The sequence below is a fragment of the Schistocerca serialis genome, chromosome 3, assembly GCF_023864345.2.
Source record: "Schistocerca serialis cubense isolate TAMUIC-IGC-003099 chromosome 3, iqSchSeri2.2, whole genome shotgun sequence".
NCBI classification, from domain to species: domain Eukaryota; kingdom Metazoa; phylum Arthropoda; class Insecta; order Orthoptera; family Acrididae; genus Schistocerca; species Schistocerca serialis.
Window position 1 is genome coordinate 184003308 of NC_064640.1, and position 72089 is coordinate 184075396.

A 72089-nucleotide genomic window follows, 5' to 3' on the forward strand; every position below is an offset into this window, starting at 1 on the left:
TAATAGATCCAGATATTAAATATCCACATTCGATACTGAGCCATACCCAAATAATATGGCATGAATTTCCAATTGGTATCTCAGCTCACCTTAGTTAGATGTCTCTCGCCACGAATACACTTCTTCCATTTCCCGTACGCTTATCCTTTCGATGTATGCTTGAGGTTACTACAAAAATTCTCACCATTGTCAGATTATACTAGTACCTACATTTCTCTACCTCGTATTGCATGAGCGCCACACCATTTTACAAGTGCTTCCCGTCCTTGTACTTTGTTGCGAATGCTTCGGCAGCTGATCAGAATGAGATGGATGGAAGGTCGCCTACGGTAAAAAACACTCGTGAGTATCCCACACACCATCAGCTAGATCGATCTGACCACGATTTGAAGTGCGTTACTAAGTAGCCTGCTTAGCTGGGTGGTAACGTGTTTGCCTCCTGTGCAAGTGGGCCCGGGTTCGATTCCCGGCCGGGTTGGAGATTTTTCTCCGCCCGTGGACTGGGAGTTGTGTTGTCCTCATCATCATCTCATCCTCATCACCGGCACGAAAGTCACCCAATGTGGCGTCGACTGAAATAAGACTTGCACTTGGTAGCCGAACTTCCCCAGATGTGGCATACTGCCCAGCAATGCCATAAGCTCATTTTATTTCATATCATTTGAGAGTTTAAGGTTTTCGTACCTACAGCGATGATCAAGGAACTCGCTGCCCTGTCCTGCTTGTCACACAACGTTCATAGTCTCTGGTTCACACTCCCATTCGTCTTGCTGCATATTTTAAGCTTCATTGAAACTCCATGAGTAAGACAGCGGATTAAGGCTTCTGCAACTCCTATTCATCAAATATTGTTTTCATTTTCATTTTCTACTAGGTCCAACATTTACTGCTCCTATAATGACATGCGTATTCCGCGAGGTATACGGCTATCACTTGTGTTTGTTGGTTATGATTCCGTCAGTGTCTGCAAGTCGCTGGATGAACCTGCTGAACTTTGCTTTCAGATGTAATGCAAAATTTCGTTTGTCATACATAAGAAGTGCTTGTCGATATCTGCCATTGGCTAAACCATAAGAGAATGCTGTACCATCATATTCCCATGTAAAGCTATAGGGCTTCATTTTATCGTTCACTTGGCTCACACTTCACAACAATGACGAATTCTGTTCTGATTCCATGACAAACTCAAATTAAGAATCGGAATGGCTCACATTGGAGGCAGTAATAAATGCTATGTATGAAGCAAAAAACATGTTCAGTGGAATAAACTCAGAGATAAGCCCGTTAGGTGTGAACAATGAGCGTCAACACCACTGAATAGAGACCGTTCACGACGGAAGTGAAGTGGTGCATATCTTAAAACAGAAGTGATTTAATATACTGTCGGTCTATATAACAATGATAAAGTTATTAATACTGGAATACTCCCTGTAGTACTACTGAAGCACACTTTGATATTGTTGCATAGATATCACTAAAATTGAACACTCATGAAATGCCACCACCAAATCTGCTGCTGTTTCGCCAAAATTATTGAGCACTATATAAAAACTTTCGAGTAACCAACACGTGGCTAGCCTCCCTTCAGTTCTTAACTATGAGAGATGACTTGATTCGACATACGGATATACACACAAAATCATATAAAGCAGGTACAGATACAGATGCGTAACAGTATTTATGTAGATTTTTAGATACATAAATAATTTCTCTGTTTCGACGACTGTCGTGCTGTGTGTCAACACAGTTTGCTTTGTTTTTCATAAGTAGAGCTTAGAATTTATTAATTAATACGAACTGTTGGTAAATGTTGAACATACTCATTCAAAATGACAATCAGAATGAAACTTGTGTCATGAAATGTTTATCGAAAGGATGTGGCTGTTTTATTTGAAGTGAGAAAGTAAACGAATTTTATAAAACAAACTCAATTTACCGAATTGCTTATGGCAGCTGATGGAAATAGTAATGGTTCATTTTACATTTTACTCTCAAGAAAGCATGACTTGACTGCTTCACTTAAATGGTGGGACGCAACAACTAACTGCGAGAAAATTATGCCACTTTTTGAAAAATCGGATATATTTGAGTTTGTAACTTTTCTTATGATATTTATCACTCAGTTTCATTATTCTTCATTGTCATTTATCTCTAAGTGAAGCCTGGAACATAATGTTTCCTCGAATGTAAATAACAACTACTGTGCCGAAAATAAGGGCTTCCAAGAGAGAAATGTAGTTGCTCCCTCACATGAGATGTATCTTCTGCAGCAATGGGATATCTGGGTGGGAGGACGATAATTTGACGATGGGTCATATCGAAACGAATGAATTAATTCAGAAAAGCGGCTTGTAGTGAAACTGCATGCTTATGGAATACAGTTTCAGATAAGCGAGTGGATTCGAGACTTCTCTGCTGTTCCGTATCTACACATACGATTTGGGAGTGAATCTGATCAGCCGTCTTAGGTTGTTTGCAGATGATGCCGTCGTTTATTGTCTAGTAACCTTTTCAGAAGATCAAAACGAATTGCAAAACGGTTCTAGAAAAGATGTCTGAATAGTGCGAATATTGGTGATAGACCCTCCCTAATGAAAGGTGGTGTACGAGCACCATCTTTGACTCATAGCCGAAAGTCGTCTTCGATCCGGAGTTGGAAACCCGCAATCGCGTAAGTTTTTATTAATAATCAGCGTTGGCGGCCGAGTACTTTCATTATAAGAAGTCACCCTCATTATGCCAACGGCCTTGTCAAAGACGGTGGAGAAGTGGACAGAGGTTCAGTGCACTCTCCTGGCCTTGGAGTGAGAAACTGCCCCTAAAGGTGGATGAATCAGCAATGATCAACGGCATGAGGATGCTGAAGGCAATGGAAACCATTGCATTAAAGACACATAACGTGTATCTACAGGACATGTGACATGTTATTGAAAAGTGTCATGATGATCTCTCCATTAGCCAAAGATTCCGGAATAGTCCCCCATTCGGATCTCAGGGAGGGAACTGCCCAGTGAGAGGTGACCATGTGAAAAATATTGATAAACAACGAAAGGATAATGTTCTACGAGTCGGGGCGTGGAATGTCAGAAACTTGAATGTGGTAGGGAAGCTAGGAAATCTGTAAAGGGAAATGCAAAGGTTCAATTAGATATATTAAGGCCAGGTGAAATGAAATGGAAAGAAAACCAGGATTTCTGGTTAGATGAGTATTGGATAATGTCAACAGCAGTAGAAAATGGTATAACGCGAGTAGGATTCGTTATGAATTAGAGGGTAGGGCAGAGAGTGTGTTACTGTGAACAGTTCAGTGATAGGGTTATTCTTATCAGAATCGACAGCAAACCAACACCGATAACGATCGTTTAGGTATACATGCAGACTTCGCAAGCTCAAGATGAAGAGATAGAGAAAGTATATGAGGATATTTAAAGGGTAATACAATACGCAAACGGAGATGAAATTCTAATAGTCATCGGCGACTGGAATACAGTTGTAGAGAAAGGAGTAGAAGGAAATGTCACAAGAGAATATGGGACTGGAACAAGAATTGAGAGAGAAGAACGAATAATTGAGTTCTGTCATAAATTTCAGCTAATAATAGCGAATATTCTGTTCAAGAATCCCAAGAGGAGGAGGAATGCTTGGAAAAGGCCAGGTGATACGGGTAGATTCAGAAATCACATGTTGAACTGTAAAGCGTACTCAAGAGCAGATATTGAATCAGACTACAATGCAGTAGTGATGAAAAGTAGGCTGAACTTTAAGAGATTAGTCAGGAACAATCAATACGCAAAAAAGTGGGATACGAAAGTACTAAGGAATGACGAGATACACTTGAAGTTCTCTAAGGCTGTAGATACAGCACTAAAGAATAGGCCAGTAGCCAGTACAGTTGAAGAGGAATGGACATCTCTAAAACGAGAAATCACAGGAGCTGTAAAGAAAGAAACATAGTTCTAAGAAGGTAACTGCAAAGAAACCATGGTAACAGAAGAAATACTTCAGATGATCGATGAAAGAAGGAAGTACAAAAATGTTCAGGGAAATTCAGGAATACAGAAATACAAGTCGCTGAGGTATGAAATAAATAGGACGTGCAAGGGACCTAAGACGAAATGGCTGCATGAATAATGTGAAGAAATCGAAATAGAAATGATAATCGGAAGAACAGACTCAGCATATAGGAAAGTCAAAAGAACTTTCGGTGAAATTAAAATCGAGGCTGGTAACATTAAGAGTGCACCAGGAATTCGATTATTAAATACAGAGGAGAGAGCGGATAGCTGGAGAGCATACATTGAAGGCCTCTGTGAGGGGGAAGATTTGTCTGATGTGATAGAAGAGGAAACAGGAGTCGATTTAGAAGAGATTGGAGATCCAGTATTAGAATCAGAATTTAAGAGAGCTTTGGAGGACTTAAGATCAAATAAGGAAGAAGGGATCGATAACATTTCATCAGGATTTCTAAAATCATTAGGCGAAGAGACAACAAAACTATTCACCTTGGTGTGCAGTAGTCTGGCAAAATACCGTCTGATTTTCGCAAAAATATCATTCACACAATTCCGAAGACTGCAAGAGCTGACAAGTGCGAGAATTATCACACAGTCAGCTTAATAGCTCATGTATCCGAGTTTCTGGCTATTATAATATAGAGAAAAATAGAAAACAAAATTGAGGATGTATTAGGTGATGATCAGTTTGGCTTTAGGAAAGGTAAAGGCACCAGAGAGGCAATTCTGACGTTGCAATTAATAATGGAAGCAAAACTAAAGAAAAATCGAAGCACGTTCATAGGATTTGTTGACCTAGAAAAAGCGTTCGACAATGTAGAATGGTGCAAGATGTTCTAAATTCTGAGAAAAATAGCGGTAAGCTGTAGTCAGAGACGGGTAATGTACAATATGTACAAGAACAAAGAAGGAGTAATAAGAGTGGACGACCAAGAACGAAATGCTCGGATTAAAAAGGGTCTAAGACAGGGATGTATTCTTTCACCCCTACTGTTGAATCTGTACATCGAAGAAGCAATGACGGAAATAAAAGAAACGTTCAGGAGTTTAATCAAAATTTAATGTCAAAGGATATCGATGCTACGATTCGCTGATGACATTGCTATCCTGAGTGAAAGTGAAGAAGAATTACATGTTCTGCTGGATGGTACGGACAGTCTAATGAGTACAGAATACGGTTTGAGAGTAAATCGAAGCAAGACGAAAGTAATGAGATATAGCAGAAATGAGAACAGCGAGAAACTTAACATCAGGATTGACGGTCACGAAGTAGATGAAGTTAGCGAATTCCGCTACCTAGACAGCAAAATAACCAATGACGGACGGAGCAAGGCGGACATCAAAAGCAGACTAGCACTGGCAAAAAGGGCATTAATGGTAAAGAGAAATCTACTAGTACCAAACATATGCCTTAATTTGAGGAGGACATTTCTGAGGATATACGTCTGGAGTACAGCATTGTATGGTAGTGAAACATGGGCTGTGGGAAAACCGGAACAGAAGAGAATCGAAGCGTTTTAGATATGGTGCTACAGATGAATGTTGAGAATTAGGTTTAGTGATTAGGTAAGGAATGAGGAGGTTCTGCGCAGAATCGGAGAGAAAAGTAATACATTGAAAACACTGAAAAGAAGAAGGCACAGGAGGATAGGACATCTGTTAAGACATCAGTGACTGACATCCATGGTAATAGATGGTGCTGTAGAGGGCAAAAACTGTAGAGAAAGACAGGGATTGGAATACATCCAGCAGATAATTGAGGACGTAATTTGCAGGTGCTACTTTGAGATGGGGTTGGCAAACGAGAGAAGTTCGTGGCGTGAAGCATCAAACCAGCCAGAAGACTGACGACTCATAAAAAAAAAAAAAAAATAGAAGTTTGAGGTCATCCACACGGGTGCTAAAAGGAATCCGTTAAACTTCTGTTACGTGATATATAAGTCCAATCTAAAGACCACCAATTCAGCTAAATACCTAAGAATTACAATTACGAACAATTTCAATTGAAAATAACACGTGGAAAATGTTGTGGGGAAGGCAAACCAAAGAATGTGTTATTATGGCGGAACACTTACAAAACGTAACACATTTGCTATAGAGACTGCCTGCACTACACTTTTCCGACCGCCATTGGGATACTGCTGCGCGATCTGGGATCCTTATCAGATAAGATTAACGGAGTACATCGAGTAAGTTCAAAGAAGAGCAGCCGTTTTGTATTATCGAGAAATAGGGAAGAGATTGTCATGGACAACATACAGGATTTATGATGGACACCGTTAAAACAGAGGCGGTTTTCGTTTCGGCGGTACCTTCTCACGAAATTACAATCACCTACTTTCTCCTCCGATTGCGAAAATATTCGCCCTACATAGAGGGAAGCCATCATCATAATAAAATTAGAGAATCAAAGCTGGCACCGAATAATATAGGTGTTCGTTTTTTCCTCGCGCTCTTGTGGAGTGGAATAACAGAGAATTATTGTGAAAGTGGAATCCTTTGCCAGGCACTTAAGTGTGATTTACAGAGTATCCATGTAGATGTAGACGTAGAAAAATGCCGTTCATTGACTTCGTTGCTCTTGTGGATCGTCTTCCTTTGTAAAGTTCGCTGTTAAAAGTTGTAGTTCAGTTAACCTCCTGTTCCCATAGTTATAATTAGGTGTTTATCTGTATCGTACACAGCCTCTGTTGGAGTAGCGTATATTATCTTTTTGTGATGACGATCGGTCCCTTCTCATACTGGCGATTTCTGGAATCTTCGACGCAGAAAACAGAAGATAATAAAGACGATTTCCTGCTGAATCTTCATTTCAATCTTGTCTCTTACGTTTACCTTCTCTTTTGTCTTCTCTTATCTGCTGATAAATTGGAAAAAAATCGTGTTTTCTCTTGAAATTTGCTATTTCACTATAACGATGCTGCTTTCATAATTTGCTGGAAACTTCTTTGTTTTATCCTCGTCGGTACGCTTAAACAGCTTCCATTGTCAACGTACTGCACTTTTCTTCTCCACATTACACATTCCAACTATTTTCTACTCACAGTATTATCTCATTTCCGCAAAATTACCACTTCATGTACTCCTAACAAGACACGATCCACTACCCGTCTTTAAACTGTCACTTCCCACTATCAGCTGCCTTCGTCATTTATTACATGCCTCGTAATAAAAATTTGGGCAGATTTGCCTAAGGGATCACGTTTGTACCCAGGTCTGTGTCGCAACGACTGAAGCAAATCTACAAACATAAATATCTTCTTTTAGGGTTCCGAAAATACGGAAATCGCCAGGTGAGAGTTCGGCGGTGATGGAGGTTATGTAAGGGATTACCAAGAAATTTCTTCAGCGTAGTCGAAATACCCTTAGCAAGAAAATGAACGTTTAAATATTGCTAAGCTTGTTTTTAGTACGCTGCAGAAGTTCCGCTGGGAGCCCTTTCACTTCAGTCTTCGAAAAAAATTAATTATTTATCAATCTATATATCTACATAAGTACTGCTACAATTCTAAATCTGTACTTGCTTTATTTGTTTTTGTGTGTATATGTACGTGCCCAATCATGTCATATGTCACAGTCAATAGCAGAAGGAAGGCTAATCCGTGTACTTTAGGCGAAAGTATTTGTGAAGTACAGAATTATTTTGTCGAAACAGTAGCAGGTTTAGTGGTGGCATTTCGTGAGTGTAACCTCTATCCAATAATATTAAAGTGTACTTCAGTAGAACTACACCGAGTATTCCAGTATTAATTATTTAATCAGCGTTATTTAGTCCGGCGCATCAATAATTATTACTGTTTTAAGATATGTCCCACATTAGTTGTGTCGAGAAGGGTCTTCACTCAGTGGTATTGACGTTCATTGCGCAAAAAATATGGTTCAAATGGCTGTGAGCACTATGGGACTTAACTTAATTTCTGAGGTCATCAGTCCCCTAGAACTTACAGCTACTTAAACCTAACCAACCTAAGGACATCACACATATCCATGCCCGAGGCAGGATTCGAATCTGCGACCGTAGCGGTCGCGCGGTTTCAGACTGTAGCGCCTAGAACCCTTGGCCACACCGGCCGGCACATTGCGCACATATTGTCGGCTTATCTCTAAGTTTGTTCCTCTGAACATATTTCTGCCTTCGTACATCTTCAGCTAAACCTACATTTATACTCCGCAAGCCACCCAACGGTGTGTGGCGGAGGGCACGTAACGTGCCACTGCCATTACCTCCCTTTCCTGTTCTAGTAGCGTATGGTTCGCGGGAAGAACGACTGCAGGAAAGCCTCCGTGCGCGCTCGAATCTCTCTAATTTTACATTCGTGATCTCCTCGGGAGGTATCAGTAGGGGAAGCAATAAATACGATGCCTCATTCAGAAACGCACCCTCTCGAAACCCGGACAGTAAGCTACACCGCGATGCAGAGGGCCTCTCTTGCAGAGTCTGCCACTTGAGTTTGCTAAACATTTCCGTAATGCTATCACGCTTACCAAATAACCCTGTGACGAAACGCGCCGCTCTTCTTTGGATCTTCTCTGTCTACTCTGTCAGCCCGACATGGTACGGACCCTACACTGATGAGCAATACTCAAGTATATGTCGAACGAGTGTTTTGTAAGCCACCTCCTTTGTTGATGGACTACATTTTCTAAGGACTCTCCCAATGAATCTCAACCTGGCACCCGCCTTACCAACAATTAATTTTATATTATCATTCCACTTCAAATCGTTCCGTACGCATACTCCCAGATATTTTACAGAAGTAACTGCTGTTTGATCCGCTATCATATAATCATACAATAAAGGATCCTTCTTTCTATGTATTCGCAATAGATTACATTTGTCTATGTTAAGGGACAGTTGCCACTCCCTGCACCAAGTGCCTATCCGCTGCAGATCTTCCTGCATTTCGCTACAATTTTCTAATGCTGCAACTTCTCTGTATACTACAGCATCATCCGCGAAAAGCCGCATGGAACTTCCGACACTATCTACTAGGTCATTTATATATATTGTGAAAAGCAACGTTCCCATAACACTCCCCTGTGGCACGCCAGAGGTTACTTTAACATCTGTAGACGTCTTTCCATTGAAAACAACATGCTGTGATCGGTTTGCTAAAAACTCTTCAATCCAGCCACACAGCTGGTCTGATATTCCGTGGGCTGTTACTTTGTTTATCAGCCGACAGTGCGGAACTGTATCGAACGTCTTCCGGAAGACAAGGAAAATGGCATCTACCCGGGAACCTGTATCTAATATTTTCTGGGTCTCATGAACAAATAACGCGAGTTGTGTCTCACACGATTACTGTTTCCGGAATCCGTGTTGATTCCTACAGAGTAGACTCCGGGATTCCAGAAATGACATAATACGCGAGCAAAAAATATGTTCTAAAATTCTACAACAGATCGATGTCAGAGATATAGGCCTATAGTTTTGTGCATCTGATCGACTGCCCTTCTCGAAGACTGGGACTACCTGTGCTCTTTTCCAATCATTTGGAACTTTCCATTCCTCTAGAGACTTGCGGTACCTGGGTGTTAGAAGGGGGGGCAAGTTCTTTCGCGTACTCTGTGTATTATCGAACTGGTATCCCGTCAGATCCAGTGGAATTTTTTCTGTTGAGTGATTTCAGTTGCATTTCTATTCCTTGGATACTTATTTCGATGTTAGACATTTTTTCGTTCGCGCGATAATTTAGAGAAGGAACTGCAGTGCGGTCTTCCTCTGTGAAACAGCTTAGGTAAAAGGTGTTTAGTGTTTCAGCTTTACACGTGTCATCCTCTGTTTCAACGCCATTAACATCCCAGAGTGTCTGGATATGCTGTTTCTACCCATTTACTGATTTAACGTAAGACCAGATCTTCCTAGGCTTTTCTGTCAAGTTGGTACATAGAATTTTCCTTTCGAATTCACTTAACGCTTCACGCATAGCCCTCCTTACGCTAACTTTGACATCGTTTGCTTCTGTTTGTCTGAAAGGTTTTGGTTGCGTTTAAACTTGCAGTGAAGCTCTCTTTGCTTTCGCAGTTTCCTAATTTTCTTGTTGAACCACGGTGGGTTTTCCCCGTCCCTCACATTTTTACTCGGGACTTACCTGTCTAAAACGCATTTCACAATTGCCTTGAACTTTTTTCATAAACAGTCAACATTGTCGGTGTCGGAACAAAAATTTTCGTTTTGATCTGTTCGGTAGTCTGAAATCTGCCTCCTATTACTCTTGCTAAACAGATAACCTTCCTCCCTTTTTTTATATTCCTATTTACTTCAATATTCGCGGATGCTGCAACGGTCTTATGAGCACTGATTCCCTGTTCTGCGCTTACAGAGACGAAAAGTTCGGGTCTGTTTGTTATCAGTAGGTCGAAGATGTTATCTCCCTGAGTCGGTTCTGTGTTCGATTGCTCGAGGTAATTTTCGGATAGTGCACTCAGTATGTCATTCGATGCTCTGTCCGTACCACCCGTCCTAAACAGCTGAGTGTCCCAGTCTATATCTGGTAAATTGAAATCTCCAATTAAGACTATAACATGCTGAGGAAATTCATGTGAAATATATTCCAGATTTTCTCTCAGTTGCTCTGCCACTAATGCTGCTGAGTCGGGAGGTCGGTAAAAGGAGCCAATTGTTAACCTAGCTCGGTTGTTGAGTATAACCTCCACCCATAATAATTCACAGGAACTATCCACTTCTGTTTCACTACAGGATAAACTACTACAAACAGTGAGAAACACGCCACCACCGGTTGCATGCAATATATCCTTTCTAAACACCGTCTGTGCCTTTGTAAAAATTTCGGCAGATTTTATCTCTGGCTTCATCCAGCTTTCAGTACCTATAACTATTTCAGCTTCGTTGCTTTCTATCAACGCTTGAAGTTCCGGTACTTTACCAACGCAGCTTCGACAGTTTACAATTACAATACCGATTGCTGCTTGGTCCTCACATGTCCTGACTTTGCCCCGTACCCTTTGAGGCTGTTGCCCTTTCTGTACTTGCACGAGGCCATGTAACCTGAAAAACCGCTCAGTCCACGCCACACAACCCCTGCTACCCGTGTAGCCACCTGCTGGGCGTAGTGGACTCCTGACCTATCCAGCGGAACCCGAAACCCCACCACCCTATGGCGCAAGTCGAGGAATCTGCAGCCCACACGATCGCAGAATCGTCTCATCCTCTGATTCAGACCCTCCACTCGGCTCTGTACCAAAGGCCCGCAGTCAGTCCTCTCGACGATGCTGCAGATGGTGAGCCCTGCTTTCATCCCGCTAGCGACAGTGGCAGTCTTCACCAAATCAGATAGCCGCTGGAAGCCAGAGAGGATTTTTCTGATCCATAACGACACACATCATTGGTGCCGACAAGAGAGACCACCTGCAGATGTGTGCACCCTGTACCCTTCCTGGCTTCCGGAAGGACCCTTTCAACATCTGGAATGACTACCCCTGGTATGCACACAAAGTGCACATTGATTTTTTTCCCCTCCCTTGCAGCCATATCCCTAAGGGGCCCCATTACACGCCTGACGTTGGAGTTCCCAACTACCAGTAAGCCAACCCTCTGCAACCGCCTGGATCTTGCAGACTGAGGGGCAACCTTTGGAACAGGACAAGCAGCTATGTCTGGCCAAAGATCAGTATCAGCCGGAGACAGAGCCTGAAACCGGTTCGTCAGACAAACTGAAGAGGCCTTCCGTTCAGCCTTCCAGGATGTCTTTCGCCCCATGCCACACCTCGAGATGACCTCCCACTCTACCACGGGTGAGGGTTCAGCCTCAATATGAGCAGTATCCCGCGCAGCCGCAGCCGTAGTCCAATCGGGGGCTGCGTGGGACAAGCTGGCCGTCCCCGTTAAATCCCCGTCCGGACCCCCACAGTGATGCCCATTGGCAACAGCCTCAAGCTGTGTGACCGAAGCCAGCACTGTCTGAAGCTGGGAACGAAGGGATGCCAACTCAGCCCGCATTTGAACACAGCAGTCGCAGTTCCTATCCATGCTAAATACGTTTGTGCAAAGAACGTCTGAACTAATCTACAGAGAGCACAAACAACTCGACACAAAATTTAAACGGTTTATTATAATACAACACTGCCTAGTAAATGCAGTAATGCTGCTACTTGCGCACTGCTGACACACTGCTCGGTGGCAGAAGGCTAACTGTACTGTCAGTAACGTACAAAGACTATTTGAAAGAAATAAACAAATGACAGACGTCTATGCGACTTTACACGTCACAGATATTAAACTGGAAATCTGACACTGCTAATTACGAAACTACACAATGATTTGACGGATTTAACTAAACAAGTGCGCTAAGAACACTCAAACAGATTTTCAACTTGACTATTAGACTTACATGATCGCTAAATAAGCCTCTTGCTGCTACTTGCGCACTGCTGACACGCTGCTCGGCGGTAGAAGTCTAACTGTACTGTCAGTAATGTACAAAGACTTACTGCTGCCTCCTACATGACACATTCCGTATTTGTCGTTCTGCATTTGTAATGGTATCAGAATAGGATTAGTGGAGTTAACGGTTAAATGAGGCCCCATTACTTCACACGGGAATTTGACGACATAGTATTCTACTATAGTTTAGGCAACCGCAGTTACCGACAAGGACTAATCTTGCGCGACAAATGCAATTTGTACCCCAAATTCCATCTGAAAGCGACTTTTGACAGGTTCATAGAGGAACCTGCAGACACTGACGGAATCATAAGTAACAAACAAAAGCGAATGTAGAGAGCGCATCTCTTTTATGGAGCAGAGATTGCTGTTCCGAGTAGAAGAAGAAATGGAAAAAAAATTTTTTTTGAATAGGAGTTGCATAAGTTTTAATCCGCACCCTTGCTCACGGAATTTCAGATAAGCCCACAGTATGCAGCATTCTCCGTAGAACTGATCGCTGACCCCTTGTTCTGAGACGAGTGGGCGGCGTCAACCAGAGACTTCGAAGACTGAGTGACAAGCTGGAGCGGGTTGGGAGTTCTTAGATTAGTGCAGTAAGTTCGAAAACTGTAGGGTCTCCATAAATGGGTCAGTGTCGCACTACAATCCGAAATCATATCCATGTAGATGATGGTGTGTGGGATACTCATGTGGCTTTTTTAGCCCTGAGCAGCTGTCGAAGCATTCGCAAAACCGTACAATGATTAGAAGCACTCGTAAAAATGTGGAGTTCACACAATACAATGTACAGTAATTGACTTAAAAATCGAAATTGACAGCGGCGAGAACTTTTGTGGTAAGAGTATATCGAAAGCATAAGCGTATAGGAGATCGAAGCACTGTATCTATCACAAGAGACAACAAAGTCGGATCAGCTGAGATCCAAATTTAAGCTGCATAACCGGCCGCTGTGGCCGAGCGGTTCTAGGCCCTTCAGTCCGGAACCGCGCTGCTGCTACGGTCGCAGGTTCAAATCCTGCCTCAGGCATGGATGTGTGTGATGTCCTTAGGTTAGTCAGGTTTAAGTATAGGGGACTGATGACCTCAGATGTTAAGTTCACAGTGCTTAGAGCCATTTGAACCATTTTTTTTTTTTGAAGCCAAACACCAGATTATTTAGGTAAGACACTGTATCAAGTGTTGGTATAACCGTACAACTGGATCTATCTGTTAACCATAGGACACATGCCCAGATGTAACTGAAAACTCATCTGGATGAAATGTATGTTCCCCATCGACGCTGTCACCATTGGATAATATTTTATTATACAGACATCGATAGTCGGTCATGGTAGGACAACTCGCTAAACATTACTAAATGTCGTTCCTAAAATATACCTAGTTTAGATAGCTGGGAAGCCCTCTCATTATGGAAATACAAGGCTTGCCAGAAAGTAAGTTCCGATCTGTCGCGAAATGGAAACTACATTGAAAACCAGAAATATTTTATTTGCGACAGTTAGCTCCACCTTCCAGCTACTTCTCTACGTGGTCGCCGCTCCAGCTAGGACATCTGTCGCACCGTTATACCGACTTCCCAATACCCTCGTCATAGAAGGCAGCCGCCTGTGCTTCCCGCCAAATCTCTACGCTTATCTATAACTCTTTGTCTGTCAGAAAATGTTGTCTTCATAGCCAGTGGTTAATGTGAGCAGAAATGAAACACAGAGGGGCTGTAGTGCGGGTGATCATACAATTCCGATCGAAAACGCTGCAGGAGCATTTGCATTGTTCTTGCATATTGCGACCGAGAATTGTCACGAAGTAAGAACCGTATGACAGTTCTGTAGTTTGGGCTACATAACATCAGGCGAAATCTCTCACTACGACTTCGTACATGGCGGCAGACACTATTTTCTGCGCACCTTTATGCGCTCACCTTGCACTCAGAACTGAAAAGAGCAAAGTGATGCAACCACCAGGGATACTAGAGGCACTGTTGAACACGTATGTGGAAAGCTTTATTAGATTTTCACAGTGGTTTCCATTTCTTGACCGATCGGAACTTACATTCCGAATATCCCTCGTATATTGCATCTAATGGCAATAAGTGGACTAGACCTATTTGAGCATGTTCATGCTCAGAATGGTATCATTGACTTTGATGCGGTTGTATAAGACGAAGCCCGTGAAAACAAGTTAGCTGTTTATTGTTTTTAGAGTAATCGCCGTAACTGTTGCAACATTTATCCTGTTGTGAGACAAGTCTGTCAATGCCCTTACGGAAAAATGTTTGCGGCTACCTAAGGTACCATGATCGTACCAAGGCGTGCTCCTCTTTGTCCGAAACAAATCGATAGCCACAAATGTCTTGTATAAAAAACATGGAAATCACATGGCGAGAGAACTGAATCCTACGGAGGATGTGAAACACTTCGAGCGAAACATCTGCAGCGAACTCAATACAAGCATAGCAATATATGGACGGGCATTTTGTTGCCAGGGCTATTTCGACTACACTGAGGAAGATTATTGGTAAGCCCTTACATATCCTCCATACAGCCCCGAACACTCGCCTCGCGATTTCCATACATACGGAGTCCTGTAGATAAATATTCTCTGCCGTAGATTTGTTCGAGACGTGGAGATAGACGCCTGGGTACAAACGTAGTTCCTGAGGCAAATCTGTGCCAAATTTTATTATGAGTCAAGTGATAAACGACGAAATGGTAGTTGAAGCAATGTAGTAGCATTTTAAAGACGGGCCGATGGACGTGTCGGTTTATTACTAAACAATGTGATATTTTTGCAGAAATGAGGAAGTGTTCTGTGTAGTGAATAGTTGGAAGGCCGCGCGGGGTAGCCGAGCGGTCTAGGGCGCCTCGTCACGGTCCGCGCGGCTCCCATCGTTGGAGGTTCGAGTCCTCTCTCGGGCATGGGAGTGTGTGTGTTGTCATTAGTGTAAGTTATTTTAAGTTAGCTTAGGAACCGATGCCCTCAGCAATTTGGTCCCATAAGACCTTAGGACAAATTTCCAGAATTTCCAATAGTTGGAATGTGTAACGTGGAAATGGGAATTGACGTACGATGACAATGGAAACAGTTTAAGTGTACGGATAAGGGCGAAACGAAAAGATTTCCAGGTAGTTATCATAGCAGTATCATTGAAGTGATATAGCAGATTTTTAGAGGAGACACGATTTTTTCGAAATTATCAACAGGGAAGTGAAGAAAAAAGAGAAAGTAGACATAAGAAACAAGATTCAAGAAACGAAAATTTAGCAAAACATCGTCTCGATAATCTCCTGTTTCCTTCGTCGAAGATTCCAGAAATTCAGAGTGTGAAAAAGGACCAATTCTCATCACGAAACGAGAATATACATTGTACAACTGAGACTGAGTACGAAACAGGTAAACACATTATTTTAATTATAGAAACAGTAGGTTCATTGAACTACAGTTCTCATCAGTGAATTTTACTAAGGAAGAGGATGCAAAAGAGCACCAGTATGCATTAATATTATTCTTCTGAATTAATTTCTTCGTTTTCGATGTCGGTACCAACGTCGTGTGCCGCTTTGGATCGGAGGAGATTCTCTCTGGTTTCGGGCGGCTAGCGGAAATGGTAAAGACTGCGAGTCCTGCTTGCGAGATTAAGGCGAAGCTCACCATCTGCAGCATCGCCGACAGAACCGACTGTGGTCCTTTGGTGCAGAGCCGAGTGGAGGGTCTGAATCAGAAGCTCAGACGGTCCGGTGACCGTATAGACTGCAGACTCCTTGACTTGCGTCGTAGGGAGTGGTGGGTTTCCAGATTCCGCTTTATAGGTCTGGAGTCCACTACACACAGGAAGTGGCTACACGGGTAGCGGAGACAGTGTGGAAGAGATTGGGTGGTTTTTTAGGTTAGAGGGTCCCAGGAAACCACAGAAAGGGCGTCCTTCTAAAAGGGGGCAGGTAAAATACAGTAAGGTAGTTGTAGACACGATCGGTATTGTGGTTGTAAATTTTCGTAGCTGTGTTGGGAAAGAGCCAGAGCTCCAAGCCTAATAGAAAGCACTGAAGCTCAAATAGTTATAGGTACGGAAAGCTGGCTAAAGCCGGAAATAAGTTCAGGTGAAATTTTTTCAAGTAATTTAACAGTGTTCAGAAAGGACAGATTACATACAGTTGGTGGTGGAGTATTTATTGCTGTCAGAAGTATTTTACCTTGCAGTGAAACTAAAGTAGATAGTTCCTGCGAAATAATACGGGTAGAGATTATACTTGACAATCTGACTAAACTATTAATTATATGAATATATGGAGATGGTATTTGTTCTTTCGGACATGATTATAGTGGGCAGGGGCACTAAAAATTTAGTGTGTGGATAGGAAGTTGGAAGTGTGGGTCTCACGGGGAGCGCGCCAGAGATAAGTCCCTGCAGTCGCACTATCCTCTGTGTCCTCGATGACTCACAGTTCCGTTTCACCCGCGCTAGCGAGTGGACGTTGTTTACTACCACGCTGCACTTCCGTGTTTACATCGCTGTACTAGTGCTTCGCCGAGTGCTGTCCGTCCGTTAATCTCCGTGTTCGTTCATATTCCTTGTGATCTGATCGCTCCTTCTGGTCGTGGTGCTGCTAATGGGAATTTCGGTTGTTAAACCGAAATTTAGTCGCAGGATTAACCATGGCTACAAACCTCACGAAAAATACTCTGGTATTTGCTTTTGACAAGCAATCCCGGCCTGTTCAGCCGACATCCCTGGAAATAGATGACTGGATTACACAGCTAATTGGTCTCAATTCTGAACCGTCCATACCTGGCCTCTGGATCAAGAACAATACTGTGTTTTTACCAAGTTATTCAGTGCTGCGACTATTGATAAAGTGTTTCGAAAGTGGGGCTATGAAGTAGATTTTGTGCATATAAACTGTTATAAAGGTAAGGTTTCCGTCCACGGAGCTGACATTAATTACCAAACTGTTCGTGTCTTGAATATTCCCATTGAAATTGAAGATGATAGCATTAAGGAAGCTCTTTCAAACTACGGGGACGTCAAATCAATTGCAAATGAAAAATGGTCCCATCGCTTTAAACTTCAATGTTTTAACGCGATCCGCTGTGTAGAGTTGGACATTAAGACAAATATTCCGTCTCACATAACTGTTTGTGAGTATAACACACAAATTGTTTATACAGGTCAGGAACCTACATGCCATATATGTAACGAAACCGGCCACTTCAGCCAGGAAAGTCCGCGGCGAACTGTTGTCCTTAGAACCAGTTTGATACAGCATCAGAAACTTCCCTTAAATGATCTGTTACCAAAGAATAGCCCGGAACCACTGGTTGAGGACGTTAAAGCAGCGGGCCAAGCTGATTTCTCCCTTCACGATAACAGTCAATCTCCACCGTTAACAACAAAGGGAAACGCTGTTACCACTATTCGTGAAACTGAAATGCCACCGAAAAACGACCTCTGGGGACAACGGATAGTTGTTCTGAGGACGAACTGTCCTGTACAACTGCTTCAGATCGCTAGCAAAGATAGTGCGATGAGGAGGCAGAGGAAACGGAAGGTAAAATGCGAATGGAAACTGATGAACAGAAAGGTAATAAACATACGGCACCAGAAAATGAAGGGGGTGTAGTCAGTATTAATTTGCAAAGAACAACAGGTGAAGTAGCTGATTGCAAAGATCAGCAGCTACCTGTTAATAAACAACTTCAGGGAGGGGTTGCACCGGCGACAGAAATTGCGAAAAAGTCTGCTGCTGCTACTCCAGACGAGCCGTGAAGTAAAATAAAAACGCAACCAAATGTGAATGTAGCTCGTAACCAAGGGAAAGGAAAATCCGGAAAGGGCGTCCCAAGCCCAGAGAATGTTCGGTACGAAACAGTCCTACACGAATCACTGAAGGAAAATCAAAATGTTTAGAAGGAAATCAGTCTGCTAGCGGCACAAGAAAAAATCTCAGAAGTAGAGAAAAACGGGACAATAACTAATAAACTGATTGAAGTGTTATTCCATGTTCAGCCTTCCGAGACAACTATTAATAGTTTAACTAAACCCTGAACTACGGGAAACTAAATTAGTTCATCAAAACAACTACATAGTGACAGCGCAATGACGCACTCTTATTCTGTCACCACTATAAACATAAACAAAATTACGTCCGATTTGAAATTATCGGCACTTAAGGAATTTATTTACGGATCCGCGAATGATATTGTCCTATTCTAATGTCGGATTCAGTAATTCCCAGATTATGTCAGTTACATAAATGTGTTTCACGAAACAAGGGATTCCAGTAAGTGAGGTGGAACGACTGAATCCGGAATGGGAATAGGACTAAATATCTGTGATGTGACTATCATCTAATTGTATGCCCCTTCAGGAAATTCTCACTGAGCTGACAGGGAACGTTTCTTCAAAGGTAACTGATATACTTGTCAAGGAAGGATCCTAGACAGTTATTACTTGGAGGTGATTTTAATTGTGTTTTAAATCGAAAAGACCAGTTACCTAATTTTAATTTCTCAAGTGAACTAAAACAACAAGTTACTGGTTTAGAACTAAACGAAATATGGGAAATCAACTACCCCTCCATTGTTGAGTTCACTTATGTCACGGCAACATCTCGTAGCCGGATTGATGCATTATATGTTTCTAAAAATCTTGAAACTTCCGTGAAAAAAGTGGAAACCATTCCTACGTACTTTTCAGACCATTCAAGTCTCTTAGCTTGCATAAATCTAAAGACAGCCAGTTTGCCGATTCAAGAATCAGTGGGATTATAACACTTCCTTCTCAGTAAATCATGATTTACAAGACCTGATTAAAGAAGCATTGGCAATATGCCTGCGTGCTCGTAGTAGATATGCCACTGCTGTCGATTGGTGCGTTAAAATGCTGAAACCAAAGTTGGGGAAGGTTCTTACTCAATACAGTGCCCAGAGTGCAAGAGAAGTGAAATGCATTATAGAATATTACTATTCCGTTTTGAGAGATCTATATGATCAAGTCTCAGCAGGTTCCTCACTTCGGATAGCAAACACCAAAAAAGTCAAAGCAAGTTACTTAGTATCAAGAGAAATCAAATGGAATGGTTGAAAATAAAATCGAAGGCAAATTCGGTGTTAGAAGACGAAACTACTTCCCTGTATCATTTAGTGAAGCATACGAAAAACAGAAGAAGGACTTTTATTGATGAAATTCGAATAAAAAACGGTACGATTCTCAGAACCCAGAAAGATATCATGGACGAGATTTATCGCTTTAATTGCGAGGTGTATTCTGTAAATCAAAGTAGTGATGCTCCCTTGGAAGAATTCCTTGGCCTCCTAACCCCACAGCTGACACAAAATGACAACGAAAATGTTCTCAAGATAGTCAGTGAAAAGGACGTGTATGATACTCTGTACGCCACGCCACTAAAAAAAAATGACAGCAGAGTTTTACATCCGTTACAGGCCAATAGTGGGCGCGAAAATCACAGACATTGTAAATGAGGTTATTCAGGGTAAAATAATTCCGGCTGAGTTTAAGGAGAGTATAATCGTTCTTGGGCCAAAAAATAATGGAAACAAAGATTTAAATAATTTTCGTCCATTTTCACTGCTGAATTCTGATTATAGATTAATAGTTAGAATAGTTAAAAAGAGAATTTCGTGCCTTACAGATAAAATTATTTGTCAACATCAGAACTGTACGCAAGGCAGAACTATTTGTCAAAATCTAGCAGAATTCAGGGATATCATTGCAATAACTTCAGTAAGAAAGATAAAGTGTGATTTATTATTATTTTTTTTTAGGTTTTAATAAAGCCTTCGATGCAGTAAATCAATAATATCCTTTACAGACGTTGAATAAAATAGGTTTCAACGATAGGGTCATACAGTTGATAAAGAACATAGCAACTGGAATAAATGGAAAAATAGCGGTGCATTGTCAACGATCCAGGCCGATACAAATAAAACGGAGTGTTCCTCACGGAAGTCCTCTGTCCATGTCGCTCTTCGCCATTTCACTGGAACCTTTCCTCCGACATGTCCATACTAGATTAAAAAGCTTAAAGTTATCAGAAAATATAACCGTTATAAGAGCCTATGATAGAGATATAGGGGTTTTTATAAGGAATAATGACGAGGTAACCACGCTAGCAACAGTGACTGATACGCACTGTTGAGCATCTGAAGCCAATGCAAACGAAAAAAGAAGTAAGATGTTAAATCTCAGAGGTTTTGATAATATCAATGTCGAGTGGGCAAAATTAGGCCGACAACGTAAAACGCTTTTAATCACCCTGACAGCATTCCCCATGAAAATGGCAACTTTAAATTGGAAAGTTGCAGCAGATAATGTGCAAGTAGCGATTGTAGAGAATTTAACTCGATATATTGAACCCAGTTGAAAGAACAAAGTATATCAACTCACGCATCACTGCTAAAGCTTATTTTACTGCCCAGCTGTTTCCAATACCGAGAATGATAGCGAGGAGAATAATGACTAAAATCGCGAACTATTTGTGGAGAAGTGAGGTGTTCAGAGTACTTGCTAAAGTAGTCACTTAGGTCCATAAATGGTGGACTAGGATTGACTGATATAGCGGAATAAAGCCTCAGCACTTTTTATCACAAGGCAAGTTTATTTAATAAGAGACTCTCGAGAAAGCATAATCAGCCAACTTTTTCAGATCATTAAACCTCGAAGCCTGTTTCTCCCGATTGACGTGCAGAATATCAACAGTCGTTTACAGCATGTGAAGGTCTTCATTGTTGAGTTCAGTTATGTAAGTGCCGAAATCAGGCAGTCACGACACTTAACATAAAGAGCCATAATGCAGGAATGAAAGAAAAGCAAAGAAAGGAACAAAATAGAACGACAGTTTCCAAACATTGATTGGACTGAGATTTAGAAAAAAAATTAGTAAAAAAATTAGTTCTAATGTGCTCACGTCTAATATAAAAACGTCATGGTACAAGACAGTTAACAACATAGCACCAATAGACGACTGTACGTAATCAGACTCTGTGAAACAAATGTATGTCAACAGTGACATCTAGTTGACACAGTAATTCATAGGTACACTTGCAGCGGTCACATGAATAGTTAGAAGTGGATACAAGAGCAAATAGCTCTAATTACCAGGACATCACCTGAGAGTCTATCGCTGTCATTGATACACAGGTCTGAAGCACGCTATTTCTCTGAAGCAAAAAATAACACTGTGTACTGGTTGCTGGGAAATTTTGTAATTACGTTCTTAACAAATTTGGATCCGACAGCACCATACGAGCTCATGGTACACATTCTGTGTGAATACCATAAAATTAGAAGGTATTCGAATCACAAGGAAAAGTTCTGTAATATGTTAAACATTATATTTGAAAGAATGGGCATGGTTAATATGAGAAAAGAAGATCGTGTTGACAGTGATGTGTTGTAGTTAGCTTAATGATAGTATTTAAATTTTTACTGTAAATTTTTGTTGTGTGCTTTTTCTATTTCAGGAAGAAGTTTTTTTTTTTTTTTAATTTTATGAGCTAATGTACAGAACTTATGTGACAGTCAGATTGTGTGTGTAATAGTGTCAAAACATAAAACATTAAGGCTGCACTATTGGTTTATAGTATAAACATGAAAATTTACAGTTCTTATGGAAATGTCTTTATCAATTGTTTAAAACCATAAGATCGAATATTACATTATATCAGATACAATGGCTGGAAAATTGCCCTGTTCATTTTTGCACTGCAATGCGTAAGTTTCCCCGCGAAAGACTTATTATATAGGTCTGATCACTTCAGATAATTAACATTCTATTAATATCCAGAAAGTGTAGTTGGAAGGCTAGTCAACTTTATAACACCTCTTTTCCGCCATTCTCAAGTATTTAAGAGACTGTCAAATTAATTATTAAGTTGTCTTTATGTGCTATGGGCATAAATCTTCCGTAATATGTATACGATTTGGTGACTTCCATACAATTGTGTGAAATGCTCGTAGCTGGTCTGACTGAGCTGAGAAGGTTAAAGATAAGTTTCTACCCTTAACCTGTCACTTACGGAGACAATTTCCTTGTGTACATTAATATATTAAAAATTATCACAAAAACTTGCTGATATCCTTCTCAAAGTACTATTTCTGCTTCTGTAAAGAACGGAGCACATGTAATACAAAGTGCAGTTTTTTATTTTTTCATGTTTGAAGAAGTTTCAATGTCTTTCAGAAACTTTTCTTGATGTTCAAATTAATTCTTTCTGGTAATTTTGTCAGTAACACAATCTTCTGTTGTATTTCTTTAAAATCATCATAATTGCAATGATCAAACTGTTTTTGTTTACATCATTTCATGTATAGCATGTGTGCATTATTAGTACATGTACTTAGTATGTATTTGGAATGTGTAACATAGTTCTTCAAATATTTTTTTTTAAAAAGTCGGATAGAGCGTCTGCCATGTAAGCAGGAGATCCCGGGTTCGAGTCCCCGTCGGGCCACACGTTTTCAACGGTCCCCGTTGATATTTATCAACGCCTTCAAGCACCTAAAGGTCTGTATTTCATTGAAATTTCAAACTATTCACTGGATCGTTTTACCTACCCACGACTCAGAAGATATAGTTACTGAACAGTTCAAAGAAAACGTGAGTCTCCTTTCAAATAGGTACCCCCCTCATACGATTATAGTCGGTGGTGACTTCAATCTACCCTCCATACGCTGGAAAAATTACACGTTTAAAGCCGGCGGCAGGCAGAAAACGTCATCCGAAATTGTACTGAATGCTTTCTCTGAAAATTATTTTGAACAGTCACTTCATGAGCCACTCGAAGCATAAATGGTTGCGAAAGCATACTTGACCTCTTAGCAGCAAATATTCCTGGACATGTAGGAAGTATCGCGACGAATAGAGGGATTAGCAGTCACAAGGCAGTTGCTACTAGGCTGAATACTGTTCCACCTATAACAATCAAAAAGAAACGCAGAGTACATCTGTTTGAAAAAGCTGATAAAAATGCTCATAACATCCTTCTAAGAGACAGTCTTCACTCCTTCCGTTCTGATCATGTAAGCTTAGAAAAGATGTGGAATGATTTCAAAGAGATAGTATCGACTGCAATTGAGAGATATATCCCACATATATTAATAACTCTTGGTACTGATCCACCATGGTACACAAAACGGGTCGGATCGCTTTCCAGAAGCAACGAAAAAAGCATGCCAGATTTAAAAGAACACAAATCCCCCAAGACTGGCAAAGTTTTGCAGAAGTTCCAAAAATAGCGCGTCCTTGAATGCGAGATGCTTTTAATAATTTCCACAACGAAGCTCTGTCTCGGAATCTAGCAGAAAACCCAAAGAGATTCTGGTCATACATAAATCACACCAGTGGCAAGACGTAACCAATACCTTCACTGCGCGATAACAACGGTGAAGTCACTGATGACAGTGCCATAAAGCAGAGTTATCAAACACGGTTTTCCGAAACTCCTCCATCAAAGAAGAAGAAGTAAATGTTCCTGAATTCTAATCAAGAACAACTGCCAAGATGAGAAACATAGAAATAGATATCCTCGGTTTAGCAAAGCAGCTTAAATCACTTAAAAAACGCAAGTCTCCGGTCCAGATTGTATACCATCCAGGTTCTTTTCAGAGTATACTGATACAATAGCACCATATTTAGAAACTGTAGACAACCGCTCGCTCACAGAAAGATCCATACCTAAAGACTGGAAAATTGCTCAAGTCGCACCAATACCCAAAAAGGGAAGTGGGGGTAATCCGCTGAAATACAGGCCCGTATCACTATTGTCGATTTGCACTAGGGTTTTGGAACATATACTGTGTTCGAACATTATGAAGTACCTCGAAGAAAACGATTTATTGACACATAGTCAGCACGGATTCAGAAACTATCATTCTTGTGAAACACAACGAGCTCTTTATACTCATGGAGTAATGAGTGATATCGACATGGGATGTCAAACTGAGTCCATATTTTTAGATTTCCAGAAAGCTTTAGACACCGTTCCTCACAAGCGTCTTTAACGATACTGCGTCCCTATGGAATATTGAGTCAGTTGTGTGACCGGATTCGTGATTTCCTGTCAGAAATATCACAGTTCGTTGTAATAGATGGAAAGTCATCGAGCAAAACAGAAGTAATATCTGACGTTCCCCAAGGAAGTATTATAAACATTTAATTTTTTCTGATCCACATTCACGACAGAGAAGACAATCTGAGTGGCGGTCTTAAGATTGTTTGCAGATGATGCTGTCATTTACCGCCTTGTGAAGTCATCAGATGAGCAAAACAAATTGCAAAATGATTTAGATAAGATATGTGTATGGTGCGAAAAGTGACATTCGATCCTGATAAAGAAAAGTGTGAAGTTATGCACATGAGTACTAAAAGAAATCCGATAAATCTCGATCACGCGCTGTCACACAAATCTGAAGGCTGTAAATTCAACTAAAAACTTAGAAACTAAAATTACAAATAACGTAAATTGGATTCCAGAATGAGATTTTCACTCTGTAGCGGAGTGTGCGCTGATATGAAACTTACTGGCAGATTAAAACTGCGTGCTGGACCGAGACTCGAGAGGGGGCCTTGCCCGCGAAAGGCAAAGATCCCGAGTTCGAGTCTCGGTCCGGCACACAGTTTTAATCTGCCGGGAAGTTTTAACCTAAATTGGAATGCTCACATAGATTATGTTGTGGGCAGATCAAACAAAAGACTGCGATTCTTCGGCAGAACATTTAGAAGGTGCAACAAGTCTACTAAAGAGATTGCTTACACCATGCTTGTCCGCCCTATTCTGGAGTATTGCTGTGAGGTATGGAATCCGCATCACGTGGGACTGACGGATGACATCGAAAAATTGCAAAGAAGGGCAGCCCGTTTTGTATAATAGCGAAATAGGGGGATAGTGTCGCAGACATCAGACGTGTGTTGGAGTGGCAATCATTAAAACAAAGGCGTTTTCGTTGCGACGGGATCTTCTCATGAAATTTCAATCACCAGTTTTCTCCTCCGACTGCGAAAACATTCTGTTGGCACCCACCTACATAGGGAGGAATGATCATCACGGTAAAAAAAGAGAAATCAGGGCTCACACAGAAATGAAACTTCCTGTCTCTCATTCTGGTCACACAGAAATATTTAAGTGCTCGTTTTTCCCGCGTGCCGTTCGAGAATAGAACGGTTCACTGAACCCTCTACCAGGCAGTTTATTGTGAATAGTAATCACGTAGGCGTAGATGTAGTCCAATCCTCAGCTTATCGTCCTCCCATGAAGGTGGGCTCCTGCGATATTCAGCCGCTGTGAAGCTAAATATCACGTAAGGGGGCAACTATATTTCCCTAACGGTACCAATATTTTCGATACATCAGTGGTTATTTACATTCGAGGAAAACATTATGTAGCGGACTCACGCAAAGATAGATGTCAAAGGAGAAGAATGAAACTGAATGAGTTATTTCAGAGCAAAAGCAAGAACCTCAATCATTCGATATTTCTCTGAGATGCATCATTTTCTCGCAGTCAAATGCTTCGTCCCATTATTTAAGGTACGCCGTGAAATCGAGCTTACTTGAGAGCAAAAGGAAGAATGAACCATTACTGTGTCCATCAGCTGCCAAACAAAATTTTGAAATTTAAGTTTGTTTTGCAAATTTCGTTTATTTTATCACGCCACATCAAACTGTATCAACACAACTGATCGTAACTAACATAGTTCCATACTCTGCAGCCATAAACTTTCGATAAACATTTCACGTCCCAAGTTTAATTCTGGTTGTCATTTTAAATCAGATTGCTCAATATTTTACAATAATTCATATTAATTTATTAATTCTTAGCTCTCCTTAGGAAAAATGAAGCCAAATGTGTTGACACACCGCACTTCAGTCGTCGAAATAGAGAAAATATTTATCTCTTCATAGCTACATGAATACTACTACGGGTCTATGTTTGTACGTGCTTCATGTGATTAAGAGTGTATATGTGTGTCGAATTAAGTCGTATATCACAGTAAAGAGCAGAAGGGAAACAATCCACATGTAGCTTAGGCGAAAGTATTTGTGTAGTTCTGAATTATTTTGCCGAAACAGCAGCTGGTTTAGCGGTGGCATTTCGTGATTGTTCATTGACAGTGGACTCTACTGGTGATATGAAAGTGTGTTTCAATAGTACTACAGCTAGTAGTCCAGTATTAATGATTTTATCAGTGTTTTTAGACCGACAGCATATTAATTCATTTCTGTGTTAAGACGCGCATCACTTTGCTGTGTCGAGAACGGTCTATACTCAGTGCTGTTTATGTTCACTGCACACAACTTATCGTCTAATCTCTGTCTTTATTCCTCTGAACGTGCCTCTACTTTCATACATAACAGTTGCTGCTGCCTCGTACATAATCTATTCATTTATTTGTCGATTTGTGTTTGTCGTGGAATCAGAATAGGATTCATGATTCAAAAACGGCTCTGAGCACTATGGGACTCAACTGCTGAGGTCATTAGTCCCCTAGAACTTAGAACTAGTTAAACCTAACTAACCGAAGGACATCACAAACATCCATGCCCGAGGCAGGATTCGAACCTGCGACCGTAGCGGTCTTGCGGTGCCAGACTGCAGCGCCTTTAACCGCACGGCCACTTCGGCCGGCTGATTCGTGATTGCTGTGAAGTGTGAGCCATGTGAATGGTGAAATTAAGTCCTATTACTTCACATAGGAATTTCATGACATAGTATTCTACTATAGTTTAGCAAACGGCAGTTACAGACAACCGCTTGTGACATACGACGAACCACATTTTAACCCAGCAGTCCATCTCAAAGCAAAGTTTACCGGGTTCATCCAGCGATTTGCAGACACTGACGGAATAATAAGCAACAAACACAAGTGATAGTGGCTTACTTCGTTGAATTCACGTATCGTTTATGGAGCCGTCGATGTTTTGCTAAGCAGGAGACGAACTTCCAAAAAATATTCGATGAATAGGAGCTGCTAAAGTCTTAATCCACGCCATCGGTCACGGAATTTCAACGACACTTACAATATGCAGCATTCTCCGCAGAACTTATCACGGACCTCTTGTTCTGAGACGAGTGGCCGCGTCAAACAGAAACTTCGAAGATTGTGTGACAAGCTGGACAGGGCTGGGAGTTCCTATAGTTGTGCTGTAATTTTGAAAATTGTAGGGTCTCAGTAAACGTCTCAGTGGCGCAGTACAATCAGAGATCCTATTCATCTGCCTGATGGTGTGTAGGATATTCACCGTTCTTTTTTAGCCTAGGCGAATTTCCTTCCTCTTCACTCTGATCTGCTGACGAAGCATTCGTAACAACCTACAAGGATTGATAGCACTCGTAAAAATGTATGGCGCCCACACAATAGAACGTACTAAAATGTAGTTAAAAATCGAAATTGACGGCGGTGATAATTTTTGTGGTAAATGCCAATGTACGGTATATCGAAAGCATAGGCTTATGGGAAATGGAAGTAATGTATTTATCGAAAGAGGCAACAAACTAGCATCAACTGAGATACACGTTAAAGGTACTCAAGATGGAAATATATAGGATCTAATAGCAATAAATGGACCATACCTCTCTGAGTATAGTGAGGCTTAAAATGGTATCCGTAACTATTAGGTGGTGAGGCAGTCGTGAAAATGGGTGAGTTCGGAAAAACGTAAGGAAACTGTTTATTATTTCAAGGGTAATCGCCATAACTATTAAAACGTGTGTCCTGCTGTGAGACAAGTCTCAAAGGATGGTTCAAATGGCTCTGAACAATATGGACTTAACATCTGAGGTCATCATTCCCCTAGAACGTAGAACTACTAAAACCCAACTAACCTAAGCAGCGCGGTTCCGGACTGAAGCGCCTAGAACCGCTCGGTCACAACGGCCGGCTATGTGGGCAGAGGTAAAGAGCCCATTGCCATGTGGACCTACAAATACAAGCGACCTTTGGACGAACGGAGGAAACGTATGATGGGAAGTAAAACATCACGCTACACTATCGAGGACCTTAGTGGAATCATTGCCCCGACGCCTTTGAGAAATCGTACGTAATGATGGTGGGTGAGTTGGTTACTATAAGTACACTCGTCCAAAAATCCCATGTGGACAGTCATATGATAATAATCAGTCAAGCTTTGCTATGTCGCAGCTCTTTAACATACAAGTCCATTTACTTTCACTCTCCTCCTCACAATTCTTGCTGTGCAAAGTAACTGAAAAATCCACTCGTCGAGAACTGAGGAACTGATTGGCGCATGTGTTGTTCAACAAAGAGCATTCGTCACTCTCTCTGGAATCAATAACTGTGTGTGTGTGTGTGTGTGTATGTGTGTGTGTGTGTGTGTGTGTGTGTGTGTGTGTGTGTGTTTTCATGTTCACGCACAACCTGAATCAATACTATTAACATGAGAGAGACAAGCAACAATGAATATTGCATCAAATGTAACTGTATTTTAATGTGATGGAAAGTTACAAACTGAATTTTTACCGAACCCATGTCCTGCATCTTACGTTAAGTAAGTAAAATCTATTAACTCCGTAATATCTTTAGCAGAGACAGTGCGCTCTTGTTGTCGCGGCTCGCGACAAGTGCAGCGATTCGCAGTGCCCAGTGCCGCCGCGATTTGTTTATAGTGGCTGAGCGTGGACACTGAAGCAGAAGCTTCCCCATAAACAGAAAAAAATCACGCTGGCTCTGACTGTAGTGAGTGGACTTCACTGCCTGCATGATCTTATAGTAACCAACGTGAGACTCTACTCGCAGCCGCCATGGAGCAATTGGAACGGGTATCATGTCATCAGTCATCAGAATATTAACCAGTGATGAAATGTCCACTCCATTTGAATCCCAAGGAAATAGAAACCTTCTCTCAAAGTAGTGTGAGGTGATATCAAAATTTTTCCACCACACAAAAATTAACTGCAGAGCTTTCATGCACGCTTTGGTAGCACACAAGGAAGTACTATGTCTTGGAAGCGTATATTTCATTTTCTCCTCTCATATCAAAGCCCTTGTTTTAGTATGACGTGAGAAAAGAAACACAAAAAACTAAGGTTTCTGAGAAGCATACAAGTCATTTCCTCTTCTCATGTCATAGCTTTTGTTTCAGTATGAAGTGAAAAATAAACAGTTTAGGGTTCTGAAGCATAATATGACAGCAGATTCTTACCATAGGCCGAAAAGAAACGCAAAAAGCAGGGAGCTTTCCATTCTTTTGTCCAACATTCTGTTTCCTTTCATGCATTACTACCACTCGCAGATTCTTATTTAAGGACTTGCGGGCATCAAGTTATTCAGCGGAATGAGCCTTATGTTCAAAAATGGCTCTGAGCACTATGGGACTCAACTGCTGAGGTCATTAGTCCCCTAGAACTTAGAAATAGTTAAACCTAACTAACCTAAGGACATCACAAACATCCACGCCCGAGGCAGGATTCGAACCTGTGACCGTGGCGGTTGTGCGGTTCCAGACTGTAGCGCCTTTAACCTCTCGGCCACTCCGGCCGGCCCCGCTAGTGTGAAACCATCGGGAACTACATTACTATGAAACTGCAAGAACTCGAGACAATACGTGGACTCTTCCCTTCACTGGGTAACCTCTTACTGTTATTTACGATTCTCTCTGTTCTAGGCGTGATGCAAATGGAACTTCGCATTCATGAGGCGCTTTCCCTATTCTTCACAAACATCAGCAAGTTGTAATCACTGCGAGTAACAACTGTGTGATGATATTGGTACAGGTAGTCAGTGGGTGTGGTGGTATTATGCTGTCAAACTGCTTACAATAACGTTAATGGTGGCGCACATAATCTAGCGCTGAATACTTAAGTAAAAATAGTGAGGTGATGTCGTCGCTCCTCTTTATTTGGCATCAGCCTAAGTAATCTGACTTAACGAATACAGTACTCCATTCACGAGCTCCTACTGATACAGTATGACTACAGAGATCATCGTGCGGGTATAACATTAATTCTGCAGTGAATTGCTTGACAAGTATTACCGTCGGCTATGCAGCTGAAATGACTCATTACACAGGTACTCTGCGCTGCACTTGGTTAAGCGATCAGCTTGCTGCAATCCTGCTTCTCCTGTTCATAAATACTTCTATACCGACTATTCGCTATTCGACTAAATATGCACTAGAATCTGATCGCATGTATAAGACATGGATTAGCGCCATGGTTTAGCGCCATAACAAAGCAATGACTAAGGAATGGATGCCGCTGAAGTCCCGTTATATTGATGGAAAGATAAATGTTCACAAATCACCCGTATTGCCTCAGAAAACAGTTGCATCTTAAATATAGAAAGACAGACGCCCACATTGTCACAGGGAGTTGAAATACACAACCTGCTTGCAGGACCTACCTACACACGCTCCTAGTCAGATGCAAATTCCCATCTTGACCGCATACCACATACGCGGTACCCCGCTGTCCATTATTCCACTCTCTCGCAGCCATACTGCAAGGGTTTTGACGATGACGTGCGTGTAGCACTAAAAACTTTCGATGGTCGATCGAGACCGGAATAATTATACAGGATGTTTCAGGAGGAATATTAAATATTGTAGGAGGTGGTAGTATAGACAAATTGCAGAAAAAATGCCATATAACATGTGTACAATTTTTATTGAGTACATACAGCTGGGTTCAATACATTTTCGTTTCGTTTGTTGGTCCGTACAGGACTCTGTTGTATACACTTCCTTAAACATGAGCTTCCAGCATTATTGGAAGCCGGCCGGAGTGGCCGTGCGGTTCTGGGCGCTGCAGTCTGGAGCCGAGCGACCTCTACGGTCGCAGGTTCGAATCCTGCCTCGTGCATGGATGCGTGTGATGTCCTTAGGTTATTTAGGTTTAATTAGTTCTAAGTTCTAGGCGACAGATGACCTCAGAAGTTAAGACGCATAATGCTCAGAACCATTTGAACCATTATTGGAAGAGGTTCCCTTGGCTACAAGAAAGCGTATGTTCTACCAGTATGTCGGGGCTTCTGTACATTCTAGTCGTCAGGTGACACATCATCCAAACCTAACATTTCCCGGAAAATGGATCAGTAGATATGGCTACGTTTCTTGGCCACCAAGGTCTCCGTACCTTATCGCTTTAGATTTTTGCCTGTGTGGTTGGTTGAAAGGCGAAGTCTACGAAGAAAAAGTAAACCCAAGAGCTGATTTGATCGTTCGGGTTATGAATAGTGCAGCCCTCATAAAATAACGCAAAGACTACCTCAGAAGAGCTACACATGGTGTTATCAACTTAAGTGTGTGAATTCCTAAGGGACCAAATTGCTGAGGTCATCTGTCCCTAGACTTACACACTACTTAGACTGACTTATGCTAAGAACAACACACACACCCACGCCCGATGGAGGACTCAAACCTCCGGAGGAGGGGGCCGCGCAATCCGTGACACGGCGTCTCAAACCACGAGACCACTCGGCGTGGTGTTATCAAGGGAAGTGAAAACGGCATTGAAGTTGGTGGGAGAATTTTTGAAAATAAACTGTGAACGTTCTCATTTGCCTTTGCTTTGAGGTTTTTAAGGTTACGTACGAACAGCTGCATCTCTGTACTCAATAAAAAGTGGACACATTTATATGGAACTTTTTATGCAATTCGTCTATACCACGACATACTAAAATATCTACTATTCTTCCTGAAACACCCTGTATATGGATATGTGTGGTGTCTGTTCTTTCGGACATGTCCGAAAGAAAAGACACCACGAATCCGGGCTCGAACCTGGTCAGGCACAAATTTTCATCTGCCGCCGTACCTGTAATTTTAACCCCCTGTGACAGCATGGACATCCTTTCTTCGACGTTTAATTGATTAACAAGGCAGTCTGTTCCAAATCCGGAAGAACAGACGCCACACACACACTCACTCACACACACATATATACTTCTATTGTAAGTGCTATTCGGAAAGTGTTTGGCAACTCAGTGACGGACTGGAGCTGCATTACCTACTCATTTCACTAGATATAGTTGTAATTTTGTAAACAATTCGTGTTTAACAAGTGACAGCGATTTGGAAAACTTAATTAAGCGAGGAGGTTACTATATGCGATAATTAGGGTGTCTCTCATCGTTTACTTTGTGGGAAACCTGCTTCTTTCTGCATCAGCCTATACTACAGCAATGAGTGAATGCTCACATTCTTGATACCTCACTAGGTGTACTGCTGCAACTGTAGCCAAAGATTCAAATCCCGCTGGAAAAGTATGTTTCAAATCAGATGGTTTTGTTCCTCCTTTACTGTCATTGAAAACGATCACAAAGAAATTAAGTGTAGGAATCCTACGAAACCCTTAAGTTCATAGTGCGGTGCTGTCCAGATGAAGAAAGTAGTTTTTCACAACAACAAGATGACAGATGGAGTTCGCCAGATTCCACTAATTATGATTGCTTTGTTAATTGTTCGTTCACAGGTGCTTTTATGCCGCTTCTGGTTACTATCTTTTGAATGTTACAGCTGGAGAAATAGAAACATCAGATTTTCGCCATATGGGATACGTGAATTCAACTTAAGTCTTCACGTTCCGAGCAACGGCAGAATATCCGTCAGAAAAGCTGACAACAAGAAGCCAGGTCATGTCTGTCTTCTGACGGGTGTGCCAATGACAGTGATCTCAATAACAATATTGTGTACCAAAGATACGTTGCCAACTCAACCACTGGAGAAGCTCTAAAATTGTGAATCGCGTCTGGTGAATACGCTTTCCAGGTTTCGGTACGATTAAAACAGTAAAACATAAATAATTTCGCAGTTATTAAATTATAACGTTTCCTTTGCACTTAGTGCATTGATGTGTTACAAGTAATTGCACTCTAGCCCCTAAACCTAGTTAGAGAAATGCGAATAAGACTCATTGACATATAATGAGGATATTCCGGCCCTTGCCAGCAACAGCTCTGAGACGAAGCTATAGTCACTTCCGAGCTCACTCACAGAACACATCACCTGGTATCCTCTCTGGTAGTATAACTGAAACACTGCAACTACGCAGAATAAAAAAAAATGTTCAAATGTGTGTGAATTCCTAAGGGACCAAACTGCTGAGGTCATCGGTCCCTAGACTTACACACTACTTAAACTAATTTAAAGCTAAGGACAACACACACACCCATGCCCAAGGGAGGACTCGAACCTATGGCGGGAGGGAGAATATGTATGGCAACTCTTTAACCGACGAGTTTTTTCTTTGATGTTACAGAACTATCCTGCTAAATTCACTTGATATTATCACGTCATTTCAATTGAATAATGTGAGCGATTTTCTCTTGAGATGTGATAAAAGGACATCAGTTAATGTTTTAAGTCCACGAACGTCGCTCCACACGAAAAATACAACTACTCTCGTCTCTTGCGTAGCGATTTATCTGTCATAGAGGCTACTGAGCCAATAAGCAAGGCACATTTTCCACACCTTTTTTTTTTCTTTCGCCTTTCGAAATTCGCTGGAAGCCACATTTTTTATTCATTTTGTAGCAGAGCTACAAGCATGCAGGTAGAAACTCAATAAGGCAATCGTAAGAGAACGATCGAGCAAAAGTTGTCTTCCTACTTTCAGTACCCATTAGGGTCAGAGCGAAAACCTTATGGTACTGCAACTATTCATAATGCCACTTTTGTCTTTTGACGAAATATTTTTTGGTATTGTGAATACGTAATTTTTTCTATAAACTGCCACCTTTTCACAATACTTGAGTATGATACGGGACATGAAGTAAATACATATCTTTACGGAGTCAAAAGTTGGTAATGTACTACCAATTCGTATTAAAATAGGCACAATCGTGTTACAGGCACTTAATGCTTTATTAAGGTAGACTGCCGTCGTGATGTTTCTGTAGTAAGTCAAATTTAATTTGTGTTAGTACAGTGAATATTTTAATTACGTTTACCATCAGTTTCTTGAACACAACAGTAATCATCAAACAGAAATTAATCAGCAACAGTATATTCTTCCACAAAATGTAAAACAATCTGACAGTGCTCAAGTAGTTTACCAGTTCTACGCCTGTAGAAACCTACAAGATCTAACCATGCCATTAAGCCAGTGAATTTTGAAGAGCATTTTCGTCTATAAATGAATTGCCTTGACGGTTGATGGGTTAAGAGCGGGAAAGAATGGTTACGAGTAAACGATCAGAGGGAGAAGTGCCTGAGAGATGATTTCCCTATCAATACAAGTGCCTGAAAGGTAACTTCCCTATTAAGCTCCCGAATAGTTCCGTTTCTCAAGTCAAGAGAGTGCTTTATCATCCAGTAGCACACGTGATGTAGTTTTGTCGGTCGATTTTCTTACACTGCGACCGAAAGGTGTCTCAGTTGTTAGCACCAAATTCCAGCTATGATGGACAAACACTTGGGGAAGAATTCGTAGTGCAAAACACACATTTGGAGCAATCGGATAGAAAATATTGTGTTCACACTACTCTTTGCTCGAGTTTACGTCTTTTGGTAGGGCTCAGCCTTTCATTCTTTCTTAGGAAGTTAATGATAAAGGGATCGTAACTCATCATCAGTAACAGTATTGCGTAGGAATGCTCAATGAGAGACCTGATGACGTTCCAGGACAACTGCAATAATAGTCACTCCGCTGATTTTTGTTGTTTCGAATTAGTGCATGCAGTACACCTACACCAGACTTCTGGACCTTGTCTGTTGAATGTAAATGTCGCATGATGGTTAAATGGTAATGCATCACTTATATCAGTAGTCGAGACTTCCTTAATGCGGAAAATCATTCATGCCAGAACGATCTTTGTTGAATCAAGAATATCTTTATCTGGCGTATTTTTCCAAAAATCACTCACTCCACATACAGTTCAAATCTTTCGAGCTGCCTCCTCTGCATTCACCCCTTAATTATACCAAAAGTAAATATTGTGTTGCAGATGTTACACCTTTTTCCACTTGCGACCCAATTTTACAACCGTAGTTGATGATTTTCAAGTATGCAAAATCCAATGCTTAACTGCAAGATGATAACTAGAACTTCAAATTCGAAAATGGCAATTGATATACTGGCAGCGTCGCGCCGCGTTCACCTGGGCGGCACCCGATTTCACGCGGCGGGTGGCTTCTGGCCGGTGGCCGGTAGCCGCTGCAGCGGGAGGAAATACTCGAGCGTAAGCTGTTGTGATCGCGACGCAGCCACGAGCTGTCCTGCGAAATTGCTTCTGGAAGTATTAGTTATTACTGGTGGGTAGAACGTAAAGCAAATTATCTTCACCGCGGGACTGCTACGGTCGCAGGTTCGAATCCTGCCTCGGGCATGGATGTATGTGATGTCCTCAGGTTAGTTAGGTTTAAGTAGTTCTAAGTTCTAGGGGACTGATGACCTAAGATGTTAAGTCCCATAGTGCTCAGAGCCATTTGAACCATTTTGAAATTATCTTCGATGTTCAATCAGACTCATAACTTTAGACGAGGGCTGAAAAAAAATTAAAAAAAAAAAAAACAGTTGGACTCGAACACGCGACTGTAAGTTTAGAATTCGCGACGATTACCACTTTTTTCCAATTTTTTCGGTATTGTTCGTTGCGTGTGGTCTTGGCGGACGTCACAAGATATCCGTTCAAGTTGATCGTTGATTCCATTACTCAGTTTTGTTTTGTTTTTTTATTACAGAGGGCGAGCAGCCCTCTGACCGAAACGCTGAGCTACCGTGCCGGCATCTACCGTAGCCTGCAACACACAACTGACTAATAGTAGGTAGTGTACCGTGAGTAAGACACCATAATATCCTAAAAACTAAAAACTAAACTCCGCTCGAACAGGCCATAAAGGCCCAACAGTACCGACCGGCCGCCGTGTCATACTCAACGCATTGGCGTCACTGGATGCGGATATGGAGGGGCATGTCGTCAACACCCCGCTCTCCCACCGTATGCCGGCCTGTGTGGCCGAGCGGTTCTAGGCGCTACAGTCTGGAACCGCGCTACCGTTACGGTCGCAGGTTCGAATCCTGCCTCGGGCATGGATGTGTGTGATGTCCTTAGGTTAGTTACGTTTAAGTAGTTCTAAGTTCTAGGGGACTGATGACATCCGAAGTTAAGTCCCATAGTGCTCAGAGCCATTTTTTTCTCCCGCCGTTTGTCAGTTTACAAAAATGGTTCATGTCCGAGGCAGGATTCGAGCCTGCTACCGTAGCGGTCGCGCGGTTCCAGACTGAAGCACCTAGAACCGATCGCCCACACCGGCTGGCTGTCAGTTTACGAAATCGATCATAATATCCTGCCGTCACTTTGACAGAGCGCAAATGCAACCATTGTGCTAACATCTGAAACCAAGCAGCGCGCAGCGCTTTCCTAGAAACACGTGTTTATCTCGGAAAGTATAGGTTTCTGGACCCATGTTTATTGGACTTACTTTTCTTGTTTCGAAGAGTGCTACCACCTCTCAAAGTAGTCGACACTAGTATTTAACAACCGGTGTAAGCAATAGGAGTGGACCCAAAATTTAACCATGTTTGACTGCCTTTATAATTTCATGTGGGGTCCTGCCCACTTGTCTCTTATAGGGTGCCTAAAGGATGCTGCTTCCCGGATAGCTATACAACAATTCAAGCAAATCATATTAATTGTTTTTATTACAATAAAGTAGATTGACAATACTACTTTGGTTTACAATGTCGTGTCGCAAGCTATTGGCGACATGGGAATAATCAATGTCTTTCGCTGTATAGAATGTCCATGCCAGTAATGGATATGGATCACAAGTAACGGCTCTGCTAGTTTCCGTCTTCTACTGTCCAGCCGAGGCTGGCAGGAGCGGCGCATATATTCTCTTGGTGTAGAGGCCGCTTCTTTCGTGGTGTGTTCCTTGTCAGCGAATTATTGGCTCACGTCGTCTCACAGCCTTCTATGCTCTTGCGTTCTTCATCTTCGTACCGGCGCTTGTCGTTACGCTGCAACATTTCTCGCCAGTAACCAAACTTGTCTACCCTTCGAACCTTTGTTTAATTATCCTTTACAACTTTTTACATTCTGTTTGTTTAGTATGTTTCAAACCAGTTGTTGGTAAAGCCATCAACTGCATAAAACTTGTGTTTTTCACAGAGTGTAATACAATCTACGCAGTCACACATCTTGGAAAGATCACCAAACAAATTAACTGGTGACGTTGTATTATTTAAATGATAACATTTCATGAGTGAATACATAAATAGCATTCTCAGTCCAGCAAACATTCTCGAATCCCAACCTTGATATGCTAAGTAAATTGTCTCTATGTAAATGGGAGACTACTTTTGAGCTCATTACGTTTTCGAATATTCTAGAAAACGGCGTTTGTAAGGAAATCAGATGGTAGTTATTTAAGTCTTCCTTGTTACTTCTTTTATACAGAAGTTTAACTAATTTAAGTCCTCCTTATTATCTTTCTTATGCAGAAGTTAAACTATTGCATATTTAAATCTGTCTGGAAAAGAACCCCAGTGCCAGTGATGCATTAAATATATCAGTAAGGATATTACTTATTAAGTTACGACAACTTTTCAGAATTCTGTTTGAATTTCCATCAACCCCATGTGAGATTTCGTTTTTCAGAATTTTTGTTTCTCTTACTTCATTGAAGGATATTAGTGCTGCTTCGAGTTGCTTAAGGATTGGTGGAAAGGTATTTTTAATACGTTCACTTTCTTCTTCAACTGCACCATTTAAACTTATTTTTGCTGCTGCATTAAAAAAGCAACTGTTAAAATTACTTTCAGCTTCGGTAATATCATTCACAACATTGTTATGACATTTAATTATTATGCTACCTTGTACACTGACTGGCTGTCCTTTCTCCCATTTGACAATATCACATATAGCTTTAATGTTATTGTCTGCATTATTTATTTCTGTTAGGACATACATCCTTCTTGATATTTGAATGACTTTCCTCAAAACATTTCAGAATTCCTTTTCGGCATGCTAGTAACATCTCATCCCGACTTCATCTGACCTTCATACAAATTTCCCTCTTCCTCTTATATAAGATTTAATTACCTTAGTTATTCATGTCTTACTTCTTTTATTAATGGATCTTCTGTATAATTTTTAGGAAAGTAAGTTTCAAATTTTGACACATATTTACTAAATAACAAACTGAACTTGGCATTATTATCTCTTTTTGTATGTACCTCATCCAATACCACCTCTTTTAGTTTACTCTTAAGCCATTGTATCCTGTTCGCGCTTATATGCCTCACTGCCTTGTATGAACATGCCTTATGCTGGAAGATGCCATATTGTTTATTTTCATCAGTTGTGTTTCATGATCATACAGTCCATTAACAATTGGCTGAACATTAATTGTTTCATCCTGTGCACTTTCTATAATAATGTTATCAGTCAGTGTCGTATTACTTTGCTGCAGACAAGTGGAAAAGTGAATACTGAAATTAGATTCAAACGCCTATATAATGATTCCAGTTCATTTTTCGTGTCTGTACTTTTTAAGGTACCTACGTTGTATTCTCCACATACTACTACGTGTTTCTCCTTGTCTGACAGATAGCTCAATAATGCATCTACATTTCTCAAAAATAACTGAAAGTTCCCTACAGGTGATACATACACTGTTACAGTTACAAGAATATTCTTCAATAACATCTGACGAACACATACTTCAGCGTTCTCATGTACACAAAAACTATTTATGCCAGTATTTTTTATTCTGCGTCCCACTTCTACATAATTAGTTTGCTACTCCTCCTATCCCTTGTTAACTCTACACGAAAATAATGCTAGTATATAATCCCTCATATTTAACTTCTACATTCCTGTGGTCACATGATGTTCCAAGAGACTCAGAACTTCCATCACTTTAGAATTTCTCACATCTTCTAGTCATACAAGAAGCGGATCCATCTTGTCTTACAACCCACTAAAGTTCTAATGAAACAATTTAGTTTAATTCTTTGTGGAAACTGTTACATATGTTATGGGCCTGTTCTGCTCTAATTTTTTTCAATGCTGTCTGTCTGAAACCAGATTATAATAAACAAAATTGGCCTCTCTCATTCCAGTAATACAGGGATATTGTCTTGTGTGCCTGTGCCCCCACCCCCACACACTTTCTGAAAGATGCTCATCTAATCTGTACTGATTCCCCCTACTATTTAGGTGCAGGCATCGATTTGTGTATCCCCATCTTCCAAATGCAGCAACAGGCACGCCAATGATATGAGACCTTGTTTGTCTCAGTCAAAAACAATAATCTCAGCTCTTTCTTTACCTGACCCACAGTTGTGTTAACCTAGGATTTGTGATGACGCCATAAGACCCGCCACAGTCCTGACCTGATTGGCTGCTGTTGCTGCTACTATTGGCTTCAAGTCATCTTTAGTATTACACTTTAAAACGTTAGCCTTTCCGTTTTCTGTTACTCTTACTATAAATTCCATATCTTTTCCATCAAAATCTCTGAAGAAGGCCTTGTTTTCTCTCTCATGTGGCTGTGCCTGGCACTAGGTTTCAAGATGCATGTGATCTGGTATTCTGCAACTAGCTTTCCCTGTAGCAGTTGACCTACACGCCACCTGCGAGGCCTATCTGTCAGCAGGACTCTCTCGTTTCTTTTTTATCTGTCTACTGAGCTTGCGTTAAAGTTGTTCCTACGAGTTTCTTTCGCTCTACTTTGCTCTAAAACTGGTTGAGGTTTTTCTCTTATTTCAGGCAACAATTCAAACGGAAATCTGAAATGTGATTTCTGAGGTATTCTTCTTTCACATACTGCCTGTAGCCTTTCACCATCTCCCATTATCTCTTTCCCCCTTCAACCTAATTAATTCAGATCGTGCCGTTTCTAATTCTGACTGAAGAACACAAATATTTTCCGTCATACCAGTGTTACATCAACCTACATTCCTGTTATGTTTCTCCCATAGTAAGTAACCTAAGACAACATTCACATTCGCTAAATGTGACGCTACTTGTGCAGTAACCTAAAAACGTATAACACACACGTAAACTGTTGAAAAGTAACAATCAGTGATAACGTACTTTCAACAAACAGATGTTCGCCGAACATTGGTTTCGGGTAGCTGAAGCCACGAAATGAATGAAAACTAAAAATCAATATGTTTTGTGACAACAGTCTTAGACATTACCAGGAAATTACGTAAGGCACTGTAACGTATCAACAATACAGATAACGACTATACCTTAACAGTGGGATGTAAACACCCCACACACATTCACCAAATGTAAGTTTTAAATCACAGAAGAAATGAAACGAATGAAAATTAAAAAAAGAACGGTATTTTTAACAAAAGTATTAAACGGACACTACCTGGGAATTATGAAAAGCGCTGAAATGCATCCAAAACAACACGTAACGTTCTTTAACTGCCAGTTGACCTTTGTTTCTGTAACTATTGTTTCTACAACTGTCTCATGGTCACTGACACCAGTTTCAGCGTGAATATTCTCAAAGAGGTCGGGTCTGTGTGTTTCTACTAGATAAAATAAATTTCCATCATGAGTGAGCTTCTGGACAGTCTGTTATAGGTGGTTCTCGGATAACGCATTTAGTAATGTTTCGCAGGCCATCTTGTCACGCGCACCACTTACAAAACTGTAACTATCCCAAGTGATCGTTGGATGACAAAAGTCTCTTGCAGCGAATGGCAGTATGATTAAGGAACTCATGTACCAGTGAACAGAGGTTTTCTCTGAAGTTATCGGTTACACCTGGTGGTGCATCTGGTGGTCAGTAGATGGATCCGATTATATTGTTACGTACACCCTTGATGCGAATCTCCTCCAGACGATATCGCTCGCATATTCGATTTCTTTCTCGATGGATTTTATTATCTTGTCTATTGCAACAAATTCATCACTCAATTGAAAATTTGTCCATTCCTGCGATATGCGCTTCAATTTCCCCTCTGCTATCAGTTTCGGGTTGCGCCCTAAGCTTTGCTTACCTAAGATAATGTGAGCTCTACAACTTTCTAACGACACTTCAAACTCTGGTACTTCGTTACTCAGGGACTGGTAATTAATCACTGTGATTCTAAAATTTTCACCTGTAGGTACCATTTCTTTAGATCTTCTGTCATTCATGGATCCGCTGGTCCCCTGCAGCTATCGTTATTTGGACTGAATGGAGACTCTCCTATTCTAAAAATACTCTTGCCTGTACCCCACACACAGTCAGCGACCTGTGTAGCGGCCTCTGATGTGTAGTGCTCATCTGACCCATTTAGAGGGAACCTACAGTTGTCAACCTAATGGTGTGAGTTCAGGATGTCACAGCGTAGCATGTCACAGAACTTTCGAAGACATTTGTTCAATCCCTCCACCCGACTCAGAACTAGGGAGCTATTATCAGTTATGGGAAATTTGCTACAAATTTTGAGATTCGTTAAAAGTCTTTGAGCAAGTTTAGTTTCCCCAACTTATTCTGCCAGCCTCTGGAACGATCCAAGTACGACTCGGAGCCCAACGACAGATATCGTTGGTCCCAACATGCGTCACAATCTTCAGTTAGGTATATCCCTGCTCCCTCAGTGACAGCCGGAATAGCATCTTCACATTTTCAGTGAGTCCCCCAGACATACACACTGAGTGCACCTTGTGTCCCCTACTGTCCTTTGCTGCTATTTTCCTAAGGGGTTGAATTATTTTCCATACGTTTGAACTGTCGAAGATTACTAGACCCATATCCTTTCATGTTTACCTCTTCTTGACACAGAATATAACAGGTTATCCAGCAGGTGAAGTAAGTCTCACTGGCTCAGTTACATGTCCAGTTCATACATCACCTGTAACTTGTTAGTTAGGGTGTTCGATATAACACTTTGAGTTCTCCATGGTCTCTGTCTGCCCAAGGTGCCTATGCCAACCACTATAGTCAGGACGTTTACAGGTGCTTACAAACGGCATCTAATTCATCCCGTATTCGAGAATAGCATTCACAGTGCGGCTGCATTGTGGCTGCTAATTCTATTTTGGTTTCTGGATCTGTTCAGCAAAAAGCATTACTGATTTCCTGTAACAAATGAAGCAATTAGTTACCAAAACGAGATTCCTATCATTGAAACAGAAAACCTGGGATTAAAATTACTGATTTTCTGATACGTTGTTGACGTTATGGTTGCTAACAAATTCAACATAGGTGTTATTATACGATAAATAGACGCTCGTGACAGGGGAGCTAAATGTAACAAGGTATGTTATATTATGTAATACAGTAAGTTAATATAAAATGCCGATTATTATGATACAAGTTATGTTAAGTTAAATTAACCATGAACTATAGCAAAGCATAATGCATAGATAACAATAGTTAATCGTTGGTTTGAAAAACAAGACATAAAAATCGATTTTAAATTATGACGCAAAAACATGAGATAATGATCCAAATCCAGTGCTGTTACGTTATAAGATGTAAAGATATTTTATACTGAATTAAAAACGCCTTCAACAAACAGCTGAATGAACTGTACTTAACAGAGAATACAGGCGTACTTACTGGAGCATAGGCATAAAGCCATTAAAATAATGTATAAGCTTATCAAATACGTAAAAATGTTACAAAGGTCGTAGTATGTTAACTAAACTGTTACGAATATCACAGTATGCTAACGATTCTGTGCGAGCTTCAGGGACCACCGTGCTGCATCGCGGTGCCGTATGGAACTGGGGTTATGGCTTAACTATTCCCAGCGATTGTACCAAATTCTCAACCAAAAGGTATGCTGCAAGCTGATAGTATTGATGACTGTTGAGCCAAGCAGTTACTAGCTAGCGAACTGTCTGGCACCTACAACACATCAATTGCTTTGAACCTGTATGTGGGCCTCTGCCTGAGTGAATTAATGGTCCCCTTTGGTCTCAAGAGACAAAAATCTAAATCCCTAACTCTATCTGAAATATTTTCAGTGAATACGGCCCAAGAGTGAACTTCCACACCCAACAATCAGAAAGACGTCGGTGGGCACCTCGCCAGAGTGAATTAATTGCACTCTCCCGCGTGTCAAACAAACCTGACACAATCTGTGCTGCCTTCCTCTGTAGACCTTCAATATACCCTGCTAGTACTGTTTGGTACGCGTAGAACATACACGAATAATGTGCGGGGATGGGTCACGCGAGTAATCTGTAAGCCGTCTCCTTTGTAGACTGATTGCATTTCTATAGTTTTTTACCAATTAACCTATGTCTGTTACCTGCTCTGCCCACGACTGAGCCTACGTGATCGTTTCACTTCACTTCCCTACTAATCGTTAAACCCAAGTACTTCTACGAATTTATAGATTCCATCTGTGACTCATGGGTATTATGTTCCTATATTACTAAGTTTTTTTTTTATTTTTTGAGGTGCACAGTTCTGTATTTTTGAACATTTAAAGCAAGTTGCCGGTCACTGCACTACTTTGATCTCTTATCTTGGTCTGACTGAATATTTATACAGCTTCGTTAAGATTGTATTTCGTTGTACATAACGGCATCATCTGCGAGAATTGAGAGGTTACTATTAATATTGTCCACAAGATCATTAATATACGACATGAACAGCACAGGACCTAACACAATTACCGAGGGTACATCCAAAGGTACTTCTACATATGTAGAAGATTCTCCGTCCAAGATAACACACTGCGTCCTCCCTACCAAGCAATCCTCAATCCAGTCACACATTTCGTCTGATACCCAATGTGATCGCACTTTTGAAAATACGCGTAGGTGTGGTACTGAGTCAAATGATTTTCGGAAATGGAGAAATACTTCTTCTACCGGACTGCCTTGATCCATGACCTTCTGAATGTCATGTGAGAAAAGTGCGGGTTGGCATGGAGGAAAACGTTCTATTCGAGATACCTCATTATGTCTGATCTCAGAAGATGTTCTGAGATTCAACAACAAATCGGTGTCAAGAATAGGGATGGTAGTATTGTGGATCACGTTTGCTACCGTTCTTGTAGACATATGTGACCTTTGCTTTCTTTCAGCTATTGGCCATGGTTTTTTGTTCGAGGGACCCGCAAAAGAATATAGTTACCAGAGAGGCTAACTCACCAGTAGATCGGCTACAGAATCTGACACGGATTCCATACGGTCCAGGGGCTTTGATCAATTTTAAATAGTTCAGTTGTTTCTCAACGCCTCTGACACAAATATCTATGTCACATACCTAATGGTGCGAGATTTAAATTTCGGCCGTACTCCTGGGTTTTCCCTCCATAAGGAACATTTGAAAACAGAATTACGCATTTCCGCTTTTGCTTTGCCTTGTACATGAGTGACTCGACACTAACTTGGGTGCCACAACAGATTTTGGATACGACCAGGATTTTCTTGGGTTTTGTGAAATACCTTTCGAAATATTCTCCTACAGTAGTCATTGAAGGCTCCAGGCAGCCGGCCGCTGTGACCGAGTGGTTGTAGGCGCTTCAGTCTGGAACCGCGCGACTGCTACGGTCGCAGGTTCGAATCCTGCCTCGGGCATGAATGTGTGTCCTGTCCTTAGGTTAGTTGGGTTTAAGCAGTTCTAAGTTCTAGGGGAATGATGACCTCAGCTGTAAAGTCTCACAGTACTCATAGCCATTTGAACCATTTTGCGCTCCAGGCATTACTCTCTTGATTGCCAAACGCACTCAATTCCGAATATCTCTTCTTGTGGCGCAGTGCTTTGTGTTACACCTGTAATGCAGTAATATCTGTTTCTCTAGTACTTTCTTTACACTGACTGTATACCATGGAGGATCCGTCCTATGAAGCACTATTCCACTGGGTACATATATAACCAGTGCATGGTCAACTCAGCCATAGTTCCTGTACATGCTCCTCGTCCGAACTAGGAGTTTCAAGTTCCTCTCTAAGGTATGACACTACTGCTTCACTGTCTAGTTTGGTGAACATATAGATCATTCTACCTGTTTTAGTAGCCATTTGTGCTTTGGTCTTCATTGTTGGTATAATTGCATCATGGTCACTGATGCCAGTTTCGATGTGGACTACCTCAGAGAGGTCAAGTCTGTTTGTTGAAATAGGATCAAAAATATTTTTCCCATGAGTGGGGTTCTGAGCTATGTGTTCTAGGTAATTTTCATAGACGCCATTTGCATCCTTCCACAGGATGTCTTACCACACCCATGTGTAATTAAACTATAATTATCCCAATTGATTGTTGGATGATTAAAGTATCCTCCAGTGATAACAGTATGATTATGGAAGTTATGTACAAGCGAACTGAAATGATCTCTAAAATTTTTGGATACATCAGGAGGTGAGTCTAGTGGTCGACAGAAGGACCCTTCTATAGTTTTATGCCCATCCTTGATACTGAGTTTTGTCCAAACCATCTCACACGCAGTTTCCATTTCTACCTCAGCATATGTGTGTTTTACTTCTACTGCTACAAATTCACGACCTCCATTTCTCATTTCCCTATGCTTTCAGTACACACTTCAAATTTCTCCGAAGATCTTAGTTCTGTCAAATTCAGGTTTCCAACAACTTTCTCTGTCGAATATTATGTGCGGTTCATTGCCTTCTAGGAGCGCTTCGAACTCGGACACTTCCGAAGGTAACACCACGATTTTAGTACTCTCACCTGCGGGAGGAATTTCTTTGGGTCTTATAGCGATATGTCTGACTTTCCTACAGCTATTGTTATCTGGATTGGATGGAGAGTTGCCTAACCGCTGGTTATATTTAATGGCTTCTCACAGACTTCAAAAGACATCCTCGTTATTATCACGTTGTGCCACATGCCTCTGACACAGTTCTGGGGAGAGAGGTGAACGCCCTAGGTCGGTTGAAGAAAGAAGCCCCGAGAGCTGAAGGTAGCAAAGCCGATATTATCCGCTGACTCCAGCAAAGCTTACAAAGAATTAAAGCCACCTACACTTCTTACATCTTGTTTCGCAACGTTAACTAAAATACCAATTACAAAATTCCACAAGTGTGATAAATTCTGAGAACAATTACGCTTCTTGTAAGTGTTTTATGTGATGTGAGCGACACTGTTACAGAGGCCCCACAACATTCCTGTGGGTGGCACTTAATCGCGCAACAGGTGACAGGCTAGTTCTAGAAAAACTGCATCTTCCAACAACAGCGAGTCTGTTACAAAATAGAAAAAAAATACTAATGTAACAAAAATAATTTCAGTTGTCTAAATCCTAATATACATAAAATCTAGGAGTTCATAAAAAAACGATAACAGCCCTACATAGCGTTAAAAATGATCTGAAACACGCATCAATGTTAAACAATATGTTCACACTGATACATAACAAGTTCTGCTGATGGCCTGGGGGAGTCCTACATTTATACACACTGAAGATATAGCCAGCAGAGGGCACTAGCGCTGACGTACATAAGTGATTAGCAGCTTAAATTCAACAACTTAAAATAGAATATGCTTTGTCATCAGTTAATAATATCTGATAGGGAGAAATGTGGGTATAATACTACATGACATATAATCGTTGTAATTAATAACCATGGATATTCTATTTCGGGCAGCTGAGTTTATAGTGCTGACTATTTATGTGCTATCATGCTCAAAAGTATCCGAACTATCTGAATTGCTTTCCGACTAGATTGCATGTAGCCCACATAACATACCTGTTTTGCAGATCCTCTGATCCCTTCGCAGTGCAGTCATTTGACTATACAAAATGGATACGACAAGAGACCTGTAGGTAACACTGTCCTTTATGGCGACCAATACAGACGTATATTATCAACATGATGCTGCAAATACTAGGAGACACGATTTTAGATAGGAGACAGCCCTTGTAAACCAAATTTACTGACATTTCTAAGACGTTACCACACTCATTATGATCTAATACAACTCACTCTGTGACATAAATTGTACAGTAATCCTTAGGCGAAGTACAATATTTTTATGGATAAGAGATTTTGAGCCAGTATCTTGACTCGTAAAATTCTATGATTATTCGAAGAATTTTTCCTCTCTAAAAGCTTTTGCCAAACCCGATTAACGTCTTTTATGCGGCGAGTGGTTTGGCATAAACTGATTATTGAAATAACCAATAAAAAAGAAGCGATTAACAGAAGTAAGCACGCTAATGAAACATCAACCGCGGATCAGTAGTAACTTCACTGTACTCATAATTCACAGACAGTTACTCGTGCCCGTGTTTGGACTTTAAATGAGATGACGAACTGTTATGCTCTGGACCTGGATTGAAAACCTACCCCTGTATGCAAAATCTAAACCAGAAAACCAACGCCGAAAAGTTTTATACTGAACTGGGAATCCTACCAAGAACCTTATTTCCGTGTTAACTACCTGCGGAAGGCGTTTAGTGTTGTTTCATTCACAAGGAAACAAGTGTGCACGTATTTTAAATAAACGCCTTTACACACAGACTTGCATCAGGGATTCTAACCGAGCATGGAATCGGATTGTTAATTAATTAAAATCAGATATTAGCCATAGAATTTCTTTACCAGTAACGAGATCTTAGAGTCTCAAATATCGTTAATATCATTACCGCTCTTCGACTCCGGCACTTAACGTGTGTATTCAAATGTGTGTGAATACCTTAGAGACCAAACTAATGAGGTCATCGGTCCCTATACTTACACACTACTTAAATTAACTTAGACTAACTTATGCTAAGAAGAAGACACGCACCCATGCCCGAGGAAGGACTCGAAACTCCGGCGTGAGGGGTCGCGCAGTCTGTGACATGGCGCCTCTAACTGCACGGCGGCACTTCACGCCATCGTTTTCTATGCACTAATAGATATTAAGTATCATCTGTTTGTTTTCTTGTAGAGAGACGCATGCGTCATTGAGTAGAAATAACGGCACCAATCATGTAACGGTACAGATATTGATCCTACACTAGAAGAAATCTATCTACATCTACATCTACATGATTACTCTGCGATTCACATTTAAGTGCTTGGCAGAGGGTTCATCGAACCACAATCATACTATCTCCCTACCATTCCACTCCCGAACAGCACGCGGGAAAAACGAACACCTAAACCTTTCTGTTCGAGCTCTAATTTCTCTTATTTTATTTTGATGATCATTCCTACCTATGTAGGTTGGTCTCAACAAAATATTTTCACATTCGGAAGAGAAAGTTGGTGACTGAAATTTCGTAAATAGATCTCGCCGCGACGAAAAACGTCATTGCTTTAATGACTTCCATCCCAACTCGCGTGTCATATCTGCCACACTCTCTCCCCTATTACGTGATAATACAAAACGAGCTGCCCTTTTTTGCACCCTTTCGATGTCCTCCGTCAATCCCACCTGGTAAGGACCCCACACCGCGCAGCAATATTCTAACAGAGGACGAACGAGTGTACTGTAAGCTGTCTCTTTAGTGGACTTGTTGCATCTTCTAAGTGTCCTGCCAATAAAACGCAACCTTTGGCTTGCCTTCCCCACAATAATATCTATGTGGTCTTTCCAACTGAAGTTGTTCGTAATTTTTACACCCAGGTACTTAGTTGAATTGACAGCCTTGAGAATTGTACTATTTATCGAGTAATCGAATTCCAACGGATGTCTTTTGGAACTCATTTGGATCACTTCACACTTTTCGTTATTTAGCGTCAACTGCCACCTGCCACACCATACAGCAATCTTTTCTAAATCGCTTTGCAACTGATACTGGTCTTCGGATGACCTTACTAGACGGTAAATTACAGCATCATCTGCGAACAACCTAAGAGAACTGCTCAGATTGTCACCCAGGTCATTTATATAGATCAGGAACAGCAGAGGTCCCAGGACGCTTCCCTGGGGAACACCTGATATCACTTCAGTTTTACTCGATGATTTGCCGTCGATTACTACGAACTGCGACCTTCCTGACAGGAGATCACGAATCCAGTCGCACAACTGAGACGATACCCTATAGGCCCGCAGCTTGATTAGAAGTCGCTTGTGAGGAACGGTGTCAAAAGCTTTCCGGAAGTCTAGAAATACGAATTCAACTTGAGATCCCCTGTCGATAGCGGCCATTACTTCGTGCGAATAAAGAGCTAGCTGCGTTTCACAAGAACGATGTTTTCTGAAACCATGCTGATTACGTATCAATAGATTGTTCCCTTCGAGGTGATTCATAATGTTTGAATGCAGTATATGCTCCAAAGCCTTCTGCAAACCGACGTCAATGATATAGGTCTGTAGTTCGATGGATTACTCCTACTACCCTTCTTAAACACTGGTGCGACCTGCGCAATTTTCCAGTCTGTAGGTACAGATCTATCGGTGAGCGAGCGGTTGTATATGATTGCTAAGTAGGGAGATATTGTATCAGCGTAATCTGAAAGGAACCTAATCGGTATACATTCTGGACCTGAAGACTTGCCCGTATCAAGCGATTTGAGTAGCTTCGCAATCCCTGAGGTATCTACTTCTAAGAAACTCATGCCAGCAGCTGTTCGTGTTTCAAATTCTGGAATATTCCTTTCGTCTTCCCTGGTGAAGGAATTTCGGAAAACTGCGTACAATAACTCCGCTTTAGCGGCACAGTCGTCGCTAACAGTACCATCGGCACTGCGCAGCGAAGGTATTGACTGCGTCGTGCCGCTTGTGTTCTTTAGATACGACCAGATTTTCTTCTGATTTTCTACCAAATTAAGAGACAATGTTTCGTTATGGAACCTATTAAAGGCATCTCGCATTGAAGTCCATGCCAAATTTCGCGCGTCTGTAGATTTTAGCCAATCTTCGGGATTTCGCGTTCTTCTGAACTTCGCATGCTTCTTCCGTTGCCTCTACAACTGCGTTCGGACCTGTTTTACGTACCATGGGGGATCAGTTCCATCTCTTACCAATTTATGAGGTACGAAACTCTCAATTGCTGTTGCTACTATATCTTTGAATTTGAGCCACATCTCGTCTACATTTGCACAGGCAGTTCGTGAGCCACATCTCGTCTACATTTGCACAGGCAGTTCGGAAGGAATGGAGATTGTCTCTTAGGAAGGCTTCTAGTGACACTTTATCCGCTTTTTTAAATAAAATTATTTTGCGTTTGTTTCTGGTGGATTTGGAAGAAACGGTATTGAGCCTAGCTACAACGACCTTGTGATCACTAATCCCTGTATCAGTTATAATGCTCTCTATTAGCTCTGGATTGTTTGTGGCTAAGAGGTCAAGTGTGTTTTCGCAACCATTTACAATTCGCGTGGGTTCGTGGACTAACTGCTCGAAATAATTTTTGGAGAAAGCATTTAGGACAATCTCGGAAGACCCTTACGCTGTTTCGCTACAGCGCAGTGGCGCCGCTGACAGGGATGCCCGAACGTTCTGGAAGGTAGAGATAGGCGCCTGTGGATCTTTCGGCGAGAGGGAGTGAGTCAGTCCAGCCTGAGCAAGTCTGCAGGGTAGAGTTCAACACCTCGCGTTCCACGCATCGCGAGTAAAAACAAAGTATTTTGTGGAAAGAATATACCCAAAGTCGCATCAGAAGTAAAATACAGGTCTTAATTAATTTTATTCACTAAGGAAAGCAATAAAGTAGTCGGGCGATTTACATTTACCGACACCTGACAACACCGGACTGTTTAAATCTTCGGGTGCAGGGATGGAGAGAAAAATTAGACGCCAAAATACATTTGGCGACACGAGACAACCCGAACTGTTCAAAACATTAGGGGTGATCCTAGAAAGAATGGAGAGAGTGAAAAATAGTTTTTAAACATTTTGATTCGAAGGAACGATCGCTACAGGAAAGAAGAAGGAGTCGGACCATAGGACAAGACAAAGGATCAAGAAGATGGGACATCCGTACCAACAGCAGTTAACATCAGCACAAAATGTAGAACGTGTCGCAAGTAGCTGTAGGCCATTAACAGAAGGTGTTGCTGCAGAAATAGTTTAAAAAATGGTTCAAATGACTCTGAGCACTGAGGTCATCAGTCCACTAGAACGTAGAACTACTTGAACCTAAGGATATCCCATACATCCATTCCCGAGGCAGGATTCGAACCTGCGAACGTAGCGGTCGCGCGATTCCAGACTGAAGCGCCTAAAACCGCTCGGCCACACCGGCCGCCAGAAATAGTTCAACAGTGTAGCATACGATAGGAAGTGACTGACTTTGCGTGTGACGCTGACATTTCAGAAATTTTAAATATTCATAGAAATCGCAGTATATTCCGGAAACATTACAGTAAACTTAAAATTGAAAAAAAATGGAGCCAAAATTGTCAATAGATAATATCAAAAAAGAGAGTGTCTCAGATGAGGAGGATTCGCAGTCAAATGTAGAGGAAGAAAAAAACTTTTATCAGAAAGTAAAATAAAATAGAAAAAAAGGGGATAGTGGGAAGGAGGATTTGAACTGTGACCTGAATGAATTTTCCTTTGGGAATAGAATATCACAGGAAAACACCGGAATCTTACCCACACCCTGAACCATTAAGGCGCGCAACATCAACACTCACAAAACCGAAGCCGCGCCTGATTAGCCGAGCAGTCTGGGCGCTGCAGTCATGGACTGTGCGGCTGGTCCCGGCGGAGGTTCGAGTCCTGCTTCGGGCATGGGTGTGTGTGTTTGTCCTTAGGATAATTTAGCTTAAGTAGTGTGTGAGGTTAGGGACTGATGACCTTAGCAGTTAAGTCTCATAAGATTTCACACACATTTTTGAACAAAACCGAAAGACACGAAAATGTAGTAGCGAACAGAGATAGTTGGTATGACAAGTTAGTAGAAACGCTAAAATCGAGGGTAGAAATCGGTATCAGTTTCGAAAAATTAATGAAAGCATTTCGAGAAATATCCAAAAAAAACAAGAGGAGGTGTGGAACAAATGGTAAAAAAATTGAGAAATAATAGGGAAAGCTAAAGAAACGAAAGGCAGACATTACAGTATCAATAAGAAAATATGGATAAAAATTTGTAATACGTAGGGAAAATACCTATAAAATGTTTAGAACGTGGAAGGAAAGGATGGATGAGAAAATGTGTAATTAGGGAAACACAGAAATCAATGAAAATCCAGAACAACAGTCCGAAACGGCGTTGGAAACTGAAGTGGTACAAGAAGCAGACAATGAAAATCTTAATAGTACAAGGAATGCAACAGACAATGCTAGAACGTGGAGAACAATCAATAGATACCGAATTGGAACTGCAAGAAATAAATGAAGAAGAAACCAAGCCCCAAGTTAATAACGCAAACGACTAATTCAAGGAAGTATGTAACAAATAAGTGACGGAATTCAAGACAACAGTAAACATGGTGACGAAAGGCATGAGCTGCCATTTCTAATGCATAATTTGTGGGGAAACTGAATGCAAAATGAGTCGTCCCCTTACTATAAGCAGAAGATGGTAGGTGCAACGTTTAGATGCTGCACAAACAGAAGATTGTGAGCAACAATTACCAAAATTTAAGGCCCAATTGAGCCTCGTGAGAAATAAGGTGACTGGACTTTGTGTGTCCAAAAGGCAACTCGTAAAAAAACTAAGGGAAAATGTATGCGGTATGGATTTTGTACATCAGACGTGGATACAACGTATGTATGCTGCTTCTGACGATGTGAAAACAATTTAAGAAGAATAAACAATATGGATACAAATCTAACTTGAAGTGTTAGCCGTGAATGATCACAAATGGTTCAAATGGCTCTGAGCACTATGTGACTTAACTTCTGAGGTCATCAGTCACCTAGAACTTAGAACTACTTAAACCTAAGTAACCTAAGGACATCACACACATCCATGCCCGAGGCAGGATCCGAACCTGTGACCGTAGCAGCAGCACGGTACCGGACTGAAGCGCATAGAACCGCTCGGCCACCACGGCCGGCAATGATCACAAAATACTTGATTAGAAAATGATCAAAGGTGTAGAAACGGTGGGGCAAAGGTGAACGTTCTTGCAGCAGAAGCACATAAAAATGTCGTCGCTAACACAAAATATAGTATTCGACATAAGCGGACTTGAAAAAGAAGGGAGCGGCGAGTACGAACATAGATGCGAGGACGGAGGCCAAGAAGAGGAGCGAAAGCGACAGAACGAGAACGCCGGAAACATTAGTATTTCAGAACTGGCCCAATCTGAAACGTATATGGAGGTATCTTGAAAAACTGGGAAAGAAGAGATAAACATTTACGTAATAAAGGAAAAACAATTAGTGACGACATGAATGTCTCTTTGAATATGATATTACACTGTCAAGTAATGTAAGTTGAAACAGAGGAAGAAACTTTTCGAGTGAATGCTGTAGTCACACGCAATTTACGAAAGGAGGTTATTATAAGCTCCGATTGGCTGACAGAGCACAGTGCAGAGATATATTTTAGGAGAGATGAAATGAGGATTTACGACGAAGAAAAGGAGACAAAGGTAAAGATTAACGACAAGAGGACAGTAGACAGAATAAATGGCTTTCTCACATTGTACCTACGAGCAGCTTGTGAACAGAAATTAGAAGAGGAAAGTCTAGTAGATGCTAAGCGATGTGGTACATCTCCAAATCGTGAGGAAGATGCAAATGAGCTTACATAGGATGAAATTAACACACAAATAAGTAGAAAATCTACTGTAGGAAGTGTAACAGTTGGACTGGTATAGCGATTAATTAAAAGATCCAGAGAGGTTTGTTTACAAAAGACCTGTTAGCCGTGCCGGCTCGAGTCGAATCATTGGCTCTTTTATTTGTCTGATTTACTGGCATCTCGATAGGTCGTGTGATTGTAGTGTAGTATCTCTGGACTTATCGTTGGCGACCTGAAAAGCAAGCCCTGCGCGCCCGCCTGGGGTCGGTAGAGCCGAGTCCCGGAATACGACGCTGTTTGGCGCCGGCCAGCTCTTTGAAAAACAAGCCATGCGCGCTGAGAGAGCCAGTGTGTGACTTTGCGGAATCGTCGCCGTTATTGCTGTTGGGAGTCGTCTCCGACTGTATTGGATTGCCGTAATTGCGGATTTGGCCTTCCGTTCGTTGGCTGAAATTTTAAGTGTTTGGACTGAACAGTTGGTAACATTTACCTGTCTGCTCATTTGGTTCGTGGTTTGCATGGCTCTCTGAGATTTGTTGCAGCTTCATTTGATAGAACAGTTATCACAGAATTTTTTCGGTGTGCACTGGTGTATATTTAGTTTACGTTACGTTATTTTGGGAATTGTTAAGTTTTATATTCATGTTGTGGCTTAAAATTGGATAATTAATTGGTACTTAGGGATAGTTCTAAAATTGGTTGTAATTCGTTTGTTATTTTATAGAAATATGTGTTTTTTTAATGAAATTTTGATTTTTATAGGTCATTCTTAACATGTTTGAATTGTTTTGGACCCTAACCAGCAAGCTTAAGGCTTTGATGCATTTCTTGGCGGCTAAAAAGTTATGCTAAATACCATCAGTGTTAGAGATAAGGCTTATGCATCCTTTCAGACACTGATTGAATTAACGGCCATTTGCCCGATCTGTATTGGTAAGGCATTTAAGTATGTTTTCTGGAATTTAATTTGTTCACTCCGTCTTATCATATTCGAGTTAGCTTTGGTCTCTGAGATACATTGACGAATGGTGTTGTAAATGTTTCTTGTTTTAAACTCCTTGTTATGTTGAAACGTGTAAAGGAATTTCTAGATGCGTAGCTGACTGGATAATCTTCTGCATTCTTACTAGTGAAACTCCCCATCGAACCTCCTTCATATTTAGTGGTAGATTGGACTAGTGGATAGCCCGTCAAAAACTGAACACGGATCATGCATGAAAATAAGCAGGTGTACTGAACTGTGGAAAACGAAACAAAATACAAAATAGTAAAAGGGCCAAGTTCAAGATGTGTAGGATCGAGGGAATTGCAGAAACCACGGCGTCTTGGTTGTGTGGTCACGGTGTTCCCTTAACAGCGGGGGACCCGCGTGCAAAACACCCCCGTGTTAAACTTTTTTTTACACAAAATTATGAAGTGCCCGTTGGGTCATTGAAATTTCTGTTGTCCTTTTCTAGTCTTGACAATTGTTATACTATACACAGGTTATAGAATATGAGTCATGTGGTAAGAATATTACACATATTAGCTGGCTGTGTTTCAGGGACTTCCTTGTGGGGTGGGGGAGTGGCTATGTACGTAAAGAACAGTATTCCATTTGAGTCCATAGACGTATCACAGAACTGCACTGAACACATATTTGAATGTTTTGCAGGGGCAATTGAATTTAGTGAAACTAAACTTCTAATTGTTGTTGTTTATAGGTCCCCTAACCCTGACTTCAGAGCATTTCTGCTCAAGCTAGAGGGGGTTCTTGATTCACTTTGTAGGAAGTACTGTAGATGCACACTGTGTTTTTTCCAACTAAGATGCAGGGGAACAGGTAGCACAGCCATAGACAATATTTTTATTCATTCTTCATTACTAGATGGCCATTCTGATAGTAAAAGGGTGAATGGCCTTTCAGACCATGATGCACAAATTTTAACACTAGCCGGCCGGAGTAGCCGTGCGGTTCAAGGCGCTACAGTCTGGAGCCGCGAAACCACTACGGTCGCAGTTTCGAATCCTGCCTCTGGCATGGATGTGTGTGATGTCCTTAGGTTAGTTAGGTTTGAGTAGTTCTATGTTCTAGGGGACTGATGTCCTCAGAAGTTGAGTCCCATAGTGCTCAGAGCCATTTGAACCATTTTAACACTAAAAGGTCTTTGAACTCAAACAGATGTCACATGTTGTTACAAACCATGTAGGAAAATTAATCCAACAGCAAGAGAGAGTTCTTTAAACATTGCCAAGAAACAAGAGTGGCAGGAAGTTTATAGTGCCGGTAACATAGATGATTAATATAATGCTTTCCGTAACACATTTCTCATGCTCTTTGAGAGTTGCTTTCCGTTCTTAACGGAGCCCTAGCGATAATAGGCAGCCCGGATGGATGACTACTGGGATAAGGATATCATGTAGAACAAAGCGGGAATTATATGAAAATGTTAATAGTAGGCACAATAAAGCTACAGTGGCCACTTACAAACAGCATTGCAAGGTGCTTAAAAACATTATTAGGAATGCAAGCAGTATGTGGTATGCAAATACAATAGCTAATTCACAGAATAAAATTAAAAACATATGGTCAGTTGTGAAGGAAGTGTCTGGTCAGCAGCACAAGGTCGGCGACGTAAAGTCAGTTCGTAGTAAAAATATTACTGATAAGTCAGATATATGCACAGCATTTAATAATCATTTTCTGAGCATTGCTGGTGAATTAAATAAAAATTTAGTTTCTGCAGGGAATCATATAACTTTCTTGGCAAATGCCTTTCCAGATTGACGTTTGAAATACTCCTCTGTGACACAGACAAGGGGGAGATTGAGTCAATAATTAAATCACTTAAGACTAGGGACTCTCATGGATATGACGGAGTGCCTAGCAGAATATTAAAGTACTGTGCTGCACGTGTTAGCCCCGTGTTTAGCCATATTTGTAGTTTTTCCTTTAGAAATTGTCAGTTTCCTGGACGATTAAAGTACTCAGTAGTAAAGCCGCTTTATAAAAAGCGAGAAAGGGATAATGTAGATAACTTTAGACCTATTTCTATGCCATCAGTGTTTGCAAAAGTTATTTAAAAGGCTATGTATGTAAGGATAATTGATCATTTTATATCACGTGATTTGCTATCAAATGTACAGTTCGGCTTTAGAAGTCGTTTAACAACTGAAAATGCTGTATTTTCTTTTCTCTCTGAGGTACCGGATGGATTAAACAAAAGCTTTCGAGCGCTTGACATATTTTGTTATTCAACTAAGGTATTTGATTGTGTTGATCACAAAGTATTGCTCCAGATGTTGGACCATTACGGAATACGGGGAGTAGCTCACAACTATTTCACCTCTTACTTTAGCAACAGGCAGCAAATGGTTACTATTCACAATGTTGATAACGGCTGCGATGTAGGGTCTGAGTGGAGTACTGTTAAGTGGGGGTGCCCCAGGGATCAGTGCTGGGGCCACTCCTGTTCCTTATTTATATAAATGTTATGCCCTCTAGTATTATGGATAACTATAAAATATTTCTGTTTGCTGGTCACACTAGTACGGATGTTGTGTCCAACATTGGCTCGGTTTCAAATAGTGCAGTTCATGACCCAAGTTCATGGCTTGTAGAAAATAAACTAACTCTAAATCACAGTAAGACTCAGTTTTTACAGTTTCTAACACACAATTCAACAAAACCTGACATTTTAATTTTACGGAATGGGCATATGATTAGTGAAACTGACCAGTTCAAATTTATAGGTGTTCAAATAGATAGAGAACTATCGAGGAAATCCCACGTTCAGGATCTTGTTCCAAGACTTAATGCTGGCATTTTTACTATTCGAACGGTATCTGAAGTGAGTGATCGAGCAACACGAAAATTAGTCTCCTTTGCTTATTTTCGTTCGCTTAAGTCGCATGGTATTTTATTTTGACGTAACTCTTATCATTCTAAAAGGATATTTTTGGCTCAGAAACTGGCGGTTCGGGCAATACATGGTGGAAGTTCTCGAACCTCTAGTCGACCCCGACCTCTGTTCAAGAGTCTGGGTATTTTAACATTGGCCTCTCCCCCCCCCCCCCTCTCTCTCTCTCTCTCTCTCTCTATATATATATATATATATATATATATATATATATATTAGTTACTGTCGTTTCTTGTTAACGCGGTGTAAGGCGCTGCAGTCATGGACTGTGCGGCTGCTCGCGGCGGAGGTTCGAGTCCTCCCTCGGGCATGGGTGTGTGTCTTTTTCCTTAGGATAGTTTAGGTAAAGTAGTGCGTAAGCTTAGGGACTGATGACCTTAGCAGTTACGTCTCATAAGACATCACACACGTTTTTTCTTGTTAACGATACTAGCTCGTTCCCAAGAATAGGTAGCTTTCGCTCAGTTAATACTAGGGAGAAATCAAGCGTACATTTGGATCGGACTTCCTTAATTCTTGTGCAGGAAAGTGTGCAGTATACTGCCGCATCCATTTTCAATAAGCTACCACTCGAATTCAAAAATCTTAGCAGTAATTCACGCGCTTTCAAATCGAAACCGAAGAGTTTCCTCATGGGTCACTCCTTCTATTCTGTTGAAGAGTTCCTTGAAAAATTAAGCTGATTCTTGTTGTATTGTTGATTGCGTTTACTTAAGCTTATGGATTGACTTTTTTCGGGTTAATAAAAATTTTATTTTTATCTGTAATTACTTTTATGTTGTAATTTCATGTACAGACACGTTCCTTGATCTTGAATTTTTGCTCCTCAGTTGGTCCTAAGGAACTTGATGCTTAAATAAATAAATAAAAATATATTACGTCGCAAGTAAGTGTGATGAATAGCGACACCAGACGAGATGCCGATTACACCTCTAATAGAAGAGAAACATCTAATAAACGGGTATGAACAATGTTACACAATGCAATTCAAGATGCAAAACTCCCTAAATGGAATACAAGTGTCATAACGTGTGGTACTTGTGTACAACAGATTGACGTACGTACGTCTGGAGGTTTCTTCCGTACATCTCGCTGTTGCAAATGGACGTTACACGACGACATCGACACACATTTGAAGTAAACAGACGCGTCAATGACTGGACAGACAGTTCACAGTTTTGTGAAAAAAAAGGGGGAACACGAGGGAGATATGAACACGCATCTCCTACTTCGCAGTCCAACACCACATAACCACAACACTATGGTTGTTGCAACTGGCTCGATGTTGCACAACTTGTCCTTGGATCGTTCACTGTTTCTATTTTGCTTCTTTTTTCACAGTTTAGTAAACCTTCTTCCTGTTGGCTTGCTTGATCTGTGCTCAAATGGCTCTGAGCACTATGGGACGTAGGCCGGCCGGAGTTGCCGCGCGTTTAAAGGCGCTTCAGTCTGGAACCGCACGACCGCTACGGTCGCAGGTTCGAATCCTGCCTCGGGCATGGATGTGTGTGATGTCCTTAGGTTAGTTAGGTTTAAGTAGTTCTAAGTTCTAGGGGACTTATGACCACAGCAGTTGGGTCCCATAGTGCTCAGAGCCATTTGAACCACTATGGGACTTAACTTCTGAGGTCATCAGTCCCCTAGAACTTAGAACTACTTAAACCTAACTAACCTAAGGACATCACACACATCCATGACGGAGGCAGGATACGAACCTGCGACCCTAGCGGTCGCGCGGTTACAGACTGTAGCGCCTAGAACCGCTCGGCCACTCCAGCCGGTGATCTGTGCTCAGTTTCTGACGGGCTATCCACTGAACCGTCTTACCACAAAATCTGAGGGGGATGCGATGTGGAGTTTCCTTCGTTAGGATTAGCTGCTAAAGGCGCCTTCAGGCGAGTAACGTTAGAAGAGGCTTGAGTTATCTTTCCTTAATTTATTGGTGTTTAGGCTATGGTATCCTTGTTGACAGCTTTTGCTAATAGTGTTTCTCAGATTCGGGCCCTCGCGTAATTGTAGCACGCTCGCCGTGAGGGAAAGCCTGTTGGTGTAACACAGCGGTGTTTGCGTTATCGGCTGGTGTCTAGGCGGCAAAAGGTTGTTTGTGTTGGCTGTCTACAGATTAACTTGAGTTTTATCGGCGTCTCTCTTTCCCGCCGGAAGGTTATTGTTTTGACGCCTGCATATGTACGTAAACATCATGTTTTGAGGTTGTTGTGAGCTTTAAATTCAGTCAGTTATACGTATTTCACTCTGACTGTTAGTGAGCATTATTGTAAAGGACAGTGTCTTGCATACAAATTTTTCCCTTAATCCGAAAGTTATTTTCAAATTCCCGATTTTCAGTAATTAATTTTTAACCTAACGTCACCTTGTGTCATGTAAATACTGTTTCATTTTTTAAGAAAATTTTTCTGTTCCACTTGTCCAGATTTAGATCGTTTATTTGAGTTATTTGTGTCTACCCTCCTTAATGCCGAGATTGTCTGTTGATGGCTTGGGGTATATGTTCTACCGAAATCTTTGATTTAACTGTTATCAAATATTAACTGTAAAGTTAGCCTTCTGCCGCCGAGCAGTGTGCCAGCAGCGCGCAAGTAGCAACAAGTGGCCTATTTAGCGTTCGTATAAGTGTAGTAGTCAAGGTGAAAATTTGTTTGAGTGTACTTAGCGTACCTGTTTAGTTAAATCCGTTAAATCATTGTGTAGTTTCGTATTTAGCAGGGGCAGATTTACATTTTAATATCTGTGACGTGTAAAGTCGAGTAGTCGTCTCTCATTTCTTCATTTCTTTCAAATTGTCTTTGTACGTTACTGACAGTACAGTTAGCCTCCTGCTGCCGAGCAATGTGTCAGCAGTGCGCAAGTAGCAGAAGTACTGCATTTACTAGGCAGTCTTGTATTTTAATAAACCGTTTAAATTTTGTGTTGAATTGTTTGTGCTGTCTGTAGATTAGTTCAGACGTTCTTTGCACAAAAGTATTTAGCATGGATAGGGACTGCAACTGCTGTGTTCAAATGCGGGCTGAGTTGGCATCCCTTCGCTCCCAGCTTCAGGGAGTGTTGGCTTCGGTCACACAGCTTGAGGCTGTTGCCAATGGGCAACACTGTGGGGGTCTGGAAGGTGGTTTGTTGGGGACGACCAGCTCGTCCCACGCATCCTCCGATCGGACTATGGTTGTGGCTGCCCGAGATACTGTCCACATTGAGGCTGACCCCTTACCTGTGGTAGAGTGGGAGGTCGTCTCGAGGTGTGGAAGGGGGTGGAAGACATTCCGGAGGGCTGAACGGAAGGTCTCTCCAATTTGTCTGACGAACCGGTTTCAGGCTCTGTCTCCGGCTGATACTGATCTTCGGCCGGACATAGCTGCTTGTCCTGTTCCAGAGGTTGCCCCTCAGTCTTCAAGATCCGGGCAGTCGCAGAGGGTGGGCTTACTGGTAGTTGGGAACTCCAATGTCAAGCGCGTAATGGGGCCCTTTAGGGATATGGCTGCAAGGGAGGGGAAGAAAACCAATGTGCACTCCGAGTGCATACCGGGTGGAAGCATTCCAGGTGTGGAAAGGGTTCTTCCAGATGCCATGAAGGGTACAGGGTGCTCATGTCGGCAACAATGATGTGTGTCGCTATGGATCGGAGGATATCCTCTCTGGTTTCCAGCGGCTGTTTGATTAGGTGAAGACTGTCAGTCTCGCTAGCGGGATGAAAGCAGAGCTAACCATCTGCACCATCGTCGACAGGACTGACTGCGGACCTTTGGTACACAGCTGAGGGGACGGTCTGAATCAGAGGCTGAGACGGTTCTGCGACTGTGTGGGCTACAGATTCCTCGACTTGTGTCATAGGGTCTTGGGAATTCCGGTTCCGCTGGATAGGTCAGGAGTACAGTACACACAGCAGGCGGCTAGACGGGTGGCAGTGGCTGTGTGGCGTGGACTGGGCAATTTATTTAGGTTAGATGACCTCGGGCAAGTACAAAAAGGGCAACAGCCTCAAAGGGTTGGGGGGCAAAGCCAGGACATGCGGGGACCAAGCAGCAACTGTCGAAGCTGAGTTGGTAAAGTACCGGAACTTCAAGCGGAGATAGAAAGCACCGAAGCTGAAATCGTTATAGGTACGGAAAGCTGGATGAAGCCAGAGATAAATTCTGCCAAAATTTTTACAAAGGCACAGACGGTCTTTAGAAAGGATAGATTTGATGCAACCGTTGGTGGCGTGTTTGTCGCTGTTAGTAGTAGTTTATCATGTAGTGAAATAGAAGTGGATAGTTCCTGTGAATTATTATGTGTGGAGGTTAGACTCAACAACCAAGCTAGGTTAATAATTGGCTCCGTTTACCTATCTCCCGACTCAGCAGCATTAGTGACAGAACAACTGAGACAAAATCTGAAATACATTTCACATAAATTTCCTCAGCATATTATAGTCTTAAGTGGAGATTTCAATTTACCAGATATAGACTGGGACACTCAGATGTTTAGGACGGTTGGTAGGGACAGAGCATCGAGTGACATTATACTGAGTGCAGTACCCGAAAATTACAGCCAACAGTTAAACAGAGAAGCGACTCGTGGAGATAACATCTAGGACCTACTGATAACAAACATACCCGAACTTTTCGACTCTGTAAAAGCAGAACAGGGAATCAGTGATCATAAGGCCGTTGCAGCATCCCTGAATATGGAAGTAAATAGGAATATAAAAAAAGGAGGAAGGTTTATCTGTGTAGCAAGAGTAATAGGAGGCAGATTTCAGACCACCTAACAGATCAAAACGAAAATTTCTGTTCCGACACTGACAATGTTGAGTATTTATGGAAAAAGTTCAAGGCAATCGTAAAATGCGTTTTAGACAGGTACGTGCCGAGTAGAACTCTGAGGGACGGGAAAAACCCACCGTGGTACAACAACAAAGTTAGGAAGCTACTGTGAAAGCAAAGAGAGCTTTACTGCAAATTTAAACGCAGCCAAATCCTCTCAGACAAACAGAAGCTAAACGATGTCAAAGTTAGCGTAAGGAGGGCTATGCATTAAGCGATCAGTGAATTCGAAAGTAATATTCTATGTACCGACTTGACAGAAAATCCTAGAAAGATCTGATCTTACGTTAAATCAGTAGGTGGATCGAAACAGCATATCCATACACTCTGGGGTGATAATGGCATTGAAACAGAGGATGACACGCGTAAAGCTGAAATACTAACTCTAAATCCTCGCACGAACGAAAAAATGGCTGAATTTTAGAACACGTTTTTGCTCGCGTATCATGTCATTTCTGGAAACCCAGAATCTACTCTGTAGGAATCAACATGGATTCCGGAAACAGCGATCCTGTGAAACCCAACTCGCTTTATTTGTTCATGAGATCCAGAAAATATTAGAAACAGGCCCCCAGGTAGATGCCATATGTTTAGCAAACTAAAGTGGCAGTCTCTGCAAGAGAGGCGCTCTGCATCGAGGTGTAGCTTGCTGTCCAGGTTTCGAGAGGGTGCATTTCTGGATGAGGTATCGAATATGTTGCTTCCCCCTACTTATACCTCCCGACGAGATCACGAATGTAAAATTAGAGAGATTGGAGCGCGCACGGAGTCTTTCCGGCAGTCGTTCTTCCCGCGAACCATACGCGTCTTGAACAGGAAAGGGAGGTAATGACTGTGGCACGTAAAGTGCCCTCCGCCACACACTGTTGGGTGGCTTGCGGAGTGTAAATGTAGATGTAGATGTCACAGCCTTAATGGCTGAGACAGTTTGATATTTTTCAATTACCAAATTATTTTTTAAATTCCTTTATGGTGGCATTGATTTTAATTATTGGTTAATCTTAAGTGGTGAATTCTAGAGTGTATTTAAATTGGCATGAATTATTCATGCAGTTTGTTAAAGTATTGTGATTATTAAAAAAAATTATGAATTTGTAAATTGCAAATGACAAAAGCTCGCGCGCCCGTCCAATTCTTGTGTTCTCATTTCGTCCTGTGTTCAGAGATACTAGTAAAAGGTCTGACACATCGCATGAAAATTAGTCAAATAAACTATGTCTTAAACGGCCTGATACAATTCCACCGGCCCGAAAAGAAGCAGCAGAAAAATAATTGCAAAAAATACTGACTACGGGAGCAATAGATGGGCCTCGGTGTCAGTATACAGCCTTTTAGTGATTCTAGTTATTTGCGCAACAAAAAAAAAAAAAAAAAAGGAAAATGGCAGCAGTAAAAACTCAAGGTGTAACTGTCATAGATGTGACCATCAAGAATGAACAATATTAGTAACATATAGCCAGGCTCAGAGTTGTGTCTCTTACGAGCAATGCAGTGTTTATCTTGAATGTCTTACCGCAAATTGTTAAAGAAGGATTACATGCGTAAATTAATGTTGTGTGCTAGTTAAAATTACTTTCAACGTATTCAAGTACGCAGTCACTTAGATTGTTGCGTTAAAACGGAGTAACTCCAAAAGGATAGCCAGAGTGGGCCCAGCACCTGCGACGCTTGTTATGTGGTGCGGGAGATGCGAGAGGCCGCAGGAGATTTACGTCAAGGAGCTGTGACTCATACAGCGTAATGTGTTGTTGCATGTTGAGGGATGGCGAGGTGCGGCATTAAACTGCAGAGCGGCGCAGCGTGACCGTTGAAGAGATTTCTGGCGGCCTCTGAAGCACCGGCTGGAGTGGGAATTCACCAGGCAGCCGGATGCGCCCTTACCAACCCCATCAGCTGACAACTGAAAGTGGGAGCCAGCTATAGATAGTTCACTTAATCGTTGTTTAGTTAACGCAGCGCGGTTCCAGGGTGGCGTGCGAGGAGATTGAGTTTACAGCCCATACAGCGATTATGTGTGGTTGTACATGCGAATCCTGTTTTGATATTAGCGTAGCACCGACTTGTGCATTCATCTGTGCAGTGTAAAACGTTCTCATGACTGCATGAAATCACTTTGTTCTTTTGTGGTATTTTTTTCTCTTCCTCTTTGCAGCGAACTAAGAATTGTTAATCTGTCTCGACCTAGTTTATTGATCTTTAGAAGCTTTTCTATAACATGTGGAGTTGGGTGAAGTTATTTATGGATTTGTAGTCATACAAAGAAACTTTTGTCACTTAAATACTTACCTGATTTGGATAATTGGGTGAAAATAAATAACAAAATGTTAGGTGACAAATTTTGAGAAATGTGTTTCAGCATGGACCTTCGTATATCATGAAATTTGAAATGGACTTAATTGTAATTTTCAATATGATACTTTCCTGTTGGGATAAATCTATACCTTGTGAAACTGAATATATTTTGGTAAATGTCATAAAGTAGTAGGGATAGACGTATGTGGATGTGCGAAGCATAAATTTAAAAAAAGGAAGAAAAGGAAAGACAATGCTGGCTAGCCATGAGGGCACCGTTGCCTATTTCAGCTGTTTACAGCTTTTTCACGCTGACGTTGAGAGCAGTCACTTGGGGGATGGAAATGTATAGACATCGATCCAATAGTTGAAGAATCGAATCTACACTTAAGCTCTTTCTCTAAAGCACTGTATCATCGCTGACGTGGATGCCCGATCGTTGTGGAAGGGAGAGAAATGCACCTGGAGATCTTTTGGCGGAAAGGAGTGCGTCAGTCGAGTCTGAGAAAGCTTTCAGAGCAGATCGCGGGAGCTCGTGCTCCTCGCATCTGGTATAAAAGTGAAGTATTTTGTAGAACGAATGAGCTGAGAGACGCATCAGAGTTAAAAAGCAAGTAGAACGAGGGAATTGTTACCTAATGAAAACGCGATCGTACACAAATGAAATGTCAATGGTAAACAGGCTCTTGATAAATGAGTGACTGCTTTTGTACGAAGGAAGATCGGAAAGTCTTTGTCTCTATTTTTTTAACCAGATTACGGCTGTAAATACGAAGTCAACATATCTATTCCCAGTGTTGAAGCTTTCTTGCTTAGTGCCGCCTTTCTCTGGGTAGCTCCGCCGCACGGCGCTGCTGTCGGTCGTTAAAGATGGCGGTTGTGCTTCACTCGTCCACGGCGTTGGAGCAGCGAAGTGTGATTCGTTTTCTGTGGACCAAGAGATGAACGCCCATCGAGATCTACAGGGGAATGCAGGCCACACATGGGGAAAACTGTCCTGCTTTGAGAATTGTCAGGTGGTGGTGTCGTGATTTCGACAAAGACCGTGCAGTCTTGCATGACAAAGAGCGGTTGTGGAGGTCGCGTTCTTCGGTGAATCAAGAGAACATTTCCCGCGAGGATTCAATGGTGAAAGCAGATCAGCGTGTGCACGTCACGGCCGTTTCCCGGGACCTTGACATATCCTATGAGAGTACTACGACATCGTACACGCGTCCTTACGCTGCCAGAAGATTTCATGTCGCTGGGTGCTTATGCAGTTGGATGACATACTGAAAGGCTAGCGAATGATATCTTCACTCAATCATCTGGAACAGTACTCCAAGGAGGGTGAAGGTTTCCTAGACCGCATTCTTACTACTTATGAATCGTGGATATTGCATTTCACGCCGGAATCCCAGCAGCAGACGATTGTGTGGAAACTTTTGGTTCGACTTGACAAAAAAATTCCGTTGAGGGCACCACTACGCTATCTTTACACGTAGATTCGACCCTCATAACGACTTGTATGATGTGATACGTGAGGCAACACGGTCGACTATAACGTATGATAGTCGTTGGAACATGAACTGTATCACTAAATTTTAGTTGAAAGCTCTAAAATCCACTGTCTTTATTAGTAGGTGCGATGTTAATACATTTCCATGACATTCGAAATAATCTTGGTACGAGGTACCCTCCGCCGGTGGTGTTGGAATAGCAGCATAAACCTTCCAGATTCGACTTCACACTGGCGTTCAGAAGGAAGCGCCTTACTTACCGGGACCAAGTTACATTTATGAACGAGAAAGTACTACTGCACCGAATAGTTAGGTCCACGTGTACAGTCCAACTGGAGAGTGATTTGACATCAAATACGTGCAACAGAGACAAAGGTGTAGTTGAACTTCTATCACAGTTTCGGGATGAATATCAGCAAAGTTGCGGCGTGTTGTAGACACTCGACCGTCCACTTCCTAGCGATTACTACTGTCAAATATCGGAGAACACAATGCTACCTTCTGTTCACCACAGATTTTCGGGAGACAAAATAATCTTCCAGTGTTGCCATTCCCCAGACCAAACAGTGAATTCCTTGAAAGACCAGTTTTAAATGAACAGAAATGTTGCTCTATTTGACTGGCCTACCAAAGGTGCTAACCTGAATGAGCACGTATGGGCATAGATGGAAAAAAATTGTTATGATTAGAGTACCTCCACCAACAACCAAGTCAGCACAGTCCGAAGCAGTTCATGATGCGTGGGGAGAATGATGTCGCTGAAGAACAGATTTATCCACAAAGTGGTGGTTTCTGTTCCTCGGCGGCTACATGCGGTTGTAGAGGAGGACGGATGCTGGTCGCGTTACTGAATCTATTGTGTTACTATGGAGAAAACTTTAAGACAAATGAATGTTTCGTTTTCCCCTCGACTACTTTTCTGGAACATTTATGTTACTACAAACATGCGTAAGTAAATTTCTTTTCTCTTAATTTTCTTTCTGTTAAATACGGGTTTAATGTAACTAAATTACAAATGTTTGTGCAACAGCGGCTAAGATATTTATTTCAAAGAAGAGGAGCATAATATATTCATAAATCAGAGTCACACCATTTTACTTTTGTTTCGGTTATTCACTCAACTATGGTTTTTGAATTATTTTACGAATGTGCATGAAGAAGACCAACGCAAAACGAAAACTTTTTCTTCTCACATATGGCATGACTTCAGTGCCGATGGAGGGATCCAAAGGAAACCATGCAGTTATTTCACGGCAGGAAGAATGCATTATATTGATTCGTGTTGTCTTTATTTTCATCCAGGCTGGATGCCAATACCGACTAAATCATACAAGAGAGATCCTTCACCTTTTAAATGCCAAGAAGAACACAAAATACGTTAAGAGCAAATGTGAAAGAGCTATCGTGTTGACGCAAAGTAGATCCTTTAAGTCCACTCCTTCCGCTCTTACATAATAGTTCATATTTTAAACGCTACAATTTAGTTGTCCCCGTAAACTAATAATTCTTAATACGAATTAAAATACATGTTTGTCACAGGGTTCGAACCCACTATCCACACTACAAAAATTTACCGGCTTGACCACAACCCCACACCAAAAGACGTATTCACTGATATTACTGTAATGTATGAAATAGTGCAGGGCCGCACAAGGTGCATGCACCGGTGCATCGCACAGTGCAGAGTGCAGAAGACGGCTGCGCTACGTTGACGACGGTGCAGACCCCCCACTCCCCGGCTTTGCGCAACAGCTCTGCCTCTCACTTCCTTACCTTGTGTCGCTCGCGCCGCCTGTCTCGACCTGTTTCAAAGCTTTTACCCTGTTGTCTTCGTCATTGCCAAATACTAATGTACACTACGTGGAGAACTTGGTTTGGTGTACAGGTACAAAAGAGATTTATATATTAAGTGTATAATGGTAACAATTTTAAATTTGGTTTCAACAAAAATGTACCTTCCTATGTGCTCTTTATTTTATTTGCAACTATGCTACTAAGATCTTGAACAAGATATTGACTGACAGCAATTCTGAGAGAATTTTTTAAATTACAATTAGAAATACTCGCACGCAATCTAGTTTTTGTACAAGACAAAACAGAAAAAACCTTTCACATACACAAGTGGAACCAAACATAGACATTCTTCCTTCGGCAAATTCTGGTAGAATTGGAGCAAACCTTTTGTATTGTAAAACACATCCTTTCGGTGAACATCGCTTTGCAAATCAATTAGTTCGAAATGTAAATCTGAAGGCGCACTTTCAATGTCCATCGAAAAAGGTTTCACAAAAACATCGAGAATTCGCTGCAGGTAGGTAATTTCCTAAAACAATAACAAAGCCAATGTTAATAAATGAACGTAATGTAAGCCATTGTTTCGATGTACTAAAATGCGATAGGTTTTAATAAACATGTAATGTGTACTATTGGTTTTCATGTAATGTTACACTCCTTTATTTAGCTGTATGTCATATACCGGCACATTACCTGGAATCGGCCGTTAAACGCATTTTCAAGGGATTGTAGCACCTCGACGTATTTTTCAAAGCGCGCTCCTTCCTGCACAGATGCTGTCAAACAAAAACAGTACCGTTTTGATTAGAGCGGATATAAAGATCAGGCTGTTTTAATAAACGTACAATTTATATCTCGCTTACCTATTTCAGGAAAGTGTTGCGTATTTTTCTCTGAGAGGTTGTTTTTGAGGAGCTTCAGTTTATACTGGAAAGCTTTTATTTTGCTGATCATATCGTTGATGAGATTGTTTTCTTTTGGGCGTTTCAGACTTAAATCATTTAGGAGAGCCATAATGTCTGCTAAAAATCCTAAATCAGCTACCCATTCAGGGTCATGAAAAAGTGGCTCCGGGCGTCCTTTGCTCTCCAAAAACTGAGCCACAGTGTGGCGTAGTCGAAAAATTCGGGAAATCACTTTCGCTTTGCTCAACCAGCGCACCTGAGCGTGGTAGGGAATATCTGGATACTCCTCTTCAAACGAAATAAAAAATTCTTTGAATTGACGATGAGTGAGTCCATGAGAACGAATGTTGTTCACGATACGCACCACTACCTTCATCACATCTTGAAGACAGATAACTTTCGCACAAAGAGCCTCTTGGTGTCCAAAACAATGAACGGGAGGTAAATTCGGTATGTTAAGTTTTTTTCCGCAGTAGGCCAATAAACCCTTTTGCTTTACCGCACTTTGGTGGTGCCCCGTCTGTGGTTACGGAAAACAGCTTTTCCCAAGGGAGTCCTATTCCTTCAGCTGCCAATTCAACAGCTGCTAAAATATCCGCCCCTGTAACAGTGTCCTTCAACGAAATCATATCCAAGAGCTCTTCCGTTACCTGTAGGTCGTCGTCCACGCCACACAAAAATATTGATAACTGAGCCGTGTCGTTCATATACGTGGACTCATCAAGTGCGATGGAGTACGCTAGGAAGTTTTCAATTTTGGCTGCCAGTTGTTCATGCAAATTCTCAGCAATGTCGTTGATTCTCCGATGTATTGTCATTCTGGAAAGTGGTATTCTGCTGTACGCGGGAGCTAATGTGGGTTTCACTGCCTCTACTACGTCCAACATAATGTTTGTTATTAATGTCACGTCCATAAATGGCCTCCCAGCTCTTGCTAAACGTAGAGCAACTTTCTAACTAGCTCTGAGAGTCCTTTCGCAACACCCCTCATCTTCTTCACCCTAAAGTAGAGAAAAAAAGATATATCAGAAATAATTTATGCGAAAACATAAACTAAGGAATCTAAACAAATGTTATTTCGTTTCGCATGACCTTTAACCAAAATATACATGCTAAAGTACTTGCAACAAACATCGTTTGTAGGTACAGAATTCTCTTCTGCAAGAGTTTGCAACTTCCGTAATTCTTCCTCTCTGGCATCCCCTGTTATATCACTATACTTTTCTGGATGCAATTTCCTGTAGTGTCTTTCAATAGACGATTTTCTGACACATGTAATTAGTGTACCGCAGATTAGACATTTGGCTTTATCGTCACAACGCACAAAAAAGTAGGAGAGTTCCCATTCCGGTTTAAATTGACTTTCGGCAATTTTCGCTTTTTTTGGAGCAGATGGTTCCATTATTCCGGTAATTGTCTTGCGCTTACGTATTCCAATGCTGACTAAGCCGTCTGGCAGCGCATTCGGCAGCGCACAGCGTCGGCCTCACCTAGCAAGACGAGTTGAGGCGAAGTATGCCGAGTTGAACCGATGCACTGTGCACGCACTCGCTGCACCTTGCTTTCCACGCGTGCGGTTTTCCGTGTTTGTGCGGCCCTGAAATAGTGTGTGATGTCACACATTTCTTAAACACACAGAAAAGCAGGAGAAACATAGGCTGAACCACTACGTAAACCTAAATTTCGCCTCTGAATTACGCCACTCGTAAGCATTCGAAACAGTACAGACTTTGACAAAACCACCAAGTCGCCGGCAGCCTCCTCACCTACTAAGACCAGAATCGTTAGACGGCACTAAACATGACAACCCTCACAAGGGAACCTCCCCATCGCACCCCCCCCCCCCAGATTTAGTTATAAGTTGGCACAGTGGATAGGCCTTGAAAAACTGAACACACCTCAATTGAGAAAACAGGAAGAAGTTGTGTGGAACTGTGAAAAAATAAGCAAAACATACAAACTGAGTAGTCAATGGGTCAAATAAGCACCATAATGGACGATGTGAGATTAGTAGCGCCGTGGTCCCGTGGTAGCGTGAGCAGCTGAAGAACAAGAGGTCCTTGTTCAAGTCTTCCCTCGACTGAAAATTTTACTTCCTGTATTTTTACATAGTTATTATCTGTCCGTTCGTTCAATGACGTTTCTGTTCACTGTAATAAGTTTAGTGTCTGTGTTTTGCGACCGCATCGCAAAACCGTGCGATTAGTAGACGAAAGGACGTGCCTCTCCAATGGGAACAGAAAACATTTGTCGCAAGGTCATAGGTCAACCGATTCCTCCACAGGAAAACACATCTGATATATTCTATACGACACTGGCGACAGCATGTGCGTCACATGACAGGAATATATTGTCGACCCACCTAACTTGTACACTTGGAGAATGGGTAAAAAGATTCTTCTACCTTGCCCGATTTAGGTTTTCTTGTGGATGTGATAATCACTCCCAAAAAAGTGATGAAAACATAAGAGTTTGTCACATAAACTGAAAATAAAAAGTTAAACTTTTCACTCGCCGGAAGATTTGACCTGAGGACCTTACGTTCCGCAGCTGCTCGCGTTACCACGAGACCACGGCGCTCCTGCGTTCATATCGTCCTTAATGTTGCCTATCCTTCCTTGAACTACTCAGTTTGTATATTTTGCTTATTATTTCACAGTTCCACACAACTTCTTCCTGTTTTCTCAATTTATCTGTGTTCAGTTTTTCAAGGCTTATCCACTGTGCCAACTTATAACTAAATCTGAGGGGGGTGCGATGGGGAGGTTCCCTTGTCAGAACTCTTTGTATGGCAGTCTGCACAAACAGAACAGTGACCACACAGTAAGATACCCAAATTAGAAGAAGAAATGTTATAATCTGCTAGAGCAATCTAATGCCGCATCTTCTCGGGTCTGGTGGTGAACGGTGCTGAGGAACGTTTTGATATCTACGTGTCGTACTACAGTCCGCTGTATACGAAAATTGCATGTTGCGATGTTTATT